This window comes from Choristoneura fumiferana, chromosome Z (assembly GCF_025370935.1).
Source record: "Choristoneura fumiferana chromosome Z, NRCan_CFum_1, whole genome shotgun sequence".
NCBI classification, from domain to species: domain Eukaryota; kingdom Metazoa; phylum Arthropoda; class Insecta; order Lepidoptera; family Tortricidae; genus Choristoneura; species Choristoneura fumiferana.
The window spans coordinates 33,797,591-33,858,538 of record NC_133472.1 but is presented as its reverse complement, the minus strand read 5'-3'; the positions used below and the strand labels follow the sequence as shown (position 1 = coordinate 33,858,538).

At 37.4% G+C, this 60,948-nt stretch overlaps 3 protein-coding genes across 3 annotated transcripts in view; 1 reads left to right on the top strand and 2 right to left on the bottom strand.

Moving 5' to 3' along the window:
- Positions 1 to 275: 275 nt before the first annotated feature.
- MEP-1 (zinc finger protein MEP-1) lies at positions 276 to 30,699 on the bottom strand. The gene is made up of 9 exons (XM_074098005.1): positions 30,431 to 30,699; positions 29,327 to 29,842; positions 14,361 to 15,453; positions 8,613 to 9,358; positions 7,677 to 7,901; positions 7,054 to 7,313; positions 6,729 to 6,849; positions 6,267 to 6,564; positions 276 to 3,443 (listed from the first exon to the last, which is right to left on the bottom strand). Exons 2-8 carry the CDS (start codon positions 29,807 to 29,809, stop codon positions 6,268 to 6,270), a joined length of 3,225 nt encoding a protein of 1,074 aa, XP_073954106.1. The 5' UTR covers positions 29,810 to 29,842; positions 30,431 to 30,699; the 3' UTR covers positions 276 to 3,443; position 6,267.
- Positions 30,700 to 34,804: 4,105 nt separating this feature from the next.
- Positions 34,805 to 56,661, top strand: Edem2 (ER degradation enhancer, mannosidase alpha-like 2). Its single transcript, XM_074097995.1, has 10 exons — positions 34,805 to 35,182; positions 39,485 to 39,631; positions 41,703 to 41,855; positions 42,665 to 42,818; positions 43,786 to 43,955; positions 45,127 to 45,348; positions 48,983 to 49,148; positions 51,408 to 51,796; positions 53,932 to 54,133; positions 55,396 to 56,661. The coding sequence occupies exons 1-10, from the start codon at positions 35,079 to 35,081 to the stop codon at positions 56,245 to 56,247; spliced, it is 2,559 nt and encodes an 852-aa protein (XP_073954096.1). The 5' UTR covers positions 34,805 to 35,078; the 3' UTR covers positions 56,248 to 56,661.
- A 3,520-nt stretch (positions 56,662 to 60,181) lies between these two features.
- Positions 60,182 to 60,948, bottom strand: part of LOC141435283 (uncharacterized) — an 18,387-nt gene continuing 17,620 nt past the window's right edge. Inside the window, exon 9 of the mRNA XM_074097981.1 lies at positions 60,182 to 60,948. This exon is cut by the window's right edge and continues 398 nt beyond it. The gene's annotated coding sequence lies outside the window, so the exon portion shown is untranslated.

Genomic DNA, 60,948 nt, shown 5'->3' with positions numbered 1-60,948 from the left:
AATGCATTAAGATATAGAAGGCACTTTAAGTAAACTAAAGCAATCGTAACGTTGGTAACGGCTTAAGACTTGTTCAATAGATTTACATTACAAGGTTTTTGGTACGGACGCAATCGGATATTTCGGACCGGCCAAGGTGATCAAAAATATCGAAACATGAACTCTAATACCTATATAATAGAGTGCATGTGCCGATATTTTTGACCACCTTGGCCGCTCCGAAATATCTAATGGCGACTGTACAATAAGACAATGAACTCTATACAACAAACCGCTTAGAATATAATAAATATATTAATTAACTTTACCATGACAGATCACATGATAATCTAGAACGAACACAGAAAAGTTATCCAAAATAGACAACCTCGCCCATAGGCGCCACATCTATAAATTATGTCACACATTTAGGCAGGTCTGTCGATTTGAGTCATGGACAAAATAATTTTGATTTTCATTATAAGCAGTGTGCCAGAAGTGGAGGTCCAAAAATGATTAAAATCGGTGTAACGGAAATTATGGATATCCGCTATTTTTCATTAACGAGACAGGCGACATGTTACTGTGAAATTCCAAAGGAGTTGTGTTAAATCGGGCTTCATATTGGCTACAGGTCTGTCAAGTTTATAAAATAGAGGCCAGAATTTAGTTTTCTATGTGTACATACTTTTATACATTAACAGTATTGCCGGTTTGCAAACAAAAATATTATATATATTTATATATTTTAAGATAATACGACATGTTCGCTGATACGGCGCGTGCTTGTTTCCAAATGGTCTTACAAAAATAATAGCACTTGCCTAGAGAAAACAAAGATTGCCATTGCCAGTTTTTTTTACAGAACAGTATAATTCTGTTGATGTACTGTAAAACTATAAAAATAAACTTCTAAAGATGTACCCCGATTTGCTGACTGACTACTACCAACTGTGCAACACAATTTTTATTATAATTAGAAATCGAAAAGGGTGTCAAATAAACTGTCAGTTCTACAGAAGCTCAGTTCAATCGTAAAGCAATTTTAATAACGTCAGTGTAATAAACCGAAACTAAAATACACAGCGTCAGGAGACTGATCCAATTTTAAAATAATGAAATGTAAAGGGTGACGAGTAACTAGTGGACATCCTTAAGCTACTACGACACTTTACACGGTACACTCAGTGTATGAATTTATCTGTGTGAACGCGGCGCGGGTGACACGCGTATTGATAGACACTGAGTGTACCGTGTAGTGTCGTAGTCTGTTTCAGGTTTAACAGATCGGAATGGAACTACTTAAAATGTGGTTGTTAATGTAAAATATTTGATAAAGTTTATTTTTAAAAGAATGAAAAAATAGGAACAAATTAATCTGCATTACATAACATAACATATATATCGTCATATTCGTGGGTGTTCAAAATCATAAAGGTCACAGTTCATTACAGCCACCCGGCACCCGACCAGCACCGCCTCGCCTCTAGCGGTTAGTATTCTTCATTATGTATTTGTATGCGCATGCGCTCACTACATCAACTCCGTCGCGTTTCCGGATACCTGACGACGAGCGGACCACTCGGTGATGGCCCGCTGCTCGCACCCTTGCGATGCGGCGCTCATCATCACCCACCCGTCATAGTGACTACTCGGAAATACGTGGACCACACGAGGTCCTCTCGTTGTCAAACGCGGTTGGACCACCTGTCCAGAAGCTTCGACAACGAGTGGACGCCGAAAGTCGAGGTGGTGCTGGTCGGGTGCCGGGTGGCTCTAATGAGCTGTGACCTTAATAGTTGAGGATACTTTTAATGACCTGTACTTATCTGTTCAACGGATAAAAAGCAATTACATATATAGATTTACTTCCAACAATTTATTCTTCTACCCTCGTTCCCGCGAAAATAGTGGACACACACACACGCACGCGGGATGGCCAACGAAGTGATCCTATTAGGGTGCCGTCTTTTCTTTTTGATATCGACTATTTGCTGAAACTATGTACTAAAAGGAGTAGAGTATTAGAGGAGAAAGCAAGTTGTCGATAACCAGTATTTGGTCGGTGCGGCGCCAATAGCCCCCGGCAAGAGTGCAAAAATAACCCATAAAGCGCTACTAAGACGGGGTGAATACTATTGAAGCAAAAACTACCGAGTGGCAAGGTTTAAACAATAATTAATACTTATATACAATTACACACAAGCTAAGAAACATATACCTTTGGAATTTATTCATAAAATATGTTAAATGAGACGATGCAATCCAAATCTAATCCAACCTTAAACTTGCTCGTCAGTTTGGATCATTATTAGCTTTAAATATGATTTTCAAATATAAAATCGTTAAAAATTCGTAACACTGCATATAAAACTAGCTGTAGGATGTCTCATCAACGAGACTATTCTTTACTTAGTATTACGTAAACATATTTAACTACCTTCTTCCTGATATAAAATCTTTTCTCAGTGCAAATTCAGTACTGTGACAGGAGCTTCCCACTAAGTGACGGTTTGTGGCACACCAAGTGCGTGCCGTGGCGCGTGTCGGCAGACCTAGGCTAGTGATCAACAACGTCGTAGCGGTTCAGTGATCTCGGTTTAAAACAGCGCCTACAAATCTTAAATTCGTTTAATTTCGGTGCTCAACATTCAAATATCAGATAATTCGTTTACCTAACATTATACATATAATAAAACGAGGCAGTAACAAGCCTCACACAATCATATATATTATATATACTATACATAAATCGAAAATGTTCCAACGAGTCCACCTGTCAAAACTTTGGAACATGATGTAACACAGAAACATAATATATCTCAATTCTATTTCGTCGATAAAAATCTTGAGGTATATAGAGCCTACAATTGAACAATGCCCTAAGCAATTAGTATACATTCCAATTGAAAAACCATCGACTTACCGAATTTTGAACATTTATCTAAGTTTTAATGACCACCGTGGTGATACTCGCCGTCCTCGTATTATATCTTTATCTAACTTTAGCCATGCTATTATAAAATTACATGTTCGAAAACGAAGCCTGAATTTGTATAGCGCTACAAAAATCTTGTTCGAAATATCACTGGCTTCATTTGTTTATTAATTCTCAAGCCAAGGCAGTGCACGGTTTTTCCTAAGCTAGCTAATAATAGTGCACACACAATTTTTTTTTTTAATAATTTACAACATTTGTAGAGAAATTAGAATATTTTAGTGGAAAAACCAGCCGTCTCTTTATTGCATTAAATTAAAACAGGACACCTTATTATTTACGTATCAAGTTATAAACGGCTTTAAACGGAATGTACACTAGCTAGAGCGACACGCGATGACAGCCCCGTGAAACGGAGGAGACGGAGGTGGCGGATGGCGGGTGGCGAGTAGCGAGTGGCGAGTGGCGAGTGGCGAGTGGCGAGTGGCGAGTGGCTGACACGTGGTAGCTTTTCCAGTTTGCTCACCTGAAAAAATCATCATCTCAACTTAAGAAATTAAACAAACACATATTATATCAATTTTATTATTGTACTGATTTGTGGTGTGCAATAAAGGTGTGGTTGAAATAAAACAAGTTACCTAGTTAATGCTATTAACCATTAATTAGTTCATGGACATAGGCCTCTGCATAGTAACGCCTAATTCAATCAGTAATTTTTAAAATGCATTTTATCACTGCTTGGGCACCACAAACTAGTTGGTGTAGTAGACCCTATTTCAATAAAGTTTGTCTATAGACAGTCTGATTTTACAACTTTATACAGGATGTTTATTTTTCTCGTCTTCACTGTGCAGTCGAGTTCATAAACTTGTGAGCAGATTTTTGCTCACAAGTTTATGAATTCGACTATAGAAGGTATAATGCAAAATGATCTTCAAAGAATAAAAAAAAACATTCGCTATTAGCAGTAATTAAATTCGCTGTAGAGATTTTATTACGCAAAGCTGGACTTACAAAATACAAAAAAATACAGCTTGTAAATACAGAATACAGCATCATGGCAAATTAAATTAAATTTGTGAATAATGTTTCCTTTTCTTTATTAGTATTAATATCAAACTGATTTTGGTTACATGTTATATATTCATTATACAGTACTAGCTGTTACCCGCGACTCCGTCTGAGAAGTATCCGTTCAGTGCTATTCCGCAGGAAATATGCAATTATTCTGAATAAAAACTAATCTAAGTCCTACCCTGGGTCGCAAACTATTTTCGTACCAAATTTCATCTAAATCGGCTGAGCAGTTTAAGCGTGAAGAAGTAGACAGACAGACAGAGTTACTTCCGCATTTATATTGTAAGAATTTTCATTAATAGTGCTTACAGTAGCAGTGCGATTAATTTCAAAATAACGAGCATTAAATAAAAACAGAACCATTACAAAACTGGAACTTTGAAAATATTATCATAAAACCCCATCACAAATATCACAGTTAATCAATTCGCAATACAAGATGAGAAACGCACAGAAAATCAAAAGTCACATAAAACATCATAAAAACTTATCTTAATAAAAAATAACCAGCAAAAATATTTTGGAACTCAAAACTTCCACTAAATACATCTTTCTTTCACTAAATAAATCAATATTTGGAATAAAAATACAAATTTATTAAATGACGCCCATAATTAAATAACTTGGGATTTTAGTCAAGTAGGTAATTTTGCGCGTTAACTGCTTGCATTAGAATTCGATTTTGATAGACTAAAGTAGGCTGGAGTACCATAGGTGTCCCTACAATATTGAAAGAGTTCTCTCGATTTCCTTAGGATCCAATCATCAGATCCTGATTTTGTGCCTATGGGACTTAATTAGAGGTATTCCTATACAAACGACTTTTTTTTTCAAATCGGTTCATATATGATCGAGTTCTGATGTAACAGCCAAAAAAATACAACTGAATTGATAACCTACTCCTTTTCCTTTAAGTCGCTTAAAAAACAAGCTGTTATAAAGGGCGGACGATGGATGCAATATGGTGACGAAAGCATAAGATGGATAAGACTTTTATTAAACTTCGATTAATATTTTTGTGTAACAATGTATACAAATTTGTGTGATGGTGATAATCTTCCTAATAATGACAAATCACTTTACAAATACGTACCACTTACATCTGTAGATGTAAAGAGGTAATTTTTCCCCTACATAAGTGGATAGTGAACTATAAAAGGAATGCACTGAAAATATGTAATATAGAAAAAAAACATACGATTATTTACTACAACAATAAAATTATCCAACTATTTTTCAACTATGTTCTCTTTTTTAAACCAATTGTAGTCATATCCATATTACGTATATTGTTCGACATGATTTTGACGTTAATTGCATACGTCGTCCCCCATTGGTCATTATCAATATATGACACGTCATTAATAATACGTAACGTAAAACGAGGTTAGTTTGCTCCCCACTGGGTAACAATGCTCCAGTTCTGTATTTTGTTTAAATGTCTATATTAAAACAACATAATGACGTAGTTTAAGCAAGCCAGCATGATAGTAGGGGTGATCTACTTTACATAAATACATATATGAACATACCGCAGCAAAATATTTTTCAAGATAAAACAAAGATTTCGAAATTTGGAGCAAAATTCGGTGCAAAGTAGCCTCGTTTTACCGGTATATATATATTGTTATCACGGGACAATTCACACCAATTGACCTAGTCCCAAAGTAAGCTTAGCATTGAAACGTTAGATGTAAGAAGTTATCCGTCTGAACGCCAGTTGTCTATGTAGTTTGTGAATCTGACATTGCATCACGCGAACCAACCAATCCGTGCTTTGTTTGTGAATTTTAACCAATCAACAAGCACGTCTATTTGAAACCTTGAAATTGATTCGTATTTGAATCATAAGTCGTTTTGGTTTTAGGTATGGCCACTTTTTGTGTGGAATTTGTTCCGAGTTACGCTTCCTGACTGACTTCTTATTTGTTCGTAGGTTGGTAGTAGGTACATCTGTGGTAACGGTAACGGTTTATTTATAATAATAAGTAGTACCGAAGCGATAAATTGTTGCCCAGTGTTCGCAATCAAATCAGAAAAACTCGTTTTCTCAAAAATGAGACCTAGTTCGATTTACCATCTTCAAAACCCCTCAATATTAAACTGTTTTAGAGATCTTAAAACATGCACACAAGTATTGCTCTTTTGCTAGTATATGTGCTGATTTTCTCAACTGAAAAGGTTAACACACAAATGTTTTGCGTGCAATGACACGTAGTGTAAAAAGCGTAGCATTCAAAGTGCAGTCATTTAAAAAATATCCTGTTACCTTATTTATCGTTGTTAGGCGTGGGTGTAGCAGCCTTGACCGGCTGCGGGATAATGGTGATTTCGTCGTTGATCTTGAGCGGTTTGAGGAGAGAATCATTCTTCGGCGCAGGCGCGGCCTTGCTCTTATCCATCACACGCTTCGCGACGACACTATGTGCCGAATACACGTGGTTTTCGAACTGCTTGTACATGCCAAATGTCGCTGTGCACACTGTGCACTTGTAGGATAGGTGCGCCGGTTTAAGCGTCAAATTATGGTCCCTAGCTACGTGGTTGAGCAACTTCCATTGATATACCTGCACATGATAAAGGGGTTTGTTAATGTACCTTAAAGAGCGGTAATAGTTGAATTTTTATATCGGTTAATATTCAAATTTAAACGACATCAACATACTTTTAATTTCATATTTTTTAGTAAATCAGATGCCAATATAAATAAGCTTTATTTAATGTAACTCACCCTGCCACACACTGGACACCGACCCGCATCTTTGCCCTTATTAGCCGCTTCCTGCATAGAGCTAGTGACGAGCCCGTGTGTCCCCAAAAGATGTCGCTCTAGGCCCTGGTCAGTGAAAAATCTGAAAATCAGAAGATGTCTCGATATTAATCGGTCATTAAGAGGGATGACGATTCTAGTTACGTAAAAAATAAAGACTAATACAGTAAAAGGACGGTTTCCGGGCAGAAAAAACTTTGTTCAATGACTACTTGTATCTATCTGTCGTATCTTAAAAGGCAATGTATTTGTCAACAAAACTGTAAACAAAGTTGAGATTATTTACCTGAATTGACACTTCTGACAATTGAGTGGTGGCCTATTATATATCATTTTAGGGTGTATTTTGACTTTATGTATCCACTGCATGTGATTGCGCAGTTGTTCGAGGTCCTTGATGTAACCGTCGCATATTTCGCAGATGACAAATGTACTCTTAGCATGGTGACTCGGCGCCGGCGGCGGTTGCGGCTGTCGCGGCAGTGGCGTGATTGAAATCGACGGTTGGTGCATCGACTTCGGCAGGACTGCGTTCTTGTTGTTGTTCTGCGAAAGCAATATGAAACTGTTGTTACAGAGACGAAGCTCCCTCACTGTTACACATTTACTTTGTAATCAAACACATTAGAAACAAGTAACTGTGAAAAATATACAATACGCACGGAGACGCAGTACATGGAGATAAAAATCACGAGAAAATTATCATAATCATAAGTTTTTTTTGTTGCGAAATCACTAGTGCGTTGTCTGCTGCAGCATCAGCATGAAAGTATAATCTCTTGCACAGTAGACATAGCACTCAAAATACATCTATTTTAGTTAGAGCGTCTTAGATACCTTTGTGTGCCTTAGGATAAAATTCCAGATCCAGACAAGCAATCCAGCGCTTCGGTAAATGCAATTAGTTACCTGCGCAGGCGTGGTGTGCCGCACCATGACGCCCCGGATCATAGGGGCGCGCGGCGGCGCAGCGGCGGGCGTGCGGCCCCGCGCGCGGAAGCTGCCCGCGCCCATCCCCACTCCGCTCATCAGACTCGCCATGTTCATCGGCGGCCGAACAATGTTGTTGCCGACCTGCGTGCGCCCGAAACCGCCCTGGTACGATCCCAACATGTTATTCCGCGACCTCGTTATCTAAAAAATAAATATTTCTGTGTTATCAAATCAACTCGCCAAAAGGGGTGACACTATTTACCGGCCCGGATAATTCCGACATTCGTGTGCCATACAAACTAATGTCATTGACATTTGATTCAAGATGGTACTGGCTGGACCACCAGAATTGCACTATGGTTTATGTCAATCCAATTTATAGAAAGGTTAAACAAAGACGCCATTAAACCGACCACAGACATTTAATGATGTGAAAACCTAATTAAACCTATTGCAAAATAATTAATCTGTTCAGTAAATCGATAATTTATTAATTGAATAGATCAAAATATTTTTGTCTATTTTATTATTTACAATACTTGATTTAATTTCATAGACTGTTTATTCAATTATAAAAGCAGTAACTATTTTTTAAATTTTAAGGTAAATAAATAATAATCGCTTATTCAATCGAGTATTAATCGATTTTTTAAATGTCAAATTTTCCACCTTCTCTATGCTAGTCTATGCTACTACAGATTATACACGAGTTTCATTCAAGAAATAACGTCAGATTTTGAAGACGATTTCTCAAATTAAAATTATATATTGAAATAAAGTGAATTTTGGTGAAAAAAGAGATTAGACGTCTAATTTAAAGACACGAATTATAGATAAATGTGTTATTGATTCGATCCAGTGGGTGTTTATACAAGAATTTTGTTGAAAGCTTATGAAATGAAGAGACAGTACCTTTGGTATTTTAGCGGGAGGTTCCCACTCTATGGGCGGCGCTAGGTTAACTTCTGGCTTGAATTTCTTCGCGCACGGTATTAGATGGCGTGCAAGCTTGCCCTTGCCGTTATCCTCAAAGGGACAGTTCGCACATTGGTGGTAAGCCGGCGCTCGCTCTAATTTTCCCCTCGTGTTATGCTCTGCCTCCATGTGGTACAAAATATCATGAGGACTGCGGATTTCAAACGCACAGAAATTGCATTTATAAACGTTATTCTTCATGTGTGGGGTCTCCAAATGGTGAGCCATAACTAACATAGATTCAGTTTTGAAACTACAAAATTCACATTTTATTTGAGGGTATCGATATGGTGCGTTATTTTCTTTACTAAACTCTAAATTCTTCATTAGGGACGAAATAGAAGACTCTGTTGCCTTGGTACTGTGGCCAGCTTTCTTTTCCCTGTAAAGCTTTCTATTTTGTTGTTTCAATAAATCATTTTGAACATACTCCTGTACAAAATTCAATCCAATATTTATAAAGAACTTCCCAAGAGAACAGTCAAAATAATTGTCAGACTTGCCGGAGGTAACCTTATCAGAAATTAAGTCTGAAACGTCTTTTATCTCTTCTATGGAATCCGCTTTGTCTTTAATAACAACCGTTTTATCTTCTTCGTCACTGTTGATTTCATCTTCGGAATCTACCGAACTTTCCCCATCCCACGAAGCATCATCATCGTCATTTTTGCGCATTCTTCTCGCTGTAAAAGAATATTTGTGTAGTACTGATGTTGTGATCTTTATAACAATATACCATTACTAGCTATTGTGGGTAACTTTGTCTGCTTAACCCTTTAGTGGGTAACGGCAAGATATTTGCCGTCATACGACTCAGATATTTTATTTTTTTCTCAATGAACGTGTTGTTAGTTAATATAACTTTTGGTTCGCATAAGAGAACATACTCGTACCAATTTACGAAAAAAAGAATAGCAGATAAACGTTATTCCAACCCATGTTAAATGATGATTCTTAGGCCTGAACTTAGATTTTTAACTATTCCTTACAATTGAACAAAAATGTTTGTAAATAAAATTTTGTTTGCTGGATTTATCCGATAGTCACAATTCTCTACTTTCAGAGACAAGATTGGCGATATAAAGTTTAAAGAAAAAAAATCTGTTATTTGATAATTTTAAAAAATGAAGACGGCAATATATTTGCCACTATCTGTTAAGTGTCTGGTGTTTATTAAAGGAAAGGGTGGGTTAGGCTACAATTGTTATTGATTTATATATGGAGCAATAGCTTAATTCAATACTTCAAATTTGCCTTTTACCTTTATTGCTGAATTAGCCGTGTTAGTTAGAAATGACAACGGAAGTAAAAAAATCTCGCTAAAAAAGTGTTGATTGTTCGTGCGTGCAATCTTATAATATAATATATTGTTGTTGCTTAACTCGCAGGTTAAGTATTTTTAATTTTATTTTTATTTTTAGGTATCGGTATTAGGTATCGGATTTTTTTTTTAAATATTAGTTTTTCTTGTACAAATATACAATTTTACTCGCAAATGTGATGAAAAACATTGTATGTCGCACGGGCGTTACTAGAATTCCGAACATCGACTCAGTAAAGCCCTCAGTCTTTGACTCTTGTCCGTAATTCCTTATTTACCGCCCTTAAGACAAATGTACTATTACGTATTATAAATTATTAGGGATAAAATCAGGCAAAGGCTGGCTTTTGGCTTTAACTTTTCCCATTTTCCCATTAAAAAAAAACATCTCACCTCAATGCTCAAATTTGTCAAGACATATTGTTAGTTATCATTGTTTTGTTTGTATTAACTAAAAAAAATATATAATAAAAAAAAACTGACCGATTTTGTTGTATGGTTTTTATAATTTATTTGATAAATATAGACTATTTTAAGAAACTATTTTCGGTATTTTTGTTTTTAATGAATCCTATCTACATTAAAAAAATATATAATTTATTGCTGACGTGACGTCATCAAATTCATAATGGATAATGTAGTCTTCGTCTGCACAAATAAAAATTACAGTAAGTCTATGGTAAAGTCAACGTCACCGCGGATGGCTAACCCATAGAGGTAGGAGATACAATAGAGTGCACTCAGCTAAATGCCAAGCGTACCCGATTATTACTATTATTACTTTTGTGTATAAACAGCCCACAGGCAACAGAAATTGACCAACAGGCTGTGGTGCATTTGGCGCCTATTTGCAAGTTTAGAATGAACTGACAGAATTCGAAATACTCATATTTCCAAAATAAACTGTTCTGAACAGAATCTGCTTGAGTTTTAAATGATTTATTTCGAAAACATGATATTACAGATTTGTTTTTTTTGGTAAAACTGTGTAATAAGTAGTGGTGCCATGCTGTGTGTACTTTATGAGTGCAAGTCTCGCATCGTTAACAAGGAAAATGGACAAAATTTAAGCTTTCATAGGTCAGTGATAATTTTCGTGGAATTTTGTTGATTTTCGATTAAATAGCGCTAAATACGTTATATTACATGTTATTTATTCGTTTTCATTATTTCTTCTCATAGGATAGAATAGTGCGGTAAAATTAATATCGATAATCTGTCGATATTACATAAATATATTGTTTCAGATTTCCAGAAGTGGGTGGTCCGGTTTGGCAAAAATGGGTGGAGTTTGTTGTTCTCGGTCTCAAAGACGCAACTGGATGCCATGGTGGAAGTCTGCATTTATGCCCAGGCCGGAGCATTTCGGGGACACCACATAGTTTATGTCATTTTGTATTATACCCCTTTATATATATTGTTATTGTTTTTTTTTACCTATTGTTTGTGTGTCTCTAATGAACTTTTTAATTATTTTTTTTCATCACCCGAGAGGGGCGTCGGATCGCCGTGCTCTCGCATTAGAGCATGTGGTGATAAAAAAACTTGGACCTTTCACTGTCATCACTAAAATAAGTCGCGGTATTATTCTAGCACTTTTCTGCGCACGGCCGTCTAAGTGTGAACATGTCGTAGCTCCGCTGTAACTCCGATGCAACATACCAACATGCCCCTAGGCTGAAGATGAAGACTGCATCGACTTGCGAAAAGGCAGTAAAACTGGCCCTGTACTACCAAGTGCAAAATTCGTTTCTTGTCATCCCGCTGAGGCTAATATGTATTATTTAATACGAAAGTGAGAGGGACGGTACGATACGAACTTTGATTTTCGAATTTCGTAGTAGCGTAGTAGGCTTCTCAGAACATTCTATTTTGTGATCACGTCTCTTTGTGCTACGTCACATTTCTCCTTAAACGACGTCAATCACATATAAAAATAACGTTATTATAGGTGAAAAACTTAAGCAGATGACCAGTTAATGTAAGTAGTAGTAACGTGTCCGTATAAACAAATTGACGTTCCAGATTCATATACATATAATTTATCTGTCAAACAAGGGTTAAAATAGTTGGTTGGTAGGTGGGTTGTTATTATTATTATTATTATTATACAATTATGCTCTCGACTTAATCGGTTTTTTTTTGGTTCATGATACAGGCATATGTCAAGTATCATGTTACCATTGTGTGAATTGTTATTTGTGTGATGTTTGTGTCAGTGTGGTGTATGTTGTATCGGTTTGTTATTTGTGTTTGACTGTCTTGACAGTTATAAACTGGTAGAGAAATTATTATTATTAATCATAAACTTGTATCACTATGCTGCGCCCATGGGCATACAAATAAAAATATAAATGTCTTGTAGGTAGGCACATTCAGCCATGCAGTAAACTAAATAGTCTAAAAACTTGCCAAACTATCAAGCATATTCAAAAAATTACATAAGTTTTATTCATTCTGTGCACTACTACATACAACAGATCATTTGCTTAAGTTTTTCACCTATATTATTTAGGCTTTTTTGGTGCTAGTAGAATAGGTTTTCTTAATATGCGAAATACAGCAGACATGATTCCAAATGCATTTTTTACTGTTCGTCTGGTTCTGCTCAAACGATAATTGGGTTCGTGGATAAATTTATCGACAAAGTAAGCTGTTACTGACATTGAAATGTACATCACTATTAGCACACATTCAAAAACTGACGTTTGACGTTTGACCAAAAAACGTACATCGGATGTCGCTTTTGCAGTATTGTTGACTTTTTTTAACAAATGGCATTAGTTACATGATCGAGGAGTACAACATATGGTTGACTTCAGTCATATTTGAGCGTGCTCTATTGGTCTCCTTTGTCTAAGTACAAAACGAAACGACACGTCAAGTTTGAGCAGGGCTACTACGAAACTCGAAACTCGAAGTTCGTATCGTACCGTCCCTCTCGCTTTCGTATTAAATAGTATAAGTGTCAGAGAGACCGCACGACACGAACTTAAGAGTTTCGAATTTCGTAGTAGCCCTGGAGTTTCGTGTTTGATATAGACTAGACAGATGTCAGTTGTTTTTTTTAACTAAAGCAAAGGAATCATTATCCATTATTCGGTTGATGACTCACAGAAAGGTCATTTAAAGTTCAAAACATTTCAACGAATATCTTAATAATGTAAAACTTTTTTTTAAATCTGATTTACAGAAACTGTACCGAAAGCTTGTTTCTCGAAATGGTTTTGAGATTTCCATACATATTTAAAATGTTAGCATGGCTAATTATACCATGTGATACTAGATTGTGGCAAAAAAATATGCCACGAACCATTAAGGGCAACACACACAGAAAGCGTGCGCGGGTCGGGTCGTGTCCGCCGCGTGAGCCGCGCGGTTCGTTGTATTCACAGAGAGAGCGGGTCGGACCCGCGACGGGCCCGCAGCGGCTATCAATGTTGCTTAGTCCCAAGAAGTGACGAAATCTTAGCGACCGCAAAAAAGTTTTGACGACAAAAATGGTTTATGTGGCGACTTTTGGAGTACAAATTAAAACAGTTCTAGAACCAATAATAGATAGGACATTTTTGTCAACTCGACACAGAATTATACAGTGCCGCGAGATATATGTGGAAAACGACAAACGCGCTTGCGCCCCAAGGTCAAACTTTATTTACTTACTTAATTAATTCCAATTTATGTAATGATGGGCGATGGATGAAAATTTTAAAAGAGGCTGACTTTTTTTTAAATTAAAACCATTAGGGGGTTACTAAGACGATTTTCGATTCAGTGATTTGTTTGCGAAATATTCAACTTTAAAGTACAAATCTTCATTAAAATCGAGTTTTAGGGGTTTTTAACTTAAGCTTCAGGGATAAATATTTTTAAGAGTTGGTAACTCTGCGCTTGGCCCGCGCGCTGTTTGTGACGACGGGCGACGGGCGCGGGCCTACGCACGACCCGTCCCGCGCCCGCGTTCTGTTTGAAGGCGTCCATATACCGCCATGCAAATACGCCCGTCGCGGGCCCGCGCACGACCCGCGCCCGCTCTCTGTGTGCTGCCCTTTAATTCAGGTTATAAAAATAAATCATAAAAATCCGATCAGCACAGAACAGAATCATCAATTTTCGTTTTTACACAAGGCGTAATTTATCAAGTAAAGAACTATAATTTATAAGAGACCAATATACTATTAGATATTTTTATTTTCTTTAAAATCCTATCAAGTATGCGTGAATGAGTATCTCTCTCTCACTTTATCCCGTAAGTCCTGACTTTTTTTAATCTTGCATAGTTCTACAGACCGAGTCCAGAATTCTAAGTTTTGTGATTTTGAAAATCAAATATAACAGTGTGAAAAGTGTAACAACAGGCATACCTTTTTTTTCTGCTTTTTTCTTTTTCTTCTCCTCATCTTCTGCGTCGTCCGCCTTGCCACTGGGGCTGTCCTTATCTGCTTTCTCTGTCTCCTCCTCGGATGCCTCTACCTCTTCTCCACGTTCTTTTTTCTCTTTGCGCTCTTTGTCTAATTTTTCCTTCTCCAGTTTCTCCTTTTCTAATCTGTCTTGCTCTTCTTTGGCTCTTTGCTCTTCTAGTTCCTTACCTAATATATCCACGAATTCTCTAAATGGCTTAACAGACGGTTTTTCATACACATAGGGTACAATAAACGAGGGGGCCTCTACGACGAACATGTCATCAGTCAAAGACGGCAGTATGGAAGTTTGCGCGGTCTGAGTAGCGTTTTGCGTAACAGTACTATTGCATGTGTTAGTTTTGCTACTTACTGGAGTGACTGTTGTGCCACGGGCTACAATACTCTGATATAAATTTTCAGCGCTCATAGTTGTCACCGGGGTCTTTGCTGGCACTGGCATCACAGTCTTACCAGAAATTATAGAATTAGTGTCAATTATAACTACTGTGGGTTCCTTCTTTTGATTCTGAGGGCTCACACCTAACTTAGCCTGCTTAACCGCCATCGCAACTAAAGCCTTGGTATCATTGATAACAATAGGTTTAGATTTACGATTTAAAGGGTCTTCCATTTCAACTTCTTCTATATCAGATCCATTCCCACCATTTTCCATTTCTTCATCGATATATATTTTTCTCTTTATTGCCCTACTACTACGTCGCAACTTCACTTTACTATCACTAACACTCGAACTAGACTTCTCATCATTTGTTAATACACAATCGTCATTTTCATTATCACTTATGATCTCATGAACTTCAGGACTTTGGGAATCCAGAGAATTTCCATTTTGATCGTCAGGTCTGTTATCATTTTCCAAAATGATGATATCATTGCTTTTATCCTTATTTTGACTTTCTTGTGACGTATCGTCAGCACCATCTAGCTCAGAATCCGAATCAATACTGACAGGTTCCTCAGTTCTAGGCTCAACCGATAGCACGGAGCCTTCTTCAGACGAATCCTCTTCAGAATCAACTTCGTCGTCGGTTTCCTGAAACAAGTATATAAAGAAAGTAATATAATATGTCACCACAGTAGATATATCGAAGCAGGACTGTGCTCAAAAATATCGTAACCTGCTCTGGCTGTCTAGTACCTACCGCAAAAACATAAATGTGAAATGAGAGCCAAGTTCAATATTATAATATATGTATGCCTTGATTGTCGACTTTAACGACTAAAGGAGTGAGATCTAAATGGGTGTCAAGTTCAATGGTCAGTCCAACTTAAAATATCATTTCTTTTTATAACTTAGGATAATATTGAAGCCTAAGGTCTGACTTGGCTAGTTTTCATATACGAATTATATTATAGCCTTCGCAAGTTGTAATCTTTTAGTAGGTACTTAATAATAATTCGTATTTATGAGAACCAGCCAAGTCGGACCTTAGGCTTCAATATATAATGAGCGGCAAAAAATCTGGACCTCAAATGTATGCGGAATCGGTAATTTTGTATGAAGGGTGGGCCAAATTTTGTACCGCTGAGTATATTATCCTAAGTTATAAGAAGAATTAATGATATTTCAAGTTGTTATAAAATATTTTATATCGTTATAAATAAATTTCAGGACTGACCATTGAACTTTACACCCATTTAGATCTCACTTCTTTTGTCGTTAAAGTCAACAATCAAGGCATATATTATAATATTGAACTTGGTTCTCATTTCACATATTTATGTTTTGATGGGATTTTAATTTTATTTTATGGGATTTTATTTTACAGCAACTCTGTATCCGTAGAGTAATCCTAATCATAATCAGTCCTTTATACCAAATGCTTTTTTACCATACATATTAATTATGCTTTAATTTTTTTTTATAAGTACTTTGTACAAATAATTAAAACAAGATAATCAACATAAGAACCTAACTAAGGTTCCTTTAACCTATTCGTATTGGAAAGAATACTTGTAAATATTACTTATGACGTGCATTAAAATGTGAATAATTACATTATATTGAAATTTGTAGTAAATTTTATACCAGACAAATCGTAAAATCACTAATACCGGGATCCCGGTATTGGAAGCCTTATTGCTATTCTTATTTTTTTATTTTTTAGCAATATAAAGCTCGTGCCGTGTCGAAAATCAAATGTATGCTATTTCAAGAACTGCACGTATTATAATGGATGTCAACAAAGTTCATTAACCTAATTATAAAAACATAATGTTGTTTTAATTTGAAGCTAAGGTGTCGTATATTATTTAATTTTGCTCACCTACGTAAAGCCAATGACTATGACGGTAAAGTCATAATCATAACATAACATATCATGACATCGACACAAAAGCATTTTTGTTAAGTTTAGTCCCACGCTCCGCAATTAAACTGTTGCACCTTTTTAGCCGGGGCTACTCAGCACAGTCCAGGTGCAGTAGAAACGGAGTGCAATCCAAACGTGCAAGAGTGAGGTACCGCTCTGACTTATGATCGGTTTTACATATATAGCTTGGACGCTATCCAAGTTAACAGAAACGTTACCTTAAGCCAACGGTTCTTAACCTTTTAGTTAGGAGGGACCATTTGACAAAATTTCCGTCTTGCCATGGACCACCAACTGTTTGAAGGTAATACACGGTAAAAGTAAAATTGTAAATGAATGAATGGTTGCGACCGCTACTTGACTGGCGCGTCGTTTTGCCAATTCGTTCTTGATGGCTTCGCGGACCAGTTCGGGTTCTTCCAAGGACCACCAGTGGTCCGTGGACCACCGGTTAAGAACCACTGCCTTAAGCACTAAAGGCACAGCACCACGGCGCGGCGTCGTACGTAACCGTAACCTGACACCGTACGCACCACCACCCGTGCAGTAGTACGGTAAAATTGGAAGTAGATCATTTTAATAAAATATTTGCTGTGACATGGTAATTTCGCGCCATACAACAGTTTTCAAGATAAGATAAGAGCAAAGATGAGCTTTAGCTGGACCTTAAAATTGAGTTTGTACAGTCACCAGCACCAATATTTGAAACAACAAGCGTGCATAAATATCTGATACGACTCTATATCTAGGGCCGGAAGGACGTGTCAGATATTTTTGCACGCTCCGCTGTGGCAGATATTAATGCTGGTGACTGTACATATAATATAATCACATTCATGATATACAATTTCAAAATATCGAGGAAGTTTTAAATGAAAAAGATATTTTTTGGCTTACATGCAATTAATTTTACACGCCTCCTCTCGACTTCAACCGGAAGCTCAGACCGACGCATTTATAAACAATGGAATATTGGCGGTTATTGGTTATACATGGCTTTCAATTGAAAAAGGTATGTACCAACCAAAATATAACTAAGTGTAAAATTTAGATACCTACATTGTGACTGAATATTATAATGTAATTATAACACTAATTAGTTAACGTTTATTTTAATTACCTAAACCAGTTTTCCCATTACACAATTTCCATGTTGCGGTCTGTTCTCGTACAGATCTATTGAATAATGTTTTTCCATCGTATTTTGTCGTTCATAAAGTTTATCTTGCTTTCACAACTAACTCGCTCAATTTTACTGAAGCTAATTGAGAAAGCAAAATAATTACGAACTTTACCGATAAAATATGATAGCAAAACATTATTCACTACATCTGTACTTCACAAATTCTATCCCCTACAACTTCCTAGTACGTAGACGGAGAGCGGACTGCAACTTCGTACCTACTTGATACCGCGATGAAACGCACAATGCTTTCCCATAAAACTGATGCCGAGTCCGAATTTGATAGTCTGCCACGGCGGAACTTGCCGAAATTACCAAAAATTTATTCATCAGTCATTTAACCCATCTGATACTGAAATAATAGCCATGGTATCAGTTAGGAATTTACTGGTAGATACAGAAAAGCGAAATACGTCAGTATTTTTTTTGCCGGAAGTGCTCGGCAGACGCTCTCAAAGGTGACCACTAGGACCCCTAAATATACCCATCTGATACCAGCATGAAACCAATTCCAGTCGGTAGGTATGAACCTTCATTTCCGGAATATATAAGTCTGCCAATGCTGTTTCTGCCGAAACACCTTGACATACGAGGTTATGTGGGCAACCTCTACTCCGCTCAATATAGACATTACAATTTCCATAAATTCCGACAAAGCTGAATTTTGGTGGAGACCTTTGGGTACACCATTAGAAATAAAGTAACAAAAGTCCCTATTGATCCCATGTGTGCAAAAAGTTATTCGGGGTCAAAGTTCAAACTTTGAGGTTATTTGATTTTTTTTTCGAAAACCTTGTGGTTTATCAAAAAGTAGTCGAGTCAAAAATATAGATCTTAAAATTATCTACACACCTGGTCTTTATACTATTTTTTCTAAGAATTACCATTCTCGAGATACCACGATTCTAATAGTTGAAGAAGTCACGCTTTAGTTAGATTCTATTGTAGAATCCTTCGCTACATTCTGGATTCAAAGTACGCCCTCGCCGTAATTGGGTCAAAATTATTTTCGTTGCATTGTTTCTGACCACTCTGTCACGATATTATTTATGTCTTCTAACTAAGAACTAAAACAAATGTTGAGACAATGTTTGATTTTTTTTTTCGGGTTAACTAATATTTAACTAGAGAAAAATCAAAAACGCCACTAGGTTCCATAAAAAAAAAAACTCCGTGCCATTTTTTCGGGGACAAAAACAAGATAATGAAAAGAATTTTGACCCATTTATACACCATTTTGTTCCCATGTGACACAAATAACTATTAAGTGAACACAAAAGCGGCCGTCGCGTAAAGTGACTTAGATTGAATATTCCTTCCCGTTCCTTGTACAAAATTGTACACATACGCGTTTGCAACGATCCAACGCGCATATGAATCGATTCAACATTGCGTTTATATTTTTAAACAACAGCACGTTTGTATCGATACTTACTGACGAGACTCCATATCGATAGAATCGGTTGAATGGATAGAAACACGTATCAATCTGTAGTGTAATGTCGCGATGCAGTAGCAGCGTCGCCGTGGTAACCTGCTTCTTCTTCATACATTCTATTTTGTCACAATCGAAGTGAAATTGTTCTCAGTTCAAGACTAGCACCCTAGGATTTTCATAGCCATTCTCGCTGAAGCGCAGGTGTTTTTAGCACTTTGAGCAGGGGGGTTTGGCTTCACTGTGCGGAGCGCGTCGCGTATTATGCTTACATTTTAGCTTAACCGAGTTGAGATTCCACGCCGGGAGGCCATTGCCGAGAACACGTGAACACGTATGAACCGCGATCGAAAACGAAACGCACTCTTGATTATATATATTTATTTTGCTCAATTACCAATGAAAACTTCAAAAGTTGATTTTCCGTCTACGTTTTTTTTTCTAGTGTTTTCAAGTGACGCTCGTATACGTAAAAAAACATGTCAATTAAGTCATCAAATTATGCTAGAGCGATATCTGGTGAGCTAAAACATTTCTTGTCCTCATCGATGTCTTCTAGCGTGAAAACTCTAGCACAAGTGCCAGCAGGGCTACTACGAAACTCGAAACTCGAAGTTCGTATCGTACCGTCCCTCTCGCGCTTGTATTAAATAGTACAAGTGTCAGAGGGACCGCACGACACGAACTTCGAGTTTCGAGTTTCGTAGTAGCCCTGCAGGTGCGAATGAATAAGAGTTATGCGATAGATAGATAGATAAACGCATGAAGCAAGCAAGATTTTTATTCCTAAAATTTATTTTTATGAAAGAGTGAAACAGTTCTGTACTTGTACAATTACTTCTTCCATATTTTAAAATCTACTATTTTACTAGTGACTCGAGTCACGGGATGCACCTAGTTTACGTATTTATTAGATAGTCAAAGTTCGAAATCATTTCGTTTTTTTCACTAATAAATAAATTGAAGGCAGAAATAAGATCCAAATTGCTGTTTCTTCAAAAGCATGAACAAAAGCTCGTGTGTAGGCAGCTTGTTCCTAGAAGTTTCGTATTCCCGATATCGCCTTGATATTATGGTCTACGAGGGCGGTTTGATAAGTCAGTGACTTTGAGTAAAAAAAAAAACTTTTTCACAAGTTTTTTTTTATTTTTCTACATAATCTCCTTTCAACTCGATGCATTTCGTCCAACGATGTTCCAGTTTTTGTTAGCCCTCCAAAAAATATTTTGTCAAACCTCGAAAAATATGCTTCAGTTTCAGCTAAGACTTTCTCATTTGATGAAAATCTTTTCCCACCGAGCCATTTCTTCATGTTAGGGAACAAGAAAAAAATCACACGGTGCCAAATCTGGAGAATAGGGTGGGTGTGGCAGTATTTCATAACGCAATTCTACTCATTTGGCTGTTGCGACTGAAAAAGTGTTTTCTTCTTTGCCAGATGTGGCCGTTTTTTCAGAACTTCTGCGTTAAAAATTTCCAACAAAGCAGCATAATAAAGGCCATTTACTGTTTTACCTTTCTGTAAATAGTCGATATGAATAACACCTTGGCTGTCCAAAAAAAACAGTGGCCATTACCTTTCCTGCCGAATTAACGGTTTTCGTTTTCTTAGGGGGCCGTTCGCTAGTAGAAGTCCACTGTTTTGACTGATTTTTCGTCTCTGGTGTATAATGGTGAATCCATGTTTCGTCCACCGTCACGAATCGACGTAAAAGTTTAGTAGAATTAAGTTTAAATATGGCCAAGCATTGCTCGGAAGTTGTTACGTGATGTCGTTTTTGATCGGCTGTGAGCAAACGCGGCACCCATCTTGCGGAAAGCTTTTTCATACTAAAAATATTATGCGAGATATGAAAAACTCGTTCAGATGAAATGTGTAGTCTCAGCTATCTCACGTATCTACACTCGACGGTCATCCAAAACAATATCGTCGACTTTATTCACGATATCACCAGTAATCACTTCAATCGGCCTTCCAGAGCGTTCTGCATCATTGGTGGTGATACGTCCAGAACGAAATTCCGTAAACCACTTGTGTACCATACCATGAGATGGAGCATATTCCCCATAATATTTTTAAAGCCGGTCTTTACTTCAGTATCTTTGATAGTTTTTCCACGTAAAAAGTAATGTTTAATTAGCACACGAAATTCACTTTTCTCCATATCAACAATTTTCTGTGAAATTTCCGATATCATCCGACATATGTCTCAATTTCTTTTTTTATTTTCCCAATATTAAAAAAAAATAAAAACAGCCAGCTACCAAAGAGTTATGAATTAGGAATAAAACTTTCATATGTGAAAAAGGTTTTTTTTTTTTTTACTTGGAAGTCACTGACTTATCAAACCGCCCTCGTAAGACTAAGAGCTTTCTACGGAAATCTCTCTAGTTAGTGTGTAGTATCATTATTAATAGATCTGGGCGCCTGGCAGCTGTTCAGCGGTAGGTGTGACAGTGGTTGGGCATCAAAGGGGTAGTAAAATCAATTGAAGGCGTGCAATTTATAGAGCTCTACGTTTGGTGTCATATTATAGCTAATTATGTATTTAATTCGAATATAACATTGCCAGACGTTTTATTGGGGGAAAAGTAGTGCCAAGTGACGTCCAAGATGCACCGGAACGAAACTCTGTAATAAAACAATGTAACTAAATATGCCATGTCTGGGCTTAATGCGTTTTGCGCCTTGACGACTGCCTGCGATAGCAGACGAATGACGCGCATTTCTCGTTGCATTATTTATGTGTAGTATATTAACTGTGTGTTATGATAGGCTAAGTGAGCAAGTTCACTCCCTCCCTTCCCTTTAAGGAATAAGTTCGCCTTTGTACATCTTATTATCCTGTGTTCTGTTATTTACATTTGTTTTTATGTACAATAAAGAATATTACAATACAATACCACTTTAGGGATGCTATACACTGGGCAGCTATACGCGCACACTGAAATGATCTTGAATAGAATATTTCGGATTGAGCTACAATAAAACCTTATTTAGAATTTGAATACTGGCCTCTTAGAATCTTAATGACATTCAAACAATTAAAAAAAAAAAGTTTAAAAACAAAAACTATGTTGGTTTAAAGTTGACACGTCGTTAACAGAAATGGAGCTCACGCGTCAACATTTCCGTGCCTTAATTTATCACAATTTTCATCCCAGCTTATCTCAAGATAAATGTCTCAGCGAACTTGTTTCGATTTATGATGTTGAAGCACCGAGTCAAACGACAATATACCGCTGGTATGCAGAGTTCAGACGCGGTCGTGTGTCGCTCAGCACTGTTCCTTCTGCAGGTCGACCAAGAACAGCGTTCACGCCTGAAAACATCGCAGCTGTGCGAACTATTATATTAGATGACCGTTATGTGACATACGAGCAGATTCGGGCTGTTATCACTATCGGAATCACTGCAATTCAGTCGATATTACATAATGAGCTGTGTGTCAGAAAGCTAGTGTCCCGCTGGGTTCCCCACAATTTGTCCCGAAGAGCAAAAGGCGGCTCGTGTAGCTTAGTGCCGGAATACTCTGCAACGCTTCAACGGAGGGAACTCAAATGCCGTTTATAATATAATCTCAGGTGACGAATCATGGATTGATTCAAACGAACCTGAAAGAAAACATCAGTCAGCAGTTTGGGTCTTCGAAGACGAGGTCAAACCAACGAAAGTGGTTCGCTCCCGCAGCATGTCAAAGAAAATGGTCGCTACGTTTGTCTCGAAAAAGGTGCATGTTGCTACAATTCCTTTACTGGAACGCAGAACGGTTACCGCTGAGTGGTATATCACGGTTTGTTTCCCAGAAATTATAGCCGAACTCCGAAATAATAATGCGAGCTCCCATACGGCTCGGAAGACAAATGATTTTTTGTAGCAGGAAAACGTTGAGCTGATGAGCCATCCTCCGGACAGTCCTGACCTGAGCCCAAACGATTTCTTTACATTCCCTAGAGGCCTAGAATGAAAGATTTATTACGCGGTCAACGGTTTGAAGACCCCGAAACAGCTGTGAATGCGTCCAAATCAGCCATTTTGTCAACATCAACTTCAGACTGGAATTACTGTTTTAATGATTGGTTTGCACGAATGGAAAAGTGCATTAAGTTGAACGGAGAATACTTCGGAAAACAATAAAATACAATTTAGCTAAGATTGGTTTTTTGGAATCTTTTTGTATTTTTTATTTCAATTCCAAATTTTTACTTTTACGGTCATCCCGTAAAACCTAAATTGAATTGATTTAAAAAATACAAAAAGATTCCAAAAAACCAATCTTAATTTGATTGCTTAGTAACGATATCTCTTGTCCGGGTGAGCGGTTAGTTCCAATGGAGTGCCGAAAAAGTTTCTCGATGAGGGCTACGGCATAGATGTCGCTAGCGTCACTGCTTAAGTGGCTAAATAAGAAACAAACAAGCTGAGATATGAGGTGCATAGGGGAAATTCGTGTCGGTACCGTTGACCATCAGTGGTGTAGCGGTATAGCACGCGGTACGGAATACCGAGGACCTGGGTTCGATTCCCAGTGATGGTCTTATTTTTCTGGTTTTTCTGTGCATCTATATTTCAGTTTGTATTTTCAATTTACAATTTAGCTATACCGTGCATGTGGTTTTTTTATTCCCGATCATTTCAGTGTGCCCCTCGTACAATCAGTGAGTGAACAATCAATCATCCCGTGTGTTCCTACCCTTAGGAATGGATTTTTTTTCCAAATTTTAATGGGACCACCTTGGAGGTATACCCTTTCTAATAAAAAAAGAATTACCAAAATCGGACTAATCTGTAAAAAGTTATGCGTGGTCAAACATAAAAAATATATACCCATCGACTTGAGAACCTGCGTTTTTTTTCGTCGGTTAAAAACTGAAATAAAGTTCCGTCGACGAATTTTTTTTTATTTCTTTTCAAGTGACAGTCGCATAAGTAAAGAAACATGTATAGTCACCAATAAAATTATAATCAACTAATATCTGGTGAGCTAGAAGATTTCTTTGCCTCATGATGTATTGGCGTGACAAGACAACCCTAGCACTAAAAGTGCCGCGTGCGAGTGAAGGAATACGAGTTATTCGATAGATAGAGAAGCAAAAAGGAGCCGTTTTTTATGCCTAAATGTTTTTGTGAGGGAGTGGATTATAGTTCAATCTAACGAAAACTTCTATAAATAATTATTTGTTTTGCAAGCAAGGCTGGAAAGTTACCGATTAGCGCGATTGGTTACATTGAAACCCTAGGAAGCGAAGGATTTAAGAAGAAGTGCCGAACTAAACTAAATTTTTCATCTCACTCTCACACACAAAAAGTAGCTGATTTTTTTTAAAGCATTCCATATTTGCACCACAGTATTTGTTTTCTTGTTAGTTTGTCCTATTAGTTTTTAACTGACCAACTTTATAATTGACAAGATTTAATTTTTTGACACCTGAACATTACTACAGGAATCGAAAAAATTTGCCTCCTGAACACGGAAAAATATTTACTATAATTTATTTCTCCATATTTAAAAAATATAAGAAATCAAAAATATAATCTGAATTGACCAAGACTACCACAGAATAGATATGATTCCTTTGCCTTTTTCACCAGAAAAAAGAGCTGTCATAATTTTTTATTTGACATTCATATTGACACTTGACGGATAAGGATAACGAACGACCGAGCAGCCCGTAGTTGTGATCGAAATGGATAGTCGAAGTAGATACCCCTCCGAAATATACCAAATATTGTTTCGTGCTCGTGCCTAATTGCAAAAATGATTCATCGAAGGCACCGGATAGACATTTCGTTCCAAATAGTCAATGTTATGATCATCCACCGTATCCGTAAGAAAGCCAGGTGTCGTATTTATCTGCAATCCAGTATTAGCATCCGTTATTAATAGCCAAAATCGTTGTGGAAGTCTTATATTTTAAGTTTCAAAAGAAAGAACCAAACCGTCTATATTGTATGCAAACCACACGCCACGCACCAAAGAGCATATAACCACTACGTTTTACTACGCACAACAAAATTTTGACAACGTCAACGCCAAATTAACGTCATCACTATTTTTTTTAACAGACTAGACTTAAGTAACGGATCTATTTGTGTAGTAGTTTTGGAGTTATGCCCTTTTAGAATAAGCACATCTTAAAAAAATTGAAATAAATTAATTAATAATCGTAGTGAAAATTTAAAACTATCTGCGTGTTTTTCTTTCCAAACAGAATACAGAGAATGAATCAAATAATAGCCTTAGATATATGAAATCTTGTCAATTTAATAAAACTAAAGTTAGTTTTATTGTTATTAATCTGCATCGCAGTTCATCGTCATGTTCGTAATTCAAAACAAAAAAAAGACGCGCTCTTTCTTGCAGATTTAAAATAAAACCGGCCAAGTGCGTGTCGGACACGCCCAAGAGAGGGTTCCGTAGCCATCATTACGATCTCATTTGACGCTTGCTTCTCAAAACGCTAGATTCTGAAAATGCCAGATTCACAAAACGCCAGTTTCTCAAAATGTCAGATCTCAAAATATCCATGAGTTTCTGAGAAAAAGAATCTTAACAGATCGATAAAACGGACAATATGATATTTATTTATTAATTTTTTACATTATTTCAAAGTACGAGCGACTCCATAGGTGTTTGTAACAATATGTAACAACTAGCTTTTGCCCGCGACTTCGTCCGCGTGGAATAGTAATTTTGGGCAAAAATTTTTTTAGGATACCTATTCTGCCAATTATATAGAAACTTTTAAAGTTTATTGAAAGTTACATATTTTACTATAATTTTTTTTTTGTTTTTCCTTTTTTTGGTAAAACATAAATATTTTGCGCGTAGTTACACTTTAGCGATACGACGTGTATTATTCTATCCTAACACAAAAAGACTTATCTTCATAGTGAACTCTTGGCACCTTACGTCTTTTAGTGTAAGTTAGGAGGGTAGTATTATATTAAGGCGGCATTTTTACTAATCATACCTACACATGTTTTCGATAAATATACTTAGGGGTTGTTTCACCATCTATTGATTAGTGTTAAGTGACGGTTAAATGTGATGCCGTCTCTATTTGTTTTGTTCGAATAGACGGAGACGGCATCACATTTAACCGTCACTTAACACTAATCAATGGATGGTGAAACAGCCCCTTAATATAGTAAATTTGCTTGGAATTCCTTACGAATTTTCATCCCCATATTATTATTTTCAAGTAGGTCGAAATTTCAAAAGCGCCAGAATAAATGTTTTTAGCGTTTCGTACCTCAAAAGGAAAAACGGAAACCTTATAGGATCACTTTGCTGTCCGTCCGTCTGTCTGTCTGTCAAGAACCTTTATCTCGAAACGCGCGGAGGTATCGAGTTGAAATTAATATAGCACGATCAATAGGAAAAATCTGAACATCATAATTTTTCATGTCTGGCTGTCCTTGTCAATAAGCCATCTAAAATGACCCCACATTGCATAAATTTTTCTTATTAGAAGGGCTCTGCTAACACTGGATAATCATAAAAAACGACTTGCATTTGACCGGTTTTTTTTAGTTTCTATCAAATAACTAAACACACGCCCACACCACGGAAGTTCCCAATCCGCACTGGGCCTGTGTGGGCACAACAGCCCACGCCCTCTCATTCTGAGAGGCCTGCCTGTGCCCTGCCGTGGGACACTTATAGGCCGAGATCATGATGATTATGTCAGCTCTAGTCCCTAAAGTCGCAGACAATTACTACATTGTGAAAGATCTTTCTTCAATATGAAATTACTAAATAAGTGGGTTACTTTACAACGGGAACTATATTTTCTGTCACTTAAATTTAGATTTGTCACTAACTAATTATTATATCCATCTCTACGAAATATATTGGTCATCAAATTAATCAAATCTGTCTCTAAGTATGAATCATCAGATTAATGTAAATCTGTATCCTAAATTATAGTTTGATCATCACAATTCGATCACCAGAATAATATATCTGCCACCTAATAAATAGATCAGTTCCTTAATTCAATGCTTGTACCTATTCTACTAAGGCATGTCTGGTTAGGTACGAGTACGACGAAGAGCGAAGCGAGGAGGAGTGTTAGGTAGAACTGCGACCCTCAGTGCGCGAGCCGAGCGAGCGAAGCGAGCGTGCCGCGGCAACGGCCGGCGAAGTGCCAGAACCAAAATTTTTTGCTAATACTTGTATGATGAATATAAATGTTTGTAGTAGGTATACTTGAGTCTTGGATGTTTGTATGTATTTAAGTATATATACAACCTGTTGTTTAGCACCCATAGAACAAACTTTGCTTGGTTTGGGGCTGGATCAATTGGTGTAATTTGTAATTATAATTAATTTTTACAAAGCTATTTCTATATTGTTTGGTGATCCAGTTTTAGTGACACATCTATTACTTTGGAACCCAATATTATTATTTGATGATCAATATTATTTCCGAGTAATTTTGAAATAATATTTAAGTAACCATTTTAATATTATTTGGTGATTCAATTTAGGTGACAGATCTACTATTTTAGGAACAAATATTATTTATTAGGTCGCCGAAAACTCATTTTTTAGGTGATCAATAAAATCATACTCCTTTATAGCTATCAAATAAACATGGTTTCAATTTTACTGTAATTCCATTAGCAACCAAAAAAAGGGGCATGCATGGAATTGTTGCATTTGGGGTCCCCTCCACACCAAATGCTAAAAAAATGTAGTAAACTGACAGGGACTATTTATCTACACTGCAAATCTGACTTGATATAAAAAAACTGCCTTTCAAAAGTAATTGCAATTGTTCTCTCTGATTTGAGGTTAATAAAATAAAAGTAAAAAATATTTAAAAAAAGTTAAATATATACAAGAATTTGCAGGTAACTTTATTGCTAAGCTCAGAAATATATTTTAGACTAACTAGATAAATGGAGGCTAAATAAATTAAAGAGTTAACAATAAAGCTACATTTACTTGTATTGTATATAAGAGAATATAAGTTAAAAACCGGCCAAGAGCGTGTCGGTCACGCCCAAGATAGGGTTCCTTAGCCATTACGAAAAAACAAGTAATATTATTTGCATTATAACACAATTAAAACACTTACTACAGTCTTAAAATCTATTACCAGAAAAAGAGTGTATCTTCATGGCACTTACGTCCTTTTGTTGAGAAGCGCAGTTTTTCGGCAATAACTCAAAAACTGTATATTCAATCATGTTAAAACCAATTTTCGTTGAAAGTATTAACGAAACCTTACCTTTCCATATTTTTTGGACAAACGGTTTACAAGATAAAAGCGAGATAAAGAAAAATTTGTTTTCAATTTCTGTTACGTGTATGGAGTGCCCCCCCTAAAAATATTTATTTTTGTAATTTAACTACAAAACTAAAGCGGCTTTGACAAAACATCTGTACTCCAAATTTCATTGATATAAATCTTGTAGTTTTCTTGTAGTTTGTAGTAAAATGCCTGTGACATACGGACGGACAGACGGACAGACAGACAGACAGACGTACTTGACGAAACTATAAGGGTTCCGTTTTTGCCATTTTGGCTCCGGAACCCTAAAAAGTACATTTTTATTAAAATAATACTCAACAAAAAAAAGGGTAGCCCCAATGATATCGATATTTTAAATATTTGATTTTAAGATCCATATTTCATTGTTAAAGCACCTTTCTTGTTAATGGTCCTTTATTATGGAATCATGATTAAATTTACACACACATAAAATTTCAAACCCATCTGACTGAAGTACTTGCACAGTTTGTTTAATTTGCAAGTACAAGTTTGTCTGAGTGACAGGTGAAGCTCATAAGTGTGCTAATAAAAAAAATATTAAACAAAATAAAGATAACTTACAAACATTACTACAATTTATGCTTTAAAAGTTTTCATCCTAGGAAACAATAAAAAAAACCCTATGTGTATTTCAATCTCAATATTGGAATCATTGATTTACAAAACATGCACAAAAATTAATACTTACAACAATAACAGTCCTGCTGCAGTTGTTTTCCGTTTCCCTGTCTTTGCTATTCTCCTCGGCACAAGGGTTTACATCTTGATCTATATTTTCAGTCTTAGCATGACTGCTTGTCATAGATTCTTGATATGATTCATTACTATTAATACAATTATTTTCTACAGGATCATCAGTAATATTATTGCTAGTTTCCTGTTTAGGCACCGTGTTTGAGTTTTGCGAAGTGCTGGCAGGATCATGCGGATCACTGTCAGCATCATCATCATCCTGGCCAGAGCCTCCAACACTCATGTCCTCAGACTCCTCCTTCATCAACTCATTATCTACATGATTGATAGTTTCTGAACTATCAACATTCTCCTGTTTGTTTTTAGAAATGTCACAGTCATCTGAGGTAACTTTGTTAAAACTTTGTGTGTTTACTGGTGAAGCAGGGAGAGATGTTTCCATAGGCTCTTCCATAGTGCCATTTACTTCTCCATTCATATTGACCCTAAGCTACATTCCATGTGACAATACCTGTCAAAACACAAACAATACATAAGGTTAGGTTTTTAAACCAATGATGTTCAGAACTGAGTCCAACTCAAACTAAATGAGCGTCACATTTTTTTTAGTGAACACCGCCCCTCGCGCCGCACCTCTCCCCCCTGGCAAGGCGCTAGCAATCAAAATGGCGGTTCCATGGTACAACTTCGTACAGCTACGTGTACATAATGTACTAGGATTTCAAAGGTCACGCTCCAACACTATAACGAACGATTAATTTCTACACTAATTCCATCTTTTAACACACTGAAATGTAAAATTTTAATAAAAAGACCTCAGACGAGATCTGCAAGTTTCGCTCCAATTTCGAAAGATATGATTAGTGTAAATTCCTGTAAGCTTTCTTCGATAATTACAAAATAATATGATTTTGGAAGAAAGGTAAGCTCTGACACAGGGCACCTGAAACCCGAAAATGATTGTCCGTTCAAATAAGATCAAACATTTCTTAATGATAACCAACGTAAACAATCAAAGCCGGTAAATAACTGACAATTATTGACATAAAAAATGCGCATTTTCATAAGATTTGTTAATATACACATTTAGATACTTTACCCGACAGCCTTCTTTGCGCTTCTTCGAACCTTTCCTGATACTCGTTCACCACTTGGTTATTTCAATGGTGGAAACCAGAAAGATTTTCTTCTTTGAACTGATCGTACACAATCAATCTATACTGAAACCAGAATACGGTTTTATCTTACAACAACGTTTTAAGGTCAATTTGACATGTAAACTTAAGCATTTAATTGTTAAAATAACATTAATTAATTAAATATCAGTGACGGCAAAACGCTCTCACCATCGCACAAACGCAATATGGCGGCGGGCGCTTAGTCACGTGACTGCGCTAGTGGCGGTCTCTAGGCGTATTTTTTTTTATATGAGCTCAAAAGTCGCGCCCTTTTTTTACATTTTATAGAATATATTTACATCTTGTAGAAACCGTATTGTCTAGTCTAGAATTTAAGGTCTGAATGCAAGAAATACAATTATTTTCCTTACATTTTTGTAATAATACACTTCGCATTACTTAATATATTTTTTGACAAGGGCACAATGGCTTAGTATAATTTCTTATGCAACTAAGGATCTACTACGAATTTCGAAAATCGCAGTTCATATCTTTCTTGCTCACAATGGTATTAAATTGTATAAGCGTGAACGAGACGACACGATACGAAGTAGTTGACAATTAAAGAGGGGCATACATTTTATTAACTACGTCTCAGTCAGTGGCGTAGCGTGCCTTGGCGGCCCCATATAATAATTTGTTCGGGGCCCTTATGAAGGGTAAGTACCTATACTATAAACAAGATACGCGCGAAAAACAATAGCTCTCCTTGCAGTCGGGTAATAAAGTTTGAAATTCGAGCTCAAACGCACCAGCAAGGCTACTACGAAACCCTAAACTCAAAGTTCGTATCGTACCGTCCCTCAGACACTTATACTATTTAATACGAGAGCGAGAGGGACCGCACGACACGAACTTCGAGTTTCGATTTTCGGAGCAGCCCTGCAACGGTATGATATGAACTTCGATTTTCGGATAGTGAATAGTAGCCCCCCGGGCTCTATACTAAGAAGTGCCAAGTTCGAACTTTGTGTATTGCCGACCCGCTAAAGTTTATATTATTTAATACGAGAGTGAGAGGGACGGTACGATACGAACTTAGATTTTCGTGGTAGCCGCTTGCTCGAATGGGCTTGCATCGAAATAGTAAGTACGATCTATTTCGATGTGAACTTGTGTGTGAGCAGCACAGCAGGGCAACTATGAAACTGGAAACTCGAAGTTCGTGTCGTGCGGTCCCTCTGACACTTGACACGAGAGCGAGAGGGACGGTACGATACGAACTACGAGTTTCGTAGTAGCCCAGAAGGCTTGCCAGGTGTACGGTATTTTAGCGAACCGCTCGGTATTTTAGCACTGTGTTCGGTGTTCGGTAAGTATAACAAAAATACCGAAGTATGGGCGGTTCGGTATTTTTTCTCTCAGATTTTACGCAATCGACAATCGATGTTGCCGCTTCGTGCGCGTTGGAAGCGTTTTTTTTTGCTCACTGTTCGGTATTATTCGATAAAGACATTGCGTTGGAAGTGTTTTTTTTTGTTGTTGCTCACTGTTCGGTATCTATTCGAAAAAAAAAAATTCAAATAGCATTTCCTCGATAATAGCATGCTCTCTTGCTACTAACGAGCATGTGTAACAGTGGCCTAATATCACCCTAATATACACATAAGGCACTGTTTCACATGCTCGTTAGTAGCAAGAGAGCATGCTACTATCGAGGAAATGCTACCTAGTAGCATATGTGAACAGTACATGCTACTATCGAGCATGCATATTAGTGGCATGCTCGAGACGGGGGTGGAAGGGGGAAAGGTAATAAGCAAAAGTGAACGCGTTTGCTTCAGCAGGGCTACTACGGAACTCGAAACTTGAAGTTCGTGTATTTAATACGAGAGCAATAGGGACGGTACGATACGAACTTCGAGTTTCGAGTTTCGTAGTAGCCCTGCAGTCCATGAGCATGCTCATTAGTGGCATGCTCATAAGCATGCTAGTAACGAGCATGTGTAACAGTGGCTTTAGCTGTGGCTTTATAAAGGCAGCTATTATAACACAACCAACAACCAACCAACCAACCAACTAGAAGTCTGAAAATCTTGATTTTTTGTCTGTGTAAATATCAAAGTCCAATATAATCTGACCCCACACTGCGTACATTTTGCTTAAGAGTAGGGCTCTGCATACACTGGATGTTTTAAATCACTCGTAAAATGTGAGAAATATCTTCAAGACACGATTCCCGTTTATTTACATACCTATAAATGTGTAGGTACGGAACCCTCGGTGCTCGAGTCCAACTCGCACTTGCCCGGTTTTTTTTTATGTTTGTTACCTCAGAAGCAGGGCAGCAGGGCTTGTTATTAACGTTACCAAATTCTTTATTTTTTTTTTGTTCGACTGGATGGCAAACGAGCACGGGTCTCCTGATGGTAAGAGATCACCACCGCCCATAAACACACACACATTCACACTATAAGTAACGTTACATAACGGTATAATCATAAATAAGTAAAATAATAAATTAAAAAAATCAAAAAACCCAACTGTCTTAAAAATTACTGAAAGGAAAAAAACAAGTCTAGTGGGCTAGAACTTTGTTAAGTAGCTTACTTAAAGTTCCACAGTCTGGACCTATTAGGTACGAATTTTTGAGCGTTACGACTTAAATGGGTCCCGACTGCTGAACTTTAACTTAGAGATTCAACCGTTGAGTAGTTAAGAGAGGGCATAGGAATAGACATACATACATACTTACATACATACATACGCGTCAAACACATAACCCTCCTTCTTCGCAGTCGGGTAAAAACCCAGTACCGGTATTAAAATATAACGTTAATTGATAACTGAACATTATAGTATCGTTACCCAATTAACGTTACTTTTACCAGTAATTTTTACCGGTAAATTCTTAGATTATATATTTACTTAGATACACAGTTCCGAAGAAAACTTTCTAACAAACACGGTCAACGTGACATTTGCAGCTATATTCAGGTAGATACCCATATTTCTAATAATAATGCAAATTCATAAAATTGCTCTATATGTACCCAGTATTTACGAAGATGAATCGATAGAACTTACGAAAAATAAGATATCCCATCCTTTTTTCTCATTTTTGAGCCAGTATTCACACACTTTTTTACGCAGCATTTATCAATTTTTGACAAATGACACGATCTATGGTCAAAACAAGACTAATCTTAAAATCCGGAACACAGTTGAAAACCTCCAAGTTTTGTATAACCCATTTTTTCCGTCTGATTGTGTACCTAAGTAATATATAATCTAAGTCAATTAAATTTACTTTACATTAAGATTTAACGATACTTCTGAATTTACGTTAATTTTATGAATAGCTGATAACGTTACCATTTTGATACCGGTAAAAAATTGTATAAGGGGCCATTCATTTATTACGTAAGACGATTTTTGCCAGTTTTTGGACCCTATGTAAGTAAAAATAAGAATGGGCCGACCCCCTCCCCCCCCCCCCCTGTGCCATATTTATTACGTAAGAATCTAAAGGAAAAAATTAATACACGTTTGGATATGTAGCGACGTGCTGTCTACGCAAAACAAGTGACGACTAGTTTAAAAGCGGGTTCCCGAGAAGTGCAGTGCAGGCGGTGCGGATCTGTTGCCATGGAAATCGTTTACCTATATGCAAATTATTACCCGAGCGCGCGCTTTTTTGTGATCTTACGTAAGAACTATCAAGACCCCCTCACACCCCCTTGTAAGGAAAAATAAGACATGGTCAACCCCCCTCCCCCCCTAAATCGTCTTACGTAATAAATGAATGGCCCCTACTAAGTAACGGTAAATCGTTTAACGTTAATTACGTTAACGTTAAACGATTTACTTTATAATGGTATTTGAAGCCCTGCAGGGCTACTACGAAACTCGAAACTCGAAGTTCGTGTCGTGCGGTCCCTCTGACACTATTTAATACGAGAGCGAGAGGGATGGTACGATACGAACTTCGAGTTTTGTGTTTCGTAGTAGCCCTGCTGCCCAGAAGTCCGTCCTTTGTGAACCGATTTGTTTTTTTTGTAAAATTCGTTTAGTTGATAGCATGCTGATAGTTATGTCATGTTATGTCATTCCATGTCATGTCATGTCATACCAATACTTTTAATAATTTAAAAAAAATGGTCATTCTAACGTAGAGGTTGTATTCTATTTAGTAACGACAAGGAATAAAATGCTTGACTCAAACAAAATTATTTCTGCTCGACTTCGATCCGCTTGACTGTCTCCATACCCCTTAATTAAAGTTGCTTTTAGCCATGTCTCGTATTTTTAATCTGTGCTGAATGTCACTTTATCAACCATAGACTAAATACACGTCAATTATTGTATTATCGCTGTGCTGTGCTGAAATCCTATCAGTCTAATACTTACTACTTTTGCCTACCTCGGATTATTTTTTTAATAGAATGTTTTGAAATATCCTGATAGAATGTGATATTGGTTGATTATGAATAATTTATATCAATAAAAGTTTTTGTCTTCTTTTTCCTCTAATAACCAAATAAGATACTTCATGTTTTCGTTAAAAACTGTTACGATAACTAGTCAAAGTAATTTATTTATTGAAAATATTGTGATACGGTGATAATAATGGCATATCGAGTTCTATTAGTTGTTATTCTAGCTATAATCAGTGTCAGTACTGAAGAAGAAACGGCTACGACGATGACTAAAGCTGAGAGGATAAGTTTGAGGTAAAGATTAACAGTAAAACAACTTTCTTCATACACTTTTTCTTAGTTGTGTTTTATGTATACCATCCCGACCCACTTCACAGATTAGTTTCAAAGTTGAATATTATAATTATATATTTTGATGCAAACCTTCTTAAGCTTAAAATATGGACAAATGCCAAATTCAAGATTTTATTTCAAATCATACCATTTGAAGCAATGGAAACCATAATGTTACATGTTTGGTATCTTCATTGATATTTGGGCCAATCAACTTTTTTACCGACACTAATCTGTCCGCGACATTTTTCAAACAATTGCAGATTTTTGTAAGTGAACATGTTTTTCTGTAATTTAATAGATGGTGTACATGAATACATGCCATCGTACGCAAGTCCAACTTATGAAACCGTGAAATATCTTGTTGAAAGTACGATTTTTTGGTAACGCAGGAGACAATTTTGGTAACGCAGGAGACGCCCAATGTGTCGGTAAAATAGTTGATTGACCCATTTAAAAATTGTGTGTGGCTTTTTCCATATTTTTGTTTGAATTGTCACCATTTTGGGATTTTTTTAAGTCCAATAGAATCTGGATAATATACTTTAGATTCCCCACAGCTGAATTGTATAGGATTGCTGATGTTCTATCTGTTAGAAAGCTTTATATTTTAAATCTTACTCATAAAACCCATAAACATACTGTCTACCAATCAGAAACAACGTCTAGTTGACGAAAAAACAAGTCCAAAAACAAAATAATTAAAACTCCTCATGTGAAAACGGCTTATGCAAAGCGACAACAAACGGCACAATCGGCGAAACTGTACAATCTCATAAATAACCATATACATATTTACCCCTGTACATGTCATGAAGTCAAAACTAAGCTACTGGATTGGTTAAAAACAAAAACTTATTACGACGTAGAAAACTTACTGTTAAACAACATAACATATAACTGAGACACACTCAACTCACATGCACTCATCATGTTCATAATTGTTTGTGTAAATTCCACTCGTTTTATTCTAACATTAGTTAAACCATTACGATATTTAACTCCTACTCTTATAATAAGTTAAGTTAATGTAAATGTCTTTAAAGTACCTGTACACCTAAAATTATACAGTTGCTATGTTGAGGAGCGGTGTCTCTTAACACAAGCATATTAGTGCTTAAAAAGAGGCACCAACTCAGATTTGGTGTTATGTCTTAAGTTAATGAATAAACTATTTTTATTTTTTATTTTTTATACTAGTGGCAACCAAGGTGCTGGTAATATTATGCTTATTACTAGTCATTTTATTGTTTACTAGCGACCTGCCCCGGCATTGCACAGGCAAAATAAATAAAAAACACCCAAGTGCGGGTCGAACACCCGCACGAAGGGTTCCATGGGAAAAAACCATGTTTGCTGTATGGGAGCCCCCTTAAATATTTATTTTATTTTAATTTAATTATTTATTTTTAAAGTGAATGATATGCAAATAAATATTCTGTGAATATTTCATTCAAGCAACTACCTGTTGCCGTTATTAATATCTAATTTAATCTCTATTAATGTGAAAACTTCAACTGTCTAGCTATCATGGTTCATGAGATACAGCATATTTATTGACAGACAGACAGACGGACAGTGGAGCTTAGTAATATCACCCTTTGGGCACAGAACTCTAAAAAAGTCTCTAATCAAGGGCATGTCACACATATTTTTCAGCTCCATTTCCCAAAAACTACACCCCAACCCAACCCGCGCAAAGCTGGGGCGCGTCAACATAGAGTAAATGCATTTTTTGGGTAGATTAATATTTTTTATTTCGTAATATCTTTTGAATGGAATGTCCAATTTGAATAATTCAAAAGTAATCTACAGGTATTGAAACCGTCTTGAATATAAAATTATTTATTTGGATAAGGATTAATACAAAGGTGTGCATAACATGTTCTGATTTTAGTTGGTATTTCTGTCAACTTTTAAAATGTAAAAAAGTAGTTATAGTGACATAACTACAATAGTTGGACATATGGTATTGCAAAGTTTTTTGTAGATATTGATATATTCTTGAATATTTTAGATCATTTTTTTGTTCTATCTTTAATAGTTTCCGCAGTGTATGCGATGAAAGACATTTTATGTCCATTTTTTTTACACCTTGGGAAGTTTTAGTATGGATCCCTGATAAAAAAAAAATATGATATAGCCTCTCTCTCGGTGTAGTAGTTTTGGAGCCTATTCAATGCAAATAAACAAAATCTTTCCTCGTTATAATATTAGTATAGACTATAAACAATTGGTATTGTTCATATTTTACCAATGTACCCTGATTCGGATACCATTTCGAGGGATAGGGTTCTTGAACAATTTTGTCCTATTCTGATCCAAAAAAAAGGGTTACGAATATATAGGCAAAAATATGTTTGACCTTAGTTTAGCCTTCGTATTTTCATTTGAAAAGTAAATCCATAAGTGTCTAGGTTTATCTATGGTATCTGTTACGCAGGGCCGATAATTACGAAGTGCAAAATTCGAACTTCATATCTTGCCGTCCTGCTGACGCTTATATTATTTAATACGAGTGAGAGGGATGTAACAACACAAACTTCGATTCGCGAATTTCGTGGTACCTACCCCCACAGGTCGCAGGCAGACATTGATGTCAGTCAGTTGTCACATTAGCCAAATATTAGGTATTGACATAAAAAACAGAATGTACTCTAGCAGTTTTCTGCTTAATTAGTAATTAATTGAAAAAAAAAATACATTAAAACATAATATTATATAAATGAAAGAAATGTGATTATGATATGAACCTGAAGAGATTCAGTCCCTACTCGCGTCTATTACAACTATCGACGTAGAAAGAGCGTCAGTTCGTTAAAATGGATGTTTAAAGAAAGACGCCGTAGCTTAACTGTTCAAAATATACATGAGTTAAAATAAAATACAATTTGCAGAGAGGTAGTTATTCAATAGGCATAATATGATTCTTTTTAGACTAACCTTCTGTTTATTTCTGTTCTTTCTCAAAACAATATCCGATTGAATGTGACACATTAGCATCTAGTGACATTGACAACTAGCTCGTTTTTTTAAAACATTATTTTACTTGGCCTTTCAGTAGGTTTCAACCGCCATGTGTAATTTACGAGACGTCGTATCTGATATTTAAAAAAATATTTAAATTTGACTGCCATTTTTTGCCAAGATATTCAAATTAGTATCTTGAAATTATCTTTATTTTAAGCAAAATATGATAAAAAAGAGTAGTAAAAAAAAGTGATCAGTGCCAACTACTTTGCTCACCTGCAAACTTATGATAGCTACATCTCATCTATCATCATGCAACAGATGTGTGTTCATCCAGCTCCTGCACACAGGATACACACAAATCACACAAACCCAACTATCACCACCACCACACTATGCTGACGCGTTTCGAACTGAAAATGCGTGAGCTGCGTGAACAACACATTTGTTTCATAGACATAGTTGTCGTTCTAAGATTGCGGGTGAGCAAAGTAATTGTTTATAGTTAGTTGAAATGGATCTTTAACAAAGTACACTGATTCAATAAATTGGGTTATTCCCACCTGTTACCACCAATTTTTACCAGTGGTAACAGCTGGGACTTTTTTTCCCATCAATGCCACTAAAGTACTCAGTGGTAACTACTGGAAAAAAAACCCAAGCAATATTGGTGGGACTTTAGTGGTAACACATAGGAAAAATATTCGCGATAAGAGATGAACTAACTCCATAAATATTGAATAGAATAGAACCTTTTTCTGATATGTTGACAATAAACTGCTGAAAATTAAAAAGAATGTGGTGGTACTGGTAACCAATTGGTTTTTTTCCCCATCTCATACCCACTAAAGAAATGGGAATAATCCCACCTGGTGCCACCTGTTACCACATGTTACCACATGTTAGCATAACATGATAGTTGATGGACAAATTACTTAGTACCTCTCCATCTATACTTTATTTCAGGGATCACCTATTGGTTTCATCATGGCGTCCAGTTTTAAAATAAAATTACCATTGCAGTTTGTTTCTACTTGAGTCTATTAAATAAGCAAATGTAACATGCTAAAGTGACAAGGAACTCACATCACTTCACTCGTCTGTTGTCGAATTAATGGCAGCAAAGACAGCGCGGGATACACTTTATAAAATTACGTACTCAGTAATACAAATTACTGTTTATGTGAGGTCAATAGGTCAGCGGTCCGGATCGCAGTCCACCATTTGGTAACCCCTGCTTTATTTAATGCTTTGCTTTAGTTATTTTAAAACACCTTGTTATTTTCTTTGCAGAGAGGAAGCCAGGAAGATGTTTTACCATGCTTACAATGCTTATATGGACAATGCTTATCCAGCAGATGAGCTAATGCCACTCAGCTGTAAGGGACGGTGGAAGGGTATCACACCAAGCCGTGGAGATATGGACGACGCTCTTGGAAAGTGAGATATATTTGTTAAGTAACATGAAATTTGTATGGTATAATAGGTTTGTTGAATGGAGGCATAAATGTGAATCTCGGTTGACCACTATCAGAAGAAGGAATGCTGTTTTATGTTTATTAGGCGGGCCATTGTATCTTGTATCCAGAGATCTTAGTTTCTACATTAACATGTAGATAAATTGAGTATAAACTCATAAATCAAGTTCACTATAATTACTTTATACAACATGTTATTTTTGATATCCGTTAACAGGAAGGGAACATTTAACAGGTCAAATGCAGTTAATCTATGCTGGATACTAGTGCCCCAACTCATACTGTTTAAAAGATAATCAAGAATTAAGATAATTGGTTATGCGCAATAAAAGTGTAAAATTTCTTAATTTATGACGTTTTTGTGAAGTTTGTAAGTAAAGTATTTTTAATTCACACATGTTTAGCAAAAAAAGGTTAAAAAATACTTGAGTTTTTTTTAATGTGTCTATATGTACCTACGTGTTACCACAATATTACTCAAGTTTTTAATTTAAAAATTTGGCCGTTAAAAAACATTTATTTCGATTTGTCCCAGAAGTTAATTACCAAGTAGTTTGAACTGAGCCACCTGTTGAAGTAACCGGACATCAAGATCATCGTGTTTACGGTTTATATGTTAGTTCGGAAGCAAGAACGTTCATAGACGTTGGCCAGCTATATACACTCCTTTAAAAACACGCCTTAAAAAAAAGATTACTTAAAACGACTTTGCGATAACGAATTTTATGCTCGTCAAGGTCAGTTGGTGTGATTGAAATGTTTTAATCTATCCGTTAATGGTTATTGTAATAGCTACATAACAATGTTCGCATTGGTGTGATTTTTCCTCGTTTAGATATGCGTCCTGAACTTGCGGTTACGAGGCGTACGGTTCAGGACAAAACACGGGTATGAACCCTCAAATGAAGTGAGACGCTTAAGTGCTTTGTCACTGTGAATAATATTCTTAAAACACATTTCGATTTAGAATGTGAGTGTAGGCCTGATGTGATAAATTGAAAAGCATGTATGATAATAAGTTCAGTCGGCAAAAAAAGTTAAATCCGGTGTAATAAAAAAACATGTTTTTAGGGTTCCGTACCCAAAGGTTAAAAACTGGACCCTATTACTAAGACTCCGCCGTCCCTTTGTCTGTCCGTCTGTCTGTCCATCTATCACCAGGCTGTATCTCATGAACCGTGATAGCTAGACAGTTGAAATTTTCACAGATTATGTATTTCTGTTGTCGCTATAACAACAAACACTAAAAACAGAATAAAATAAATACCTATTTAAGGGGCCTCCCATTCAACAAACTTTTTTTTTTGCTAACGGCTAATGTTGTATAGATAATGGTACGGAACCCTTCGTGCGCGAGTCTGACTCGCACTTGACCGGTTTAAAAAAAAATACTTTATTTCATTAGTTTTCAGACAAACATGTGGTCTATCACCATAAAGTTGCTTATCTTTTGCATGTCATAAACATAAAACAATAATGTCGATAAGACTTACCTGTCAACTAGAAAATTCGACTTTAGCGACGTATTCATTTGATAAGAAGTTCTGTACAACAGCTTAAGAGAAACTTTTTTAAATCTTACATACCTAGAGTAGGTTTGTATAAAAACATTCATGGTCATAATGATTAGTCAAAACTCTTTTTATATTGTTGCAGTTTGAGAAACAGCTGTCGATAAACGTTCTCTCTCGCACTGCAACTTACGTAGTAGTACTAAAAAGTTGGAAAAGCCCGACCCTGTCACTTCAAAGTTCAATATCTCAAAAACGGTTAAACCGATTTTGATGAAACATGTCTAAGAACCTTCGCTAGAAAACCTGCTTTCAAATAAAAAAAAACCGCATTCGAATCGGTCCACGCTGGTTACTTTATGAAATTATCAAATTATGATTAGGCCGGTTTAATATAGATTGAAACCACCCTCGAGGCTACCCGTTCGCTGGAGAGGGAGTCTCTATAGCCGTTCCTCTTTTCCTAAAGTCTATCAATGCGCTTTTGATTTACACCTAGGTATGTTTCCCTATTTATTTCAGCTTTTCACTGACACTGGTAGACAGTTTGGATACCCTGGTTGTGATGGGAGACTTCTCGGAGTTCAGTAGAGCCATCAAACTGGTCATCAAAGATGTCACATTCGACCATGACATAGTTGTGTCAGTGTTCGAAACCAACATTAGAATGCTGGGGTAAGTAAATCGTGTAAAATTTTCTTTGTGCTATGTTAGAAAAATATATTTAAACTAGCGTTTACACGCGGCTTCGCACGCGTAAATCTTTAGATACAGCAGTTCAATTGAAATTCCGTGGGAATTCCCTAAAATTTCATCGTGGTTTTCATTGACGTTAAATTAAAACAACCATGCCAAATTACATGACTCTAAACCAAGCGGTTGTTATTTTGAGATTTTATCCCTATCCCGTGGGAATATCGGGATAAAAAGTAGCCTATGAGTTATTCCAGATGTCCAGCTCTACATACCAAATTTCATGACTCTAAGCCCAGCGGTTGTTAGTTCGAGATTTTATCCCTATCCCGTGGGAACATCGGGATAAAAAGTAGCCTATATGTTATTCCCGACGTCCAGCTACCTACATACCAAATTTCATGACTCTAAGTCATATACATACTATTCTTCGACTTTGGGCTTTTTGGGCAACGAGACTTGTTCGTAAATCCTTGCTTGCCGCCCTTATAGACACAAGTTACTATTCCATGTTGACTGTACAATCGCCACTGCTCAATGGCCGTAAAGCAAATTATTCGTATAAGAGGTGGAATGGAGTCACTTTTACAGGATTTTTGTAGGGATAACAAAAGTTTCCGTGTTACCGTTGAATATAAGGGCCTACGATAGTTGACGCGGTTTCCACGGATTGGGTGAACTCTTGTAAAATAGAATGAGCAACGCAAACTGCACGCGTTGCGTGCGACGGTTTTTACTGGTGCGGGTACCAGCTAGCGTAGGCCTTATAGGAGTGTTATCGGTGTTTACAGTGGCTTGTTGTCGGCTCACGTGCTCGCGATGGCGCTGCAAGCCGAGGTGCCGGCACTGCAGTGGTACGACGGTGAGCTGCTGGCGCTGGCCGAAGACTTGGGCCGGCGACTGCTGCCAGCCTTCAACACCAGCACCGGAATACCCCACGGCAAGGTCAGTTAGTGTGTTGCCAGTCGATAGTAGAACATCGATAGTCTTTATTAGCGGAAATATCGAGTTGTATCGATAGTTTTGGAGTTCTGACAAACAATAGTACCTATTTATACTGTAAGTATTAATTTGATTAACGATACTGGATACTATTATCATTAGTGTGGCTTATTGGAGATTAAACTATCGATTGTGAAACTATCGACAGTTTGGCTAGGACGAGTACCTACAATCACCAGCACGTATATCATATATCTGACACAACACCTGGCCGGTAGGACGTGTCTGATATTTTTGCACGCTCTGCTGAGGCAGGTATTAATGCGAGTGACTGTACCTCTTGCATAGCTACTAAGGGCCGGTACAGACGGACAGCATTTGAACTTCAACCTAGCTGCAAAATGGCAGTTCGAGTGCAGTTTTGCTGCAGTTGGTGTAAGTAACTGCATCAAAACTGCAAACCGACTGTGCAGCCCACTTTAAGTTACCGTGCAGTCCTGTCAACCGCACACCGACTGCAAGCTGGCCTGGCTGCACTGTCGTAATGCAGTCGAATTGCAGTTGAAGAAACTGCAATACGACTACAATAGAACTGCAAGAGGGGGCATTGCAGTTACAATTCAGTTGTAATGCAGTTCGTGCCAACTGCAAAATATCAATACGATAAGTAGTTTTTGAAATACAGATTTTAATGTAGATTAACCTCATCATTCATGGTTTTTTCCTACTTGTACATATCCGTTTTTTTGCAAACAACAAGCTGAGGAGAGGAACACTTCAGGGGAAAATGGGGGAAGGTGGACAGGTTGGAAATTGTATTTTTTTTGATTCAGCGGAGTCCATAACGAAGAACCATGAAGTAGTATGATTTGCTAATTTTATAACGGAACATTTTCCAAGTTTTTGACTATTGTGACAATTTTTCTATATACGTCCCTTGTTTAATCCCACTGAATATGATTGTTTGTAGATAAATCTACGACACGGCATAAGGAACATGCAAGAGTCTCGTGAGACTTGCACCGCTTGCGCGGGAACTATGATTCTCGAAATGGCCGCTCTGTCCAGACTCACCGGGAAACCCATCTACGAACAGAAGGCGCACAAAGCTATGGATCGGCTCTGGAAAATAAGGCATAGGTAATTGAGTAACTGTCTTAATTGAAAATCTGTTATCACGGTTTCTAGTGTACTATTTACAGTTACCTGCATAAATATCTGCCACAGCAGCAGGGCTACTACGAAACTCGAAACTCGAAGTTCGTGTCGTGCTGTCCCTCTCGCTCCCGTATTAAATAGTATAAGTGTCAGAGGGACCGCACGACACGAACTTCGAGTTTCGAGTTTCGTAGTAGCCCAGCTGAGCCTGAAAAAATATCTGACATGTCATATTATACCAGCCCTAAAAATAGAGTCGTATCAGATATTTGCACATTTTGCTGTGTCAGATATTGGCGACTACCTGTGGTTTGCAGCAGCTCAGTAAACCTATAACATTTATAGTAGAACTAGCTTTTGCCCGCGGCTCCGCCCGCTTGGTATTCGGTTATCGCACGCTGTTCCCCCGGGAACTGCATTTGTCCGGGATAAAAAATAACCTATGTGACTCTCGGACCCATAAACTATCTCTATGCCAAAAATCACGTCGATCCGTCGCTCCGTTACGGCGTGAAAAACTGACAAACAACCAAACACACAAACATACAAACACATTAGTATGGATTATTTATTTATTATGTTAGTGAACTACCGATGAGTGTCTTTTTATTCTGAAGCTTGTCGGCTACAAAAAAGCTTAGAAAACACTGCCGTAAAACCTAATCAGTACTACTTCTAAATGAAACGCTAAACGCCACAAGTACATTGTGTACATCCTTATCTTAAACCCGAACTTTACATTTTTTAAAGCTCTTTGCGCATTTAACCAACGGGGAGGTAATTTTAAGTATACTATACTTATGTAAATCGCGTGACAATACAATAGTCTAGTAGTGACATCCTGGTAGTCCAGCCAAGATCGTCTCGGCAAGACGTAACTCTTCAACGGTTAATAGCATCGACTTGAAATATGGTATGTAAATGTAGTTTGGGTGACAAGGCAAGTACAATCAACAAAAAGTACAGTCAGCAGAAAAAAGATTGTATTACAAATGAAATTTTTATGGTTAGGTTATTTTCAGTGTGTTAGAAGTAGGCAGCAAAAAGTTACAAAAGTAAACATTAGAAGAGTGCACTCGCCCAATCGATTCGAGCTAGTATATTTTGTACGCCACGACACTTACACTGCTAAGCGCAATCTCTTATTTTGCAGAACCTCTGACTTAATGGGTACGGTGATTAATATACACTCTGGCGATTGGGTGCGTAAGGATTCCGGGGTCGGTGCTGGCATCGACTCGTACTACGAATACTGTCTCAAAGCGTACATCCTGCTCGGTGATGAGAAGTACTTGGCCAGATTCAACAGACACTACAACGCCGTGATGAAATACATAAGCAGAGGCCCTGTTATGTTGGCTGTCCATATGCATAGGTAAGAATCGTAAATACATTTATATGCTTTTCAATACGACTTTCCATAAATTTAACCCGTTTAAATCAATTATGATCGTAGTTTACGGTCGTTGTGGCTGGGCGCAGTTAGTTCGCTTTTTTATAAATTAAACTTTTCTAATACAACAAAATACTATTGCGAATTGTAACATATATTGTGTCAAGTAATTATTATTACGTTTATTGATGTTCTTAAAGCTACAAATCACGCGGATAAACTTCAAATCATGGGCCATATCATGCGAGTGCAACCGATAACTAAAACTTATGTAAAAACTAGCTGTTGCCCGCGACTCCGTCCGCGTACAATAATGAAAAATAGCTTACGTCCTATTTTCAGACCTACCGAATATATACAAAAAAAAGAACATAAAATCGGTCAAGCCGTTTCGGAGGAGTTTGGTCACAAATATTGTGACACGAGAAATTTATATATTAGATATACTAATTAACAAGTTCAATACAAATTAAGCAACTAGTTGGTGTTATAAATTTTATACGTGTTTTTATAATTGTCTGAGAAAATCAGAAATAAATTACCGTGAATCGCCTGACCAGACAAACTGATTTATAATTTATAGTAACTTACTGCTGCCTGCAGCCGCTGTAATAATGAAAAAAAAAAAAGTTTGGATCTTTTGATTGTATTTTGTTTCGTTGGATAGTCGAACTAATGGACGGTTCCGTGACCGACCGTGAAACTACATATGAGTAACTAAAATCATACTGTGTAAAAAACTACTGCAGATGAACTATTCTAAGTAGTTTTACTGTGTACAGTAGGGCATTTGGTATACTTAATTGAAGCTCAACGATATTTCAACTTGTCACAGCGATTGGAACTCACGACGTGGACTGCTACATTGTATTTGTAATAAGTTGTAAAAGACGGTGTATTCATATATACAAAGTTTGCGATTCCATACAATCTAACATATAAATGCGAGAGCGAATTAACTCATCTGTCTGTTGAAAAAGTGTTTCTGCTTAGCGAAATGGCCTTAAACATGTGTGATGTTTATTCTTGTAAATTTTATTTGTACAATATTCTTATGATATCTCATTTTGATATCTCAGTACTGTCGCTGGCAATAGTATCGAACAGATCAAGACGCTCAAACCATCTGATTAACTCTAACGTTGGAATAGAGTTGCGTTAGAATTTTTTTAGTCAATTGTTCTGTCTTATATTGTTGCCAGTGAACGTACAGTGTCGCGGAATGAAAATTTATATTACCATAAATAAAGTTTATCTTGCCTGCTAGCAACAAATAATTGATAGCTTTATGACAGTGAAATTGACGACGATTTAAACCAAATGAGTATATTACGATAAGGACGAGACAGTAAATGCCAGCTAATTTTGAACTTTGCTGTTAAAACTTTAAATATAGATTTCCATGCAGGAGTTTGCTTAGTGGCATTGTTTGATTGAAGATGAAATGATCTGAGCCCAACACATGATTATATATCGATTTCATTAGTTAAGTGAATGACGAATCTTTAATTCCATTTTAAATAGGGTGACGCATTTGAATGACAATCATCAATCATATTTAAAGTCAACACTTATTGTAAAACATTATTCTGATGTTGATTTTTGTCAACTTTTATGAAATCACTATACGAATTGCAACTTGTCGAACTTGCGAACTTGCGAAGCATCATTTTGGAGCCACTGCCCCTGCGATCTAATTATCGGTGTGAGCGCAAGAATGCAATTCGGTGAAGATTTTCTTGATTAACGAAAAAACGACTAAGAGATGACCAACTGAATCGATCTTTGAGGATGCAGCTTGACTTGGCCATTAATGGTCTTAAAACTGAGGCCTTATTGTCTTACTTTTTTCTGTCACACTGTATAAGACGAGAGGGTGGAAAGAAATGGTGAATGCGATTGCTAACTTCAGCGCGTTAAACAAGGTGTAGGTCTTAAATGGATTGTGAAGTAAACCGAAAACTAGCCTTTTCATAAAAACTGTGATAATGGTTCCAAATGGTTAAATTTTTTGAAGTGTTGTCAATCATACAAGCAATTGCAAACACAATGATCGAAATTAGGATTTGTACCCCATAAAATGATACTTTTAATAAGTAACTCAGGAGACGTTACCATGGCAATAAGGTAACCGTTTGTTAAACGTTTACCTCGAAAGCATAAATTGTTTGTAGCGTTTCACCTCAATAGCAAAAAGTATAAAAAGGGTTTTTTTTAGTTGAAGCATTTCTTCTCATCGTTTTTCACATTACATACTATGTATAAAAATTCGCAACATATTATTTTCCAGGTAGTGCTTTTTCCGAATCGCTATTCACCGCGGTGTAATTTTTTGATACTACTGAACTACTAAACCTTTTTGATATTCAATACAATACAATACAATACAATAACTCTTTATTGCACACCAATACAGTAAACAGTACAGAAAACACAAGTATATACATAGAGATTTTCTAAGATAAGCAATAGGCGGCGTTATCGCTTCAGAGCGATCTCTTCCAGGCACCGAGTACATATATAACAGAGATACCACCTAGTATAAGCAAATGGTATCACCCTAATACTGGTTATTCAACTGGCTATTTTTCTTTCCTTCAATTTTCCAATAGATGGCACCAGTGAGAACACAAATAACACGATACGTATTGCCATCTAGTGAGACACTAAGGATACGGTACACTGACAACAACCAACAAGCTCACCAACTGAGCCTAGACGACTAGAGATATGCATGATGTCTCTGTCTTATTTACGTCATTAGAAGAGAATGGCATGTTTCTCTCAAATAGTTTCGACGAATGTGAGCAAGCGCGGGGCAAGCCCAGCAAGCGCATTCCGGTTATTCGCCATCTAGCGTCACAATTGCAAAACACTACGAAAGCCTCATAGCTGAAATGTAGCCACATGTAGCCTTAACTTTCGTATTCTCAATTTATTATTTTTATGGTGTTTCTTATCTTCAAATTAAGGAGTTGAATTAAGGTTGATGTGAAGTTGTGTTTATAAAATATGCTAGTCTTTATTTTAATCTTAATATTTCTACTTAATTCGGCTTATTCACATTTTATAATTTACAAATGTTAATAGTAGTGCCATCTATTGCTTTTTTTTTGTATTAAATATAGCTTGTAGGGATTGGTACGCCAATACCCCATGCTTCCAGGCAACCTTTACAATGGACAGAAATAAGGAATACATTTAAGGGATATATTATCTTATAATAAACGACACTTCAAAATTGCTTTCAAAATACTACCACCATCTTGCTCGCTGATCCTGCCGTGAAGCAGCAGTGCTTGCACTGTTGAGAGTAAGACAGCCGGTGAAATTACTGGCCAACCAGTCGAATAAAAAAAAACTTACAATTTGATGAAATTAGATTAGCTAAAATATGAATTTAAATATTGGCTTGTAAAAGTAGACGTTGGAGCTAAAAAAAACAGCATACTCGTACGACTAATAATATAGGCTTATATGAAATTATACGATCGAGGCATGAAGCTACTGTAGCAAACGTGATCGAGGTGAAACGCTACAAGGAATAATTTATGTTTTTGAGGTAAACGACTAACAAACGACTAAAAAGTTGATTGACCCATCTGTGTTGTACCAGGCCGCACCTGCAGTCGCGTAACTTCATGGACGCGCTGCTGGCGTTCTGGCCGGGGCTGCAGGTGCTGCTGGGCGACGTGCGGCCCGCGGTGGAGACGCACGAGATGCTGTACCAGGTCATGCAGCGGCACACCTTCATCCCGGAGGCCTTCACCACAGACTTCCAGGTGCAGTATAGTGTGTTACAAGGCCGCACCACCAGTCGCATCACTTCATGGATGCACCTGTACCAGGTCATGCAGCGGCAAACCTTCATCCCGGAGCCCTTCAGCACCGACTTCCAGGTGCAGTATAGTGTGTTACAAGGCCGCACCACCAGTCGCATCACTTCATGGATGCACCTGTACCAGGTCATGCAGCGGCAAACCTTCATCCCGGAGCCCTTCAGCACCGACTTCCAGGTGCAGTATAGTGTGTTACAAGGCCGCTCCACCAGTCGCATCACTTCATGGCTGCACCTGTACCAGGTCATGCAGCGGCAAACCTTCATCCCGGAGCCCTTCAGCACCGACTTCCAGGTGCAGTATAGTGTGTTACAAGGCCGCTCCACCAGTCGCATCACTTCATGGATGCACCTGTACCAGGTCATGCAGCGGCAAACCTTCATCCCGGAGCCCTTCAGCACCGACTTCCAGGTGCAGTATAGTGTGTTACCAGGCTGTAACAATGCCTAACATCATGGACGCTGGACGTGGAATAAACTCATGTTGAGATAATAATCACTAATAAATGTAGTTCATTGAAGTTAGCCACAACATAAAATCCAATAAATAAATAAATATCTAAACTAAACTAAAAACTGGAATTCAAGACCAAAAAATCTGCAACAATGTTGCCACTGAAATAAAATGTGTGTACAATAGTACATTACTTTTTTTTAAACACATGATAGAATATTCTTTTTACTAGTAATTTCGATTCTATAATTTAAATAAATAATTTTGTTTACTTACTTTTACATAAATATTAGACGCCTGAATAAAAACTTAAACACTTCGTAATTTTTGGTTGAAAAACTGGTATTGTGCTTGTATTTCTTCAGGTATTCATAACATTTGGTGCAATAATTTACAATTAAGATAAAATCAAACTAATATTTGAAATAACAATACGTTTAAAATGGCAGAGGTCATAGAGTTATTTCATGAAGGCCTCCGGGAGTTGACACCGCAAAGGTGGCAGTCTTGTATAGACCACGTCATAAAAGTAGAAGATGTATGCAAACTGTACGGATTAATTACTGGAGTTGTGGGTAAATTTGTTATTCATGTCACAAAATGAGACTCCAACATTACTGATAGTAATTCGGACATTAGTGATGGAGATAAGGAGTTTGAATAAAGAAAAAAGTGTTAAAAAATATTTCATTTAACTTTTTCAAATTCCTTTCCTGTGATTTAATATGAGGCCTCTTATGTCTTGCATAGAGCATTTGTCTCGTATTATGTATGTAGGTAAGTGCTAGACTAACTAGAGCGCTGTTTTTAGAGTTCCGCACACAATGGATAAAACCTATTACTAAGACTCAGTTGTCCGTCTGTCATTAGGCTGTACTGTATCTCATAACATAAACCATGGCAGTTGAAATTTTCACAGATAATGTATTCTGTTGCGGCCATAACAACAAATACGAAAAAAACGGAATAAAATAAATATTCAGGACTACACTGTGGTAGAACAACGCAACCTTATCCTGTTTATGTTCCTTAGAATAAAATTGTCTCAATGTTAGTTGAGAGTTGAAAATAAGTTTTAGTATTTTTTTTTCCACAAAATCCTTATTTAATAACAATACAAGGAATCATATTAAAAAGGTTATTATTATTCCCCTCAATGGCGGCCTTAAGGCTTGGGCCAATGTCAGTTAAATTAAAGATAAATATATTCTTCTTCTTCACGTTGTACGGTGATTGTAGTTTTTGGAACTTGATAGCAAAATTCCAGAAACCACGCGGAGATAACTTGCGCATTTAAAAATGTCAGACACGAGAGCAATATAGAATTTTGTGATCACTGTTAAAAAGGTCGGCGAAACCTGAAAAACTTAATTTAACAGTGGCAGGAGTGTCATTGACAGATTTGACAGTGACATATCTGTCGTAGATTTTTTGGTCTTGAATTCCAGTTTTTAGTATACGAATGTGTACCAAAGTCCAAGTCAAATCGATCAGTAGAAATTCTACGCGCAAGTTTTGACCCGAACAAAAATATTGCAACCCCTCCCCCTACAAGAAGCGTATTTGCATTGCAATTATAGTATTTACCCTTTCGCAAGAAAGAAAATGTTTACATTCGACTAACCTGAACACACTGCGTCGTATCTAAAGTTTCGAATTGTTACAAAAAATAAAACTCCACTGCATGATATTGAGACGACGTATCTTTGTTTTTTAATGAAATTGATATATTTAAACTGTTTATTCCAGGTTCACTGGGGGCAACACCCACTACGGCCAGAATTCCTTGAATCCACGTATTTTCTCCATCGCGCTACAGAAGACGACCATTACTTGCACGTCGGCAAAACAGTGCTGAAAGCTCTGCAGCAATATACTAAAGTGCCTTGTGGTTACGCCGCAGTCAATGACGTCAGAACCAGAGTTCACGAAGACAGGATGGATTCCTTCGTTCTCGCTGAAACGTTCAAGTATTTGTACATGTTGTTTGGAGACGATAAAGACATGCCTGTCAAGTTAGAGGACTATGTGCTCACCACGGAGGCGCATTTCCTGCCGCTCTCACTGGCCCATGCTGGAAGAAACACTTCTTATTTTTCCTTGAAGCTCGATGACGACGATGAGGATAAGTACAGAAAGTAAGCAACGATTAAAATTCTCGCGCTTGTCTGTTAAATTGTTTTCATGTTATTAGGCGCGACAGCTACCGAAAAACGCGTTGCGACGGTAAAAGGGAAACTGGTTTTTTATTACCCTGTTTGTGTGTCGATTACCTGTGTAAATAAACTTGATGTCATTTATTTATTTCTTTTTTTAGGTAGAGATAGTTTTAATATTAGGATGGGGGAGGCCTATGTCCAACAGTGGACGTGTTCCACCTGATATGATGACAATGATGATTGTAGTATAGTTGAATTCACATAAACAGGCGGTATTTTTTGGAGTAGGGACAAAGAGATTGCAGTTGTGTGATATTTTGCAGTTTTCGGTGTTATTCTACGTCACCTGGTAAGATCAAAGAGGATCGGTACTGAAGGCCTTACTTGCATTTAGCCTTGGCATTTAAAACGTCTCGGTAGTACACTGACCAAGTACAGAATTGTCTTAGTATCAGGAAGACTTACTTTACAAAACGTCTAGGTCGTGATAAATGCATAAGTAGGCGGAATGACTCAATATTCTATAAGGTCTTGATTGTACTAAGGACTATGTTATCAAATATCTTGTTTGTTTTATGTCTTAGTTATGAAATGAGCAAGAACATGAAACGTCATAATTGATAAACTACTATTTTGTATGAAAAACGAGTAACTGAAAATAACTATTTGTGAAACCTATGCCAAATATTGTGATCTCTGATCATACTTAAAACACTTGCGATCATGTCACCTTTAAATATACTACATCAAAATCGGTCTACCAGGACTGTTACCACGAAGTACTTCGTTTGTTCGTTCGGATCGTGCTGTCCCCGTCACTCCATGTTGTATAACCCGAGGCCGAAGAAGATGGCATGATACGCCAGGAACTACGATGCCAATTTGAAGTACTATGGATATGATAATAAAATAATGTATTGTCATCTTATCATACAACCGGGTCAAAATTGCTACTTAGACATTTTTATACTTTACGATTTAACTAAATAGTCTTTATACTTTAGGGATATTCTACTATATTGGCCGGAGTTTTCTTACGCTTTTACTAAAACGACAGCTATCGATGTGGCCGTTTGTACCGTCGAACAAATTGAATCATAACCCAGGGTGGAACCTTTTAATAATCAATTTCACTATGATTTGCTTGACAAAAGTATGCGATGTCAACATGACATTAGTAGCATAAAGGTTCCACCCTGGGTCACGATTCAATGAGGGCTATCGCGTATGAATTCGCCACTAGAGGCGCTAGTGTAGCGTGAGGTCTCCGAAATGTCAAATCTCATAGTTCTTGGGTGAGCTACGCGGGTTTATTTATAATTAGAATAATTTTGTGAATATTTTGCAATATCTGAAATTAATTATGGCAAATATGCGTTCCGGGGCAATGAATGTCTGTGTTTTGAGACAGTTTTGTCTTTCGGAAACCTTTGTCCTCCCTTTTTTCCGAACAAAACGGGGACTAAACAACACTGTGGCATGCTCGTTATTTTTATGGTACGGTTTTAAGGTGTATTAAATATGATTTTAATCTAAACTTTGTTTTCACGCCCGTAATAACAGACTTTGAAAGCCATACTTAAAAACCTCACGCTACATTGCGCCATCTAGTGAGACAAAAAACGATAGCCCTCATTTGTTCGACTGTACACTCGAACCAACTGAGTCGCCAGAACCTTTTCGTAGAAAAAGACGTAGTGACGTCGCATTGCGTGACAAGGGAATTTATTATGACATTTACTGTGTAAACGTTCTACGGTGGGCCAGGATATGTTCCAACGTGTGTAAATATACTGATTACCTACAAACCATGAAGAAAAATATACTCAGTGGCACAAAATTTGGCCAACTCTACCTACAAAATGACCTATTACAGCTTACATTGAGGGCCACATTTTTTGCCGCTCTGTATATTATTTAAATTATTTTTAATTATTAAATATTTCTGACACTATATACCGGCCCGGATAATACCGGCATGGAAATACCGACCCGATTTTTCGTGTACATGCCCCTAGAAACTCATGAGTTTGTGTGATGCGTCGATATTATCCGGGGCCCGGTAAATAGTGTCACCCAAATTATTATTTTAATGAAGCTTTTTTTTATGCCAGAACGTGTCCAAGCACGGCGTCGCTAGTAGCGGAGAAAGTCCGGCAGCCTCTGCGGCAGTTGTTAGGCGCGAGCGCGGCGCGGCCGCCCGCCCGCTTGCGCCCGCTCAACGACCCGCGCCAGATACACGCGCTCTCCGACATGGGCATATCCGTGCTAACCCTGCCCGACGGAAGGGTGCAGCTGCTCTATACTACTAATACGGTCAGTTCGTTAAACATTTGTTGAGCAACATTGTTGAATGAGGGCTATCGTTTTTTGTCTCACTAGATGGCGCACTGTTGCGTGAGGTTTTTAAGTATGGTTTTGAAAGTCTGTTATTACGGGCGTGGAAACAAAGTTTAGATTAAAATCATATTTAATACACCTTAAAACCGTACCAAATAAATATCGAGCATGCCACAGTGTTGCATAGTCCCCGTTTTGTTCGGAAAAAAGGGAGGACAAAGGTTTCCGAAAGACAATACTGTCTCAAAACACAGACATTCATTGCCCCGGAACGCATATTTGCCATAATTAATTACAGATATTGCAAAATATTCACAAAATTATTCTAATTCTAAATAAACCCGCGTAGCTCACCCAAAAACTATGAGATTTGACATTTCGGAGACCTCACGCTACACTAGCGCCTCTAGCGGCGAATTCATTCGCGATAGCCCTCATTAATGTGTTGTTGAGTCGTGTTGCCGCTCAATGAGGAAAACTCAGCAACACGTTGATTCAACAATGTTGTTCTATAAAATGTTTACCATGAATACGAGGCTTTGTGCTGCTGCCACACAACTAGTAATAAGGATGGAGATGCTACGGGAGCTGAGAGTGTGACGCTTAAATATGTGCTTAGCTCAGTCAGTAGCAAAAAAAAAATTAGAGTTGAGTTAAGTTTTTCGAAATACATGTTTTTTTTATTATTATGAGACGAAAATAAATGTCATCTGATGGAAAATGTAATCATTTACCACCGACCATGAGTACCAACAACTCAAGGAGAGTCATTGGTCTGTTGCAGTGGCCGGCAAGTACCAGAACTGCTGGCGTCGCGACTTGTTTCGACTTCAATATAAAATAAACACAAATCCGAAAGCGAAAAGTTTTTTGACTAAACGTTCAATATGTATAGTGATTAATCGGCTAAACGAATTTCTGTCAATAGTTGTTCGGTTTACTGGCCCAAAGGCCTTATTAGTCTACTAAAAGTTGAGTTACGAAACGTTAGTCTGCGAAACAATACATCTGCGTAAAAATTCATCGGCGTACCGTTACTCGGCGAAACGTGGTCTGCAATCAATAATCTGCGTAAAAATTGTCGGTGAATCATTAGGTAACCATTAGGAGGATAATTATTTTGCCGTTTGTTAATTTTTTACCGTTGTAGTTTTGACAGTAAGACAGACATTTTCACCCAAAGCCTAGACAAAATAACCTGTTATGTAAGTTTGACATTACCTTTTGTTGTTATCCAGGCGAAATCCTCCAAAGACGCCGCGGAGGGTTTGACGTTCATGCGCGAGATGTCCAAATGGAATTCCCTAAGCGACTTGGAGAACGGCGTGGTGCCGGTGGGCGTGGTGGCGGGGGGGCGCGTGCTCCCCGCGGGGCCGGGCCACTTCGGCCGCGAGCTGCGCGCCGCGCTCGCCGGGACCCCGCGCCGCGCCGACCCCCTCCACGCATGCAGCCCCCTCGCTACCGCCCTCACGGACAAGTTCGCCGTCGCCCAACGCGGACTGTGCACCTTCGCACAAAAAGTACGCAACATCCAAGCCGCCGGTGCCAAACTAGCCATCATCATAGATAACGTACCAGATTCCTCGCACGAGAGCACCGCCATGTTCGCCATGTCCGGTGACGGGAAAGACGATATCGAAATACCCGCCGTGTTCCTTTTCAGTCTGGAAGGACAGTTCCTCACGAACGCGATGGAAGCCGAGCCGGACTTGACCGTCACCGTCGGCGAACTGAAATCGCTTCAGAGGCAGCACGAAGTCACCTGCGAAGATGGGAATTGCGAGACAGTACTGGAGAGCGTTGGTACACCCGCCGAGTCGGAGTCATTTGATCATCTCAAAAAAGTACTGAGTCAACTAGTGGCGCAATTTGAATTGTCGCTGTCGCAGGACGACACCCCAGCGACGGCGCCACGTTGCGCCAGCCAAGTTCTTGAAGAGCCATTCCAAACAGATAAAGTGCTTACCAAAGTGCCCTCTGAGACCGCACCTTCGCCCCCGCAGTCGCCCCAGACTGAGCACTCGTCCAGATCAGACTCCGAGAACTCGCTCACGATAGGTACGAAAACACACAAACCAGATGATCTTTGATACTGTACATAAGACTACACCCATTTGTATAAAGTGATGTAAAAATGCTGTATATATTAATTTATAAGATTGAAGTTAACTTAGTGCTATGGATTATTCAATCCCGTTGTCCAAACTCGGCATAATGCTAGGATAATTTAACTAAGTTTAAGTTTTGTGTACTTTTTTTCTTGCTTTTTGGTCATAAGATGCCTGTCGTAAACGTTTAAACAGATATACATTATATGCATCACAACCCATTCGATTTGGTGAAATTATCTAAACATATGGGTTTGATAAGTTTGAAAGTTATATAGCATATTGTATTTGTAAATTGTTTCTATTTTATCTCCTTTGACATGAAAAGTCCTTACAGTTTACAGCTCTGAATTAACAAATAAGGAAATGCAAATAATACTCTAATGAGAAAGTTAATGGTATTGTTTTAATTCGATTATGGTTTCTAATAACATAGTTATTTTATTTTAACACCAAGCTTCAAGCTTACCACAGAATGCACGACGAAAAAGGGTAGTAATAAAATTGATAGCACCACTTTCCCCGAAAATTTCATCCGTTTTTTACTGTTTATAATGACTCGTTCCTGCGCAGCGAATATCAGAACGCTGTCAAGACTAATCCGGCTGCTCTGTCTAACAATAGTCGGCAAATGGCTTTAGGTTAGCAAAAGGCGACTTCCATTTAGATGCCAGCTTTGTCCCATTGATGCCAGTTTTTGTCTTGCCATAAGGTTTCGAAGATAGAGGTATACAAGAATTCACATTTTCAATTCACCACGATCTGGTTACAGTTTATGCGGCATCTCTACTGCGTACATTCGAATGAACGTGCGTTCTGGAGGTACATTGTCACAATCGCTCGCACCACTTCTTTCTGTCAAGTGGTTCGGAGGAAGAAAGATGGGGTGAATGCAGTCACGAGCGCCCACGCTTTAAGAGCGTTTATACCTGCTGAGCTGGCAACGTTGCATTTTTGATAGTTTTCTCGATTATTCCATAAAATTAATGAAAATTAAAAATTTGGTCTGATAGAACTCTTCTTAATATATAAGTTAATGTTTCTACTCCAATAATTATTCGTGATAGACTTTTATTTTCTTCGATTGTAAACAATATAAAAGAGTCTATTATTGGAGTAGAGGCACATTAATATATTAAGAAGAGTTCTATCATTTTTAATTTTCATTAAATTTTTATGGAATAATCGAGAAAAACTAACAAAAATGCAACGTTTCTAGCTCAGCCTCAGCAGGTATAAACGCTCTTAAACAATACAGTCTGTACTCTTGCTATCGATTCTGCAACACCACTACTCTGTGCAGCGACGGCAGCGTGATGCTAGCGACACAAAACCGTTCATTCGTTTATGAATGGTTTATCAAAATACATGGCTACTGGCCTTCGAAGTACAAAATTCCAACTTCGTATCGTGCCGTCCCGTTTACGCTTATATTATTTAATACGAGAGTAAGAGACGGGATTTCAACAAAAACAATGTTATTTTTTTCATTCACTACAATTTTATTTGTACCACTGCCACGACTACTACTAAATGAGATTAAGAAATCAGCTTCCCAGACCAAGATCATTCCTGCAAGCAGCCGTTTAACGCTGCTGCTCGTCGCGGCGACTTGACGCTACTTTTTTGAGTCGTGGGAAATTCAAAATCACATTCAAAATGTGGTCACGTGACCAGATTTATTGATGCAAACGAGCGACTGCATGTGGCCGCACCTTTATTGTAAAGCAGGAAGGTCCCAAAGAGTAGAGTCAGCAAAAAAAGCTAGTATTAAATTTTTTATTTTGAACAAAAACCTATTGTTACACAAGCTTTTATATTTAACTTGCCGTGTTAGTAAGGCTGATATTAGGTCAAACCTCAAAAGTCGAATTTCCACTTCGAGCGATCGAAAAAAAAATATATTTGGTATAAATAAAGTTTGGTGGCAATTCTTAGTTTGAAGGCGGTTCAAACTTTCAAATAATTAATGTGCATGAAACAACTCTCTTAGAGCAAATAAAGAAGAGTAAATGACGTCACGGCCTAAATGATAAGGACGACTGTTCATTCATCACGTGCCATTAGAAACGAAGCTATTCCCTCCACTAACCAATGAAAAATCTAGATTCATTTCAAGCTAGAACTTAGCACACGTGACCTACGTACGACGGCAATCTGAGCGCGTTAGAACTAAATTGGATTCACGCCATCCCATGATGTTACGTGGCGTGGGCGATCACGGGAGAAAACATTTGACCGATGTGCGTCATACACGTCGCGAGCGCACGCCTCATTTTACACCTCACTTGTTTCCTCGCCCTATTATTCGTCAATACCTTATAATTCGTAAATGTACTAAACAAAACGATTTTCCAACTTCAGAACGCAACACGAATTTCTAAAATTCATCTCTACATATTTGTAGTATCTTAATATTTTAAATGTTGTAGGTATGTTATGTATTATCGAATTAACTCTCACTGTGGAATCACATAACACAAAATTCACCATGTGCCCACGCATTGACTTACAACCTAGAAAATCATTATGATGGGTCAGGAATCAAATGGCTCGACTGTATTTACCTTTAGATATATATATATAATATGTTCTACAGTATGTGTTGTTTAAGAAAGGAGTTTCTAAAAGGGCAGCAACGTGCGAATCTTGTAGCAGTGGGCAGTACGTTCGTTCACTACCAATGAGGTAAAAAAACTAAATCTAAATTAAGTAAATAAAACAAAACCCCAAATAGCAAATAATACATTTATTTACAGTTATAGACGACGTATTATTAATCCATACTTAATATTATAAATGCGAAAGTAACTCTGTCTGTCTGTCTGTTACGCTTTCACGCAAAAACCGCTGAACCGATTTGGATGAAATTTGGTACAGAGATAGAATAGACCATGGGAAAGAACATAGGCTATCTTTTATCGCGAAAAAAAGGCTTTAAGGGGTTGAAATAGGGGGTGAAAGTTTATATGGTGGAAGTTCGTCGCTGTTGGAAATAAAACCATGAAACTTGGCATTTAGGCACTTAATAAGAAATAAGTCGGTATGTGTTTTAGCTTTTTTGAAAATTCGACCTGTGAGGGGATGAAATAGGGGATGAAAGCTCATATGGAAGGTCGTCATTATCGAAGATAAATCGATGTTTCTTTATGAAACTTGGTATTTGGGCACGTGATAAGAGATAAATAATTGTTCGAGCGTTTTTTTAAATTCTTCTTCTTCTTAAAGCCGGTTAAAATCGACTCGAACTCGCGCGTCAAGGGTTCCGTGCATAGGTATTTATGAATATCAAGTGTTAGCAGAGCCAAGCTCATAAGCAAAATGTACGCAATGGGGGGTCATTTTACATGGCTTATTAACATAGACAGTCAGACATGAAAAATTATGATTTTCAGATTATTCTTACTTATTTTGCTATAAAGGGAATAAAATTTGCTATAAGAGCTTCCTTTATACAAAATTTCAAGTTTCTAGGACAGCCGAAAGTACCCTATAACTTTTTTTGAGTTTAGGGTTTTAATTTCAACTCGATAAATACTCCGCACGTTTACGGGATAAAGGGTCTTGACAGACAGACGGACGGACGGACAGCAAAGTCATCCTATAAGAGTTCCATTTTTTTCCTTTTGAGGTACGGAACCCTAAAAAATATTTGTTCCGGCTCTTTTCAAATTTCGACATTTTTCATACCTACTTGAAAATATGAGGATGAAAGTTCGTAAGGAATTCCAAACAAATTTACTATAAGTATAGAAATATGTGTAGCAATGCTTAGTTAGAATGCCGTCTTAATTATAATCCTACCCTCCTAACTTACAATACAGGACGTAAGATGTCAAGAGCTCACTATGAAGAATTAGTCCTTTTGTGTTGGTAGGGTAGAATACTTATGTTTTACCAAAGAATGGAAGAATTAAAATAGGTTATTTTCAGTAAACCGTAGAAGTTTCTATGTGCTATTATTGGCAGAATAGGTACCCTAAATAAATTAAATACTTTCCAAAGATACTATTCCACGCGGACGAAGTCGCGGGCAAAAGCTAGTTTATCATAAATTCCCTTTATAGCAAAATAAGTAAGAATAATCTGAAAATCATAATTTTTCATGTGTGACTGTCTATGTTAATAAGCCATGTAAAATGACCCCCCATTGCGCACATTTTGCTTATGAGCTTGGCTCTGCTAACACTTGATATTCATAAATACCTATGCACGGAACCCTTGACGCGCGAGTTCGAGTCGATTTTAACCGGCTTTAAGAAGAAGAAGAATTTAAAAAAACGCTCGAACAATTATTTATCTCTTATCACGTGCCCAAATACCAAGTTTCATAAAGAAACATCGATTTATCTTCGATAATGACGACCTTCCATATGAGCTTTCATCCCCTATTTCATCCCCTCACAGGTCGAATTTTCAAAAAAGCTAAAACACATACCGACTTATTTCTTATTAAGTGCCTAAATGCCAAGTTTCATGGTTTTATTTCCAACAGCGACGAACTTCCACCATATAAACTTTCACCCCCTATTTCAACCCCTTAAAGCCTTTTTTCGCGATAAAAGATAGCCTATGTTCTTTCCCATGGTCTATTCTATCTCTGTACCAAATTTCATCCAAATCGGTTCAGCGGTTTTTGCGTGAAAGCGTAACAGACAGACAGACAGACAGACAGAGTTACTT

What these genes read in the sequence shown, in the direction of transcription:
- MEP-1 (XM_074098005.1), bottom strand. Translation starts at nt 29,809, where the DNA reads ATGAATGGAGAAGTAAATGGCACTATGGAAGAGCCTATGGAAACATCT. An exon ending in GAAAAAAGCAGAAAAAAAAG is followed by an intron (nt 9,359 to 14,360) that starts GTATGCCTGTTG and finishes ATTCTTTTACAG; the next exon opens with CGAGAAGAATGCGCAAAAAT. An exon ending in GGCACACCACGCCTGCGCAG is followed by an intron (nt 7,314 to 7,676) that starts GTAACTAATTGC and finishes TTGCTTTCGCAG; the next exon opens with AACAACAACAAGAACGCAGT.
- Edem2 (XM_074097995.1), top strand. Translation starts at nt 35,079, where the DNA reads ATGGCATATCGAGTTCTATTAGTTGTTATTCTAGCTATAATCAGTGTC. An exon ending in ATGGACGACGCTCTTGGAAA is followed by an intron (nt 39,632 to 41,702) that starts GTGAGATATATT and finishes TATTTATTTCAG; the next exon opens with CTTTTCACTGACACTGGTAG. An exon ending in CCTTCACCACAGACTTCCAG is followed by an intron (nt 49,149 to 51,407) that starts GTGCAGTATAGT and finishes TGTTTATTCCAG; the next exon opens with GTTCACTGGGGGCAACACCC.